Source organism: Prosopis cineraria, unplaced genomic scaffold, assembly GCF_029017545.1.
Source record: "Prosopis cineraria cultivar Desert tree isolate PC_DT_omini unplaced genomic scaffold, ASM2901754v1 PC10, whole genome shotgun sequence".
Lineage (NCBI taxonomy): Eukaryota > Viridiplantae > Streptophyta > Magnoliopsida > Fabales > Fabaceae > Prosopis > Prosopis cineraria.
The window spans coordinates 33077248-33138195 of record NW_026555341.1 but is presented as its reverse complement, the minus strand read 5'-3'; the positions used below and the strand labels follow the sequence as shown (position 1 = coordinate 33138195).

At 28.7% G+C, this 60948-nt stretch overlaps 1 protein-coding gene across 1 annotated transcript; it reads right to left on the bottom strand.

Moving 5' to 3' along the window:
- Positions 1–23766: 23766 nt before the first annotated feature.
- Positions 23767–24923, bottom strand: LOC129284566 (protein MIZU-KUSSEI 1-like). The gene has a single exon (XM_054920078.1). The coding sequence runs from the start codon at positions 24796–24798 to the stop codon at positions 23998–24000; it is 801 nt and encodes a 266-aa protein (XP_054776053.1). The 5' UTR covers positions 24799–24923; the 3' UTR covers positions 23767–23997.
- Positions 24924–60948: the final 36025 nt, after the last annotated feature.

The window sequence follows — 60948 nt, the reverse complement described above, 5'->3', positions numbered from 1 at the left end:
ATGTCATCTATTTTTAAAAGCCTAATTTTTAACAATGATTGTTATGATAATCACTATTAAAAGATTTACTTTTTTTTTTCAAAAATTCAAACCATTGGCAACTTTCAACAACGGTCTTGAAACCATTGATAAAAATTTTTACAATAACAATTGGACAACTGTTGTTAAAAGTATTTTTTTACCCATTATTAAAAGTCTATTTTATAATAGTGCTTTATGTATATTTCATATATATTTATTAAAATTTATAATAAACTGCCCTATTTATAAGTGATAAGCATTGCTAATTTACTTTAGACTCTTTTAGATGTTTAAAAAAAAAAATCTACAAGTCTTATAATTTTTTTCAATTTTAAATTAGATATTTATAATTTATTTTTTATTAATAGAGCACTTATAGTTTGATTTATTAGTTTTATTAATCTGTAAAAATTAAAATCCTTGAAATATTTCTTTAAGAAAATAAAATTTAAAAATTTTAGATTTATGTTAAAAGATTATGTAACTTTATAATTAATTACATAATCTTTATAACTCAAAATATATAATTAGGTTGTCTTCTAAATAATTTTTATACATATATAATATTCATAAAAAATTTGATAAAAAATTAAACATTATATTAAATCAATTTTTCTTTTTCCTATTTTGGTAAAAAATACTAAATTAAATTTTGTATAAACTCCAAAAGTATTTTGTTCTAAGAAAATTGATCATTCACTAATAATTTTAATCTTTAGGGATTAAGACATTTAGTTGATCAATCTATAAGGAATTGATTAAAGTAAAATAAATTAAAATTGAACCAAATTTAGAATTGAAAAAAAAAAACTATAAGTACAACTGAATAACTTTTTCTCATGTTTTAATTAAGATGGGTAACAACCTCATCCACATCATGTAGGGTCGTGCATGCAGAGAAAATATTCAATGTAAATGTCAGAGTATTTTTTTTTTCCTGCACAATTTTAATTTAGATACAAATAAAAATAAATGTGGTTAGAACATGCCTTGAGAGAACTCCATGGGGCCCAATTATATTTGACTATGCCCACGACATTGATTTTTGTCATGTTATGGATATAAGCATGTGATACAGGCCCATTAACATAAGGCCCAGCCCACTTGGTCTCCCACTAAAGCAATCTCACATCAATTTGAATTTTCAACTAACAAAATATTGATCCAATTAATAAAGATCTGACTCATAACTTATAATATTATATGATTAAATCTCACTGTTAATATGAATACTTTATTGATAAGTAATTTATAAGTATTTTTTATAAATATTTATTAAGTCTAAAGATATGTCTTAATTTTGGTAAGCTTTTAAAACTGACTCACTCAAACTTCATTTTTTATTAAAAAAATTTGAATTTTCAAGTGAGCATATTCACATATGGCAAGTCATTTCAGAGTCATTTTCATGATGGATGTGTGCGTGTCTATCATATAAAAATCTGATATTACTTTGATTGTAATTGAATGTGAGAGGCACAAGTTGGTTTGATTCTAAAGCTAAGTCACAGATTAGTGACTAGTTACGAAGCTGGTGAGAGTGAGGAGGGTAAGGCTTGCTTCATATCAATTTCAATTCAACTTTGCCTTCAAACATGTTTCCATCTTCGTTATTCATCTCTTCTCATCATCTCTACCCTTCCTATTTTCTCTCATAACGTTTTTTTTTTCCCTTCATACACAATCTAGAGTGTCAATTCAATTTGATAATTGAGAAGATAACATTTTATTTAAAGGGCTTTTGAGTTTTTCTATTATAAATTTTATACTCAAATTAGGGGTGTTTAAGGATGTTATTGGAAGCAATGCGTGCGTTAAGGGTCAATGGTTCAATTAGAAACCAACTTGGAGTCAAATTGATCATAATTGAGATAATTTATTTTAATTTAATTATACAGAAATATTCATATTTAACAATGAAAACAATAATATTCAAATAAAAAAGTCCTTAATTTTTAAGTAAATGATAAATCCATCCATAAAATCTTATATATGTATTATACAAATATTAATTATAAGTTTCTTACAATAATAAAATACAACAACATTAAAAACATTAATTAAATGATTTAGATTTAATTTAGGATTCAAAATTTAGAAGAAAAATGGAGAAAAAGAAAGGAAAAATAACAATAAAAGTAATTTAGGTCAACCCGTTAACCCATTGAGATTGAGTAGGTTAGTCTAATTCATAGACTTCCTGATTCACCTCAACAACTAAACTGATTTGGTGACTAGTTTACTGAGTTATCGATCAAATCGGTTGGTTCAGTTTTTTCATATCATAATTTCAATCCAAGCTTATTATAGGTTGACCATAATAAGTTTATGTTGCCCAAGGAATGCTTGGAAGAATCAATTAAAGAAACACAAGACCAAGTCTCATGAATAGAAAATAAGTAATAGCAGCACAACATAGCAAGTTTTTCGTTGCTTATCTTAATCAAACTCACAAGAAACTTTGGGTTTCTTCCCTTGATTTCCTAATACAGGCAACATTTTTTATTAATTTTTCTTTTCTCCTTCTGCAATGAGGGAAGTGATGCTCAGAATTGTGTTTGAAAATGAAAATATTGAAAGAGCGTGAGAAAAAGATCCAATGCCCAAATGTCATATATGTGTTTTATTTTTAATTATTTCGATGGCTCTCTTTCAAATAATTTGAATTGAATAATTGAAAGATCTTGAACTTTAATAATCAAAGTCATATGGGAATTGAGTCTAGTAAAAAAGTTAGTTTCTTATAATATAATGAACAAAAGTTTGAATTTTTATTAAAAGATGTACATATATTCAACATATGCTAATATATCAAATATAATTGTCTCTAATTAAAAATAGAAAAAATTATGTTGAAATTCCACAGAAAAGAATTAATTAATATAAATTTTATTAATAACTGAATTAATGCTATTGATGATAATAGTTAATTTTTATGTGGGATTGTAATTTAAAAAAAAATGTAAGCAATCCCCCCCCCCCAAAAAAAAGTCCTTGTTAAAAGGGAGCTGCATTTGATAGACACAGTGAAATTAGATGGCTAAACCAGCGACATCTCAATTCTCAACTGCCAAAGTCCAAAGATATCAGTGCATTCAAAAAGGACTATCAATTTAGATTACTTGTTCAAATAAGCTAATAATTATACTGATTAAGTTATAAAGAAATGTTTAAATAGATCGAATGCATGACGTCAATTGTGCTCTATTAGGTAAAAACATAATATATAAATGATATTAAATATAAATTTATTCTAATATTAATGATAATAGAAAAAAAGTGAGAAATTAAATGTTTATTTTGTTATAAAAATAAAATTAATTAAAAATATAACATAATATTTTATTTAAATTATTTGAAACATTTTAATTGAACAAACTATAAATGATGTGGTGTGCTTGGCCTATTTAAAATTTCTCTCAACTCATGCGCTAAACTTTTAATGTTAATTTAGATGTTAAAGATTTTTTTTTTATGTTTTACCATTTGGATGCGAAAATATTTTATATTTTGACATGACGTAATTTATCACTCCTTTGGACGAATTTCTCTATAGCCTTCTATTAAGAAAATTACAAAAGCATACCATTTTTTTTTAAAAATCTAATGTTCCTGCTGTTAAAAAAAAAATTAAACATTTATCCATGCATGAGATTTATAACGATATAATATATTTTTATTTTATAAATTGACAAATTTAGTTGTGAAATTTAATATAATACATAAAAATGGTTTGTAATTTTTTTTTAAAATATTATGGGGCACAAAGCATTAGTTTTAAATGTAATTATTTATGACATCACATTAACACTGATTGTCTCACGGTGAGAGGGTTCTCGTCCTTGTCCTATGAAAACATGAGGAGGGGTAGCAAAACATAACACGGTGACATGTGGCATGTGAAGCATTGACAAAATATGTGGTCTCGTGAGCCACGAATATTTCTTCATTTCATTTTCTGTCTCTCTCATTAAAATCTAAATCTCACATCAGCATAAGAGTTGAGCCGATTTCAAATAATCACATTCTATTTCAATAAGTAAAATCATTTTTTGTCCCTCAATTTTATTAAAAAAAAATTACTGAACATTCTAAACTGAATTAATTCTACTCATGATCCATGCCCTACCCTCTTCTTGTTGTGTTTTCAGTTTTAGTGGGACACGCGTTGTATTTTTAATATTTTTTGTTATAAAATATTAACTCTCTCCCCCCTCTCCTCTCCTTCTCTCATCTCTCTCTCTCTCTCATCCCCCACTTTCTCTCTCTCCCTTCCTGCACAGTAGCTTCAGTCTTGTGCTTTTGCTTCTCTCCCTCTTCTTGTTTGGTATTATGAATTATGACATGTGATCTTGAACTCAAATCACAGTAAGAGGTTCAAAAATAAAATTAACTTTTAATAGGGGTTTAAATGTTGAATTTTTCCTGTCTTTTATTTTATTTTGGTTTTTATATTTTGTTTAGAATTTTTTGATTTTGTAAACTAGTTTTCAATTCAGCCCCATTTTCTAAATTAACTATGGTCTAATTCAATTCAATTGTGAAAATGCTTCTTTTCATCCAAAATGAGCCGTTAATATCTCTAATCAATGGCTTAAGTGTCCAATCTAATCAATTCTCAAATCAATGCTTTGAATTATTTTCATGCACAGGAAATTCTAGAGAGGTTTGTTATCAAATTTTAAAGATCAAAGAAACTAGATGCACACAACTCAAATATAATTTATCTTTTTTTTTACCAGACAAATATAATTTAGCTTAATAAAATTCAATAAATGATTTGGTAAAAATATAAATTAAATGTGCACCATAAAGAGCTTAGTTTCCACTAATGGAAAAGCATAGGTTCTTTTACTGCGAACGAATTGCAAAAATTAATGCCACACATTCCTAAAATCGGAGATTTGGTATATCATTTCATGTTCTCAAGGATTTTTTTTTTTTTTTGGGAGTGGGAGGGGAAGTGGGGTTGGTAATTATATTTGGCCGGGGTGGGGGATTTTTGGTCATTTTAATTCTACTTCAGTGGTACTTTTATTCAATTTTTCACATACTTTATAATTAATTAATTAGTTAGTTAATTAGAGAAGGACAAATAAATTTATTAAAATATGCAAATGACATGAGAGTACCACAAAATGGAAAGTTGTTCTAAAATACCTAGAGACTTATCTCATATACATTTTTTGTAAAATTACATTTCTAAACAAAATAATAGAAATAACGCTTGTTAAAATTTAAATTAAAATTGTTAATAACAAATTGTTACTTTAGTCATGGAATAACAAGTATGCTTCTCAATATTATCAAGTTTAGGTTAGTAATTAAAAACTTCAGTTTAGGTATTAATAATATAGCTGTCCATAACTTTAGTTTAATTATATAATAACAACTACGTTTCTTATATTTAATTTAGTTATTGATAATTTCAGTTTAGGATTTAACAGCTGCTCCTTCTATTATTTTGCAGAGGGTCAAAAGTTGTCAATAATGAATATAAAGCGGTTTGCATTCGATTTTCATCGCACCTGATGAGCACCACGTGCTCAATCCTAGTCCTCCATTTTAGTCCAAATCAATCCTTGCTGTCTATTTAAATTAATTTTTAATATTATATTTATTCATATAAATATAAAAATTTTAATAAATATGTTCATTATCAATTTAGCCAATATAAATTTAATCTAAAAGTCTAATTTAATATTAAAAATTTTATAATTTTATAATTTAATTATTCAGATAGACTCTGAAATGTTTAGATATAATTTAGATGACCTAATTTAATATTAAAAAATTATAAATTTTACAAATTTACTATTTAAATATATTTTAAATAGTCCATATTTAATATTAAAATTTTTATATTTTTTATTTTAATAAATATAATAATAAAAATGTTTAAAAATTAATTTAAATAAACGGCAGGAATTAATTTGGATTGAAATGGAGGGATAGAATTACTCTTGGTTCTGATGAGCATTAGTACTCATTATAATGATGAGCATGGAATGCGAAAGTTATTAATATAAAAAGTGTATTTGTTAATTTAGTTATGGAAAAACAAGTATGCTTCCTGTTCGGCAAAATCAAAAGGATATTGACAAATTTAGCTTAATGATTAACAACTTCATTTTAAATATTAATAATACATTTGTTCATAATTTTGGTTTAATTATGCAACTAGCAAATATGCTTCTTATATTAATAACTTTAGTTTTGCCATTAACAACTTCCGTTGAGGTTTTTACAACTGAAATGTAACTTCACAAAAAAAAAAAAAAACTATGTCGTATAAATTTCTAATTAAGGATTTCAGTAATTATCTCATTTTATGATACTTTTTTGTTAATTGCATATTTCTTTTGATGAAATTTATTTGTCATTTTTCCCTAATTAATTTCATCCATGGTCCTTAAAATGACGAAGAACTTGTTTCAATGATTGTTTTTCGTGATTCTCCGATCTTCATTTAGCATCGAAGCCCAAAAGGGAAAAGAAACGCTAATGGAAGTTGACCTAAAGATTGGCCTCATATTGTACAAATCTGTGGGTTTAAATTTTACGATATATTGACCTGATAATCTTATTAGAAGATAATTTATAAAATAATTTAGAAAATGTACTTTTTTGATGTCGAAGAACTCAATATACAGACTTGAAAACACATCTATAAACAATCCACGTCGTCCTTTTTCATCAGCAAAAGAAATCACTTGAGATGAAACTCAAACACTTACAAGATAATCTTCCCTAGCTTCCGAGAGACTGGCCATTATTTCTGGGTCTTATAATAAGCGATGTTGTTAATAATGTCTTTGATTCTGCTCATTCTGATTCCACTGTTTGCTTCAACTATGAGTCGAAGTGACTGCACAGAAAATGTCGAGGGAAAGCTGAATGAGCGGAATCAAGAGGGATTTGCCCAACAAGAGGCTTGGATTTCAATTTCTTCTCAGTTCCCACAAGGATATCCAATTCCTCCTTCTGCTCCTTCCCCCAAGCACAATAATCCTTCTTAATCTGCATCCCCTTCTAATTCTCTAAATTAAATTATTGTCCGTTTTATACGGACATATATATATATATATATATATGAAGCATCAATAAATTACAGGAGATCATTATATATATTTTGACTATTTAAGTTCTTATTAGTGATTAATAGTTTTGAAAAATTAGAAAAATATGTGATGCTTTAAGATTAATTGCACGGAGTTTAAAAAATGAATTATACTAATGTTCATTACTCGTGTATGACTTGTGGTTGATTTAATATTTTATAATGGAGTAATGTAATTTTAGTCTTTCAAGTTTACTTTTTTTATTAATTTAATTAATCTTTTAAGTTTAATTTTTATGAATTTGATCTCTAAAATTTATATCAATTATCAATTTGATTTTTATTATTTAAAAATGAGATGCAGCATTGTGAAATTCTAATGATATAGATGATAAAATATTGATGCAATCATGTTGACTAATAAAAGAAGTGTAATTATTTAGTTAAAAAAACAAACTCAAAAATTTAAAAAAAATAAAAGAACAAAACACACAATAAGTGATTAAATATTGATAAAAATTAAACTGATTTGAGGACTAGCTTGTTCTCATTTAATAATATATATATATATATATATGTATATGTATGTATGCATGTATGTATGTATATGTCAAGTCAGTAACATATTTCATACATTGGATTAATTTAAAAGTCACTTTATATTTTAAATTTAAAAAACTTCCATAATAATTTAAAAAAATATAAAGGATCAAATCGATAAAAAATAAATTTGAGAGATTAAATAATTAAGACAAACTTGAGTGAACCAAAGTTTTGTTATCACTTTTATAATTGTCCATTAATATGGATTAATGATAGTCAATTGTCAAATTTATTTATCAAGCTACATTTATTAATATTTTGTGCTTCATACTTTGTGACAATATGTGAATTGTATCATTTTAATGAATAAACTACGTGTTGACATATCCCACTGGGGAAGAGACACCGATTCACATGCCTGTTGAGATAGGGAAGAGAGAGAGACAAACAATCTTCTTACAACCAATAGCAACATGCTCATACAAAATCATTAACCAAGAACAACAAGCTCAAACTAATCAACCTTTGACTAAAAGGTGATGAACAAATTACCCTAAATTATGGAAACTTACAAATTAAGGATAACAACTAACCGTGATTAACACGCAACCAATTAATATTTCAATGCGAAAAATAGTAAGGCCAATAATATGATATTTATGAAATTTGTCATTTAATTAGATGCTTATATTCCTTTTGAATAGTAATTATGTGGTTACACTATCCATTATTCACTCTTTTCCTTCTTCTTGGCCAAGTGGGCTGTGTTGATTATATGCTTTAGGAATATGAATTGCTTAATGCTTGCAATAACCATGAATTTATTCTCACTTTTAGCTGTACCTGCGTAGCATTAATGCTATATTGATTATATGCTTTAGGAATTTGAATTACTTATTAATGTTTAATGTGTCTTGTCAGTCATCCATCGAATATATGCCTATAAGCATTAAATTGAATTAACTTGAGATCTAAATTCGTTAAGTGTTTTAAATCATCTTATTCAATGAGTGTTTTACATGATGATAGTATAGAGACCGTCGATTTAGTTAAATAAGTGTCAAAAATTTAGATATAAGATAGAGAGAATGCTAAATCATAGCTCTATACCTATTACCATTATGATGTCTTGTATTTTAATGTAATGATATAATCATATGACCGCAGAGAAATGGTTAAATTAAAATTCATTCCCATAAAATTGTCCTTTAACTTAATGGTTGATTTTTTCTGGACAAACATAAATTTGTAAACCTCGATAAAATTCTACAGCTGCAATGTGGACACTTACATACTAAATAAAAAAGATTTGGGATATTCATAGAATTCAGATTCATCAACTTGAGCGTTACAAATAAAATGCATATTAGAGCATATATAAATATAATATTATAATATAGTTAGATATACTAAGACTATTTAATTAGTTACTATCTCTTAATCCATATGGCTATCAGTATCCATAAGCTTCAATGTAAAAAATAGTGATCAGGAATCCCTATTTATTTACTCAACCATTTGATAATTAATTAATATCCTTTGAGTTGAACTTAATCCGACGGGTCAATATCATGCACATATCACGTTGAAATGTGACACATTGAATAAATATCTACTTTAACTATTTCTTGTTAAATTGCATACCAACTCAAGTGCTCCTCACTCATCAGTCATTACTCAACCATGCACAAAAAATGCCCAAAAAAAGAAAATCCCAAACGTGCCACACGTATTCCCGTGGGCTTCTACATCTGTCAATTTTGACATTGACCTCTTTATTTCATTTTCTTTCACGCTTCTATAATTTTCTTCCCATCACTTTGTTATAAAACATCATCAGATTTTTTTAAAAAATTTTATTCATTACAACATTTTGTATATATATCATGGGCTTGCCAAAACTAGAACATATATATATATATATATATATATCTATACCTCTGTAATCAAAGAATACTTTTAAGAATATTTACAAATTATCCACATACATTATCATCATATTGATAATAAGATTTGAAGTATGATCTTATGAGGTATACATTAAACCCTTACCAATTGAATTAACTTTTGTTAACTACAATAATCTATTTACTAACAAGGAAAAAGAAATACACACTAGTACGTAGCTAATCAATAAATTATATTATATATACAATATTAAAATTGACATAAAATATTAATTAAATAGGTATAATACACACACATGTTATAAAAGAAAGGTTAGGTGAGTTAAGCCCCAAGGATTAACTAGAACCTGGACATACTTCTATATTCAAAGAACACTTATATATGTATTTATAGATTGCATATTAATAAGATTTTTATATTAGAAAATCTAAACTTTAGAGACAAAAATCAGCCTTTCAAAACAAAAATATAAATTTTTAAAAATTTATTTTAATTAAAATTTTATTTGTAAAAGAATATTAACAAAGAGAAAATATAATTGGTAGAGTAATATTAAAAAAATATCATTAATAAAACTTTATCTTACTCAAAGTATGTATCTAGTATTTTGAAATGAATTTCTTTTAAAAGTATCTTATAATTTGGGAGTTGGGATAGAGGTAGTATTGAATAAAAAGGTGATTTATCAAAATTAATGGTCAATTTTAGGGAGGATAAAAACAATTATCTTACAAACTGTGACCTCAACTTGAGTACTCTATATTATAAATAGCATTAGTGTGAATATATAGAGTGGCCCTAGTTTTTTTTTTTTTGACCAGTTTGATATGCTAGTTTGAGGTGCTAAGATCATATGCTTACCAATAAATTCATGTGTGTATCGGCGTCAGTAATTAAGTTCAATGTACGACAATTAATAAGGATATGTATGCAGGCTTAAATGCCTTGTTCTATTCTTTTATAAGTAGCGTCACACCCAAACTCCCACTAAATTAATTACTGAATTTACCAAATAAGAACATTGATTTGGTCTTGATGTGATCATTATTAATCACTATTTTATGGGCATTTTATTAGCTTCTTTTATTGGCTTATTCTGGTTAAATGAAATTTCATTTCTTTCATTTTTGAACCCATTCTTGGGCCATATGGAATGCATATAATGTATTTTTTATCAAATCCTCCATACCAATAAAAATTTATTATTATTTGAAAACATATAAAACCATAATAAATTTTTAGTTTTATCGATCCCTAATAATATTATAATTAATATTATGATAATGGTTAAAATATATAATTAATATTTCTTCCTCTTTCAAGATAATAAACACAAAATTATTCAAACACTTAAAAATATCATAATATTAGTGCCTCTTATATTTTGAGATATAATAACTTTTTTAAAAAATATTTTCTTCTGATGAAAAGAAAATATTATATATATAGAGTTGGAGGGGGTAATTTATTGGTCATCATGACTCATGTCATTAGCTTTGTGATTGTATTCGAACTTGCGGCTTATTTTTGATTTTCTTTTTTGGGACATATATTACGAATTCTTCTTTATAATTAAATGAACATTTATTTAAAGGTTTGATTCTAAACAAAATTACTCTAATTGTACTTAATAAAAGATTATTCCGATTGCGAAAAAATAGAAAGACATTCATTGAAAGGACTGTTCACCAATAATAGTGAAAAGCAATGAAAGTTGCATATTTGTTTGCCCTTCAATCTTTTTTTTTTTTTGGCGTGACATTTGCCCTTCATTATTACAACAAAAAATGGAAAACTTTGATAAAAAAAATTGCAAAATTTAATATCACTAATAAATAATACTAGTACAATGAATACTTATAATGAAATCATTAAATATAATAATTCTTATTAGTATTTTAAAAATTTAATCAAAAATCTATTTTCTTGGATTAATATTCCCTTCTTATCTTTAGGCAAAAAAAAAAAAAGAATTCCCCCCTATCTACATTAAATAATTATAATTATAATTTAAAAAACTTAATCCATATGTGAAATAATTCATTCAAATATACCTTTACATATGAAACATTTAAACAGAGATGATAAAAGGAGGATGACATATTTGAATTTTAAAATATTTTGACATCAATTATTTGATCTATGAAATTTTAACATGTATCTTTAGTTATTTAAAAAAACATACGGACAATATGTTTTTTAAGCACCAAAGTGTATGATTAATTCAATAAAATATCTATATCATCAACATGTAATTATATTTAATACTCCTTCCATTCAAAAATATAAGAAATTTTTAACAAAATCTCACCTCTCAATAAAGTTATTACTTACTTTCAAATTAACCCTATCTTTTAATATTTATTCATATTAAATATCTTACAATAAATATAAAGTTATTATCAATAAGGGCACTTTTTTAAAAAAATAATAGTTACACCTCAAAAGACTAAAAATATCTTATATTTTTGAACATCTAACTTCTCAAAAAATACCTTATATTTTTGAACGGAGGGAGTATAAAATTATATTTATTAAAAGCCACTCCAAATAATTCTTGAACTTTATATAACAATGCCCAAGAGTTAAGACTGCCATTTACTCATTTAGCTAATCTAGTTTATTAGTAACTATTAAAAACATGTGCATTATTAATAAATTATGAATAATGTAATTAATTTATGTATATATCATGTAGAAAAGTCAAAATGTCTTTGGCCAAAAAGATTAAAAAAAAGAAAAAAAAAAAGTCAAAATGTCACAGATGATGTCTTTTGAATTTTGTCATGCTAATTAATTCATTGATTGATTAATTCTCACCGCACTTAAAACGCTACACACCCATTTTCTATAATGCCATACTTAATTACTAAAACTCAAAATTTCTGCATCGGACAAGATTTCTTCTTTAAAATACAAAAAAAAAAACAAATGATATAGAAAAAAAATTATCCCATTTAATTTTGCATTTTACCCAAGGAACAATTTACATAAACTTGGTTTAAGTGTTTCTTAATTATTACTCACCTTGTGTTATTTATAAGTCAATTTTAACACATTTCATTGAAACTAAGAGAAATCTTAAAACTCATTAATTGTATCTAAAATTTCAAATTTTTTTAACTTTATTTTTATTAAATATATATATTTTAATAATATATTTTCTCTTATCAATATTTCATTGAGAGTAAAGGAAAAATTTGTAATGACAAATTAATTATATAACTTATAAATAAGATAAAAAGAATTATTCTCCCTCTATCTTATATATAAGATAAGAAGAAACAACAAACCGATTCAAGAACTTTATTAAGATTAGTAAAAGCTAAGACCTTTGTGGACTATTACTTGATCACATTTACTTGAAACATTTACATTTTTTGTTGGGAAAAAAAAACAAAGAAACACTTCTATGCATATTTTTCATTTTAGTTTACAATACAATCAAACTAATACATTTTTTAAATGATTACTTGACAGAATTAAATTCAAGCATTGTCTTGAGAGTAGCTCTTTTAAAATTGTTTGATCTGCGTTCGCAGTTCCACTAGAATTAATGTCTGTTGGCAACCAAACTAATACATTAATTATATCTTATAGTTTCTTTTAAGTTCTATATATCAAAATACTCCATTAAGTTCCAGTCCATAAACACGTATCATTTATATTAAGGAAATTCAATTTTTTAAATATCATGAAAAATTGACTTATTTTTCCAGTTTCGCCCTTATCTTCAACTAACACTCTCATGCCTAATTACTCAGCACATATTAACTAACATGTGAGTGAAAATGAAAAGATATTTCTTAAAATCACAAAATGTCCTATATTTTAAACAAACAATTAACTTGTCAAAAATGCTCTACACTATGGAGCAGATAGAGTAATAATTAGGTGGCCTCTCCCGTATTATGCATTAATTAAATTTAATAAATAACCAACCTTTGTACAACCATTTTTTTTTAATATAATGAAGTAACTTGTATTTTAAACTCGACTAGAATTAATACAATATTATTATTCATCAACAAAGTCCCCCATAGTAAGATTTAAAAACCTACGTCATTGAAAATATTCTTATCAATTGAATTAACCTATGTTAGCCAATAAGTGGTACACTATCTATCGAAAATATGAGTTGAGAGAGGTTTTATATATAATTATAATTATAATATAAATCTAACTAGTAATATTAAAAATATATATTTTTGATTTAAATGCTGGTGGTGGATGGTGAGAAGAAACATTCCACCTCCAGGAATAATAAATTTGACAAAACATTAATATTGAGGAAGCACATTCCACATTTAACGACAGTGACCATCCTTGTTGAATCCTCGTTGTTTTCCACGCACTCTTCTTCTTCTTCTTCAAGCATTCACGCAACTTCCTCATTTCTCTGCTTTTTTCCTGCAAAATTAAACAAGAAAATCCCACACGCCCAACTGAGAAAATGTCTGTGTCGTCCATGTTCTAAGTCCAAGTTCTAAACTTCCTCAACTGTTGACATTCAAATCTGGACTTGGCGTGCTTCTCACTTATTCTCTCTTCAAACACATATAAATCACTCCACTTCTTTCTCACTGAAAGTAACACTCTCTCGCTCGAACATCTGATATATTTATATATATAGAGATAGAGTCTCTTCATCTTTAGTAATTGATGGCCACTTCTCATTCTTCTAAAGCATTCCTGTCTCTGATACTCCTGGCCCTGTTTCTTCTGGCTGATTCTTGCTCTGCAACTATGAGGCTAAGGGAAAGCACAGAGATTCTCAAGAGAAAGATCAATGAAAGGAAAATGCAGGGATTTGCAAATCGAAGTTTGCCTTTCAATTTCTTCCCAAAAGGGTCTCCCATTCCACCGTCTGGTCCTTCAAAGAGGCACAATTCTAAGGTGGATTCTGAACCTCAGAATTGAGCAAATTTTCCCAGGTTTTCTTGTTGCTCTCTCTCTCTCTCTCTCTCTCTGGTTTTGTATTCACTTGAGGAATGGATGGAACGTTTTGTATTCTGAGACAGGACTCTTGAGTTTTTGGTTCTGCTTCTGCTGAATTAGAATACTGTATAGAAAAGATCGTTAAGTGTGAGGCTTTTTGTTTCTCTGCTACTCCAATTGAATTCTGGGATTGTGATGATGATGATGATGATCAATGAAAATGAATGGTTTTTTTAACTCTTCAATCTTGGTTTGTTCATTCATGTTTCTGAATTGTCCCCTTCTTCTTCCTTTGGGATTCTGTGATGGCGATCAATCAAATCAAATGGTTTCAGTTCAGTCTCTGTTTCTGCAAAACAAGAACAATCCAAGTACATTCCTGTTGTTTATCATTCAGAACACATAAGAGACTTCACTTTCAGATTATTAATTAGCCATCATAACTGATTATAGGCTTCTTTTTGCTCTCGCTCGCTCTCTCTCTCTCTCTCTCCCCCCTTCACATTCCTGGTGTTTTGATTTGATTCAGAAATCATGAGTAATATTTTCTATTTTGGGAAAAAAATTTGGTCCAATGAAGAGAGGTTATGGGGATGATTGAGATCTTGATGTAGTGATGTGGGGTCCAGAACAGAGTGACGATGCAAGTTGAGTTCATGTGGGACAATTTGGGCTTGAACTATGTGCAAATGTCAAACCTAAATGCCCCTCAGGCAAGGGACTTGTTAGAATTTTTTTTTTTAATTGACAAGATTATTCAATTTGAGTAACATAGACCTTCAAAAAAAAAAAAATTGATGGCGAAGTCCTATCAGAGAGAATAAATGAGTGCTAAGACCTTAGCAAAATTTTTTTAAAAATGAGTTTCAATTATTAATTCAGACATTCGTAGATAATAACCACAATTTTAAATTGAGAGTTATATTTAAAATTTAAGTATTTTATTTCTAATTAAAAATTTTAAATTTACAATTATTTGAATCAATATTTAAAACTTATTTTTAAAAATATTATAAGAAACTTAACTATCATTAATTACCTATATTGAGGTTTAATTGTCATTCTCCTCTCCAAATATTCAATCTTATTTTTGGTATGCCTTTGTAAACGATACAAAACCCTAAACAAAAGTAACTTTTTATCCTATAATGCATTAATGTAACAATCGAAGCTAAAAAAATTATTAAAAAAAATACAATTCTTAACATATAAACCATTCAATGAAGTTAAATTAGCAAGTACACTGTACTATTCATTCCTATAACAAGGATTTTTGTGTATGTAATAAAGAAATATGTAAGAAAGAGGTAGTTGCTACTTGCTTTGTTCACCATTTTTTTTTAACCATTTTAGGTATAGACTAGAAAGCCGTTCATTTAAATAAATAGGTGATTCAAGTGGGCACTTCTTAATCAAGATCTCGAATTTAAGTGTTGTATTAAAAAAATTATCAGAAGATGAACTTTATATCTACATGGTCCTATTTAGTTGGATTCGAATTAGTCTGCTCTTCACATGACCCCTTGGAAAAATGGAAGGCCATACATCATCATGTTGATCAAGTTAAAGATAATTGAGCAAAGCCAATGTTGACTTACAAGTGCATATGGACCATGCCAATGCGCAGAGGCTTCACCTGTCAATGCTTGATAATCTAATTTTGATCCCACGTTTTCAACAACAACAGCCTCCATGATATGCATCTCCTCCAAATTTTGGTGACTTTTGTTCTTTTTTTTTTAAAAAAATTATATATATATATATATATACTCCCTCCGATCCAAAATATAAGACATTTTTAACTATAATTCAAATATTAATAAAATTCAGTTATATCCTTATTTTTAGTTATAAATATCATAAGTTTTTCTTTTTATCCTTTTTTCCCCACCATCAAAAATAAATTAAATGAGAGAGATAATATTTTTTAATGAAGTATTATAACATGAGAAAACGTGAATCTCCTTGCAAATTAATAAATTTTTAGTTTTCATGAAAAGTTAAAAAAATATAATAAATACCAATAAAGTTACGCAACAAACTAAATTAATAAATACAAGGGTAAAATAGAAAAAAAATTTAAAACTTATTAAATGTCTTATATTTTGAACTAAGATAAGTTAAAAAAAATGTTTTATAATTTGGATGGAAGGGAATGTATATTAAAAAATATTTACACATCATGCACTTTTTTCCATTTGCTAATAAAGTAAATATCTTGGGCATTTTTTTTTTTCCGTTTTTAAGTTCAAGTGAATTAGATTCTGAGGCTCACTTGGATTCAGGTATGCCTTTAGATTTGAAAAGTGTTTACGAGAGGTATTTACAGATTGTCAACTAATGAGAACTTTATATCAACAATAGGATTTAAATTCATAATTTTGTAAATTATGAACCAAATCATTGTCAATGAGATCAATCTTTATTGGTCTTAGGACATTTTGGTGAATAAACCAAAGCTTATTTTTGAATTGGGCTAAGCTGGGCTGGTTTCAATTTTAACCATGTTTTAGTTCATCAGAAAACAGGGCAGCATCATAAATTAAACAAATTTACGAGAGGTATTTACATATTCTCAATTAATGAGAACTTTATATCGACAATAGGATTTAAATTCATAATTTTGTAAATTATGAATCAAATCATTGTCAATGAGATCAATGTTTATTGGTCTTAGGACATTTTGGTGAATAAACCAAAGCTTATTTTTGAATTGGGCTAAGCTGGGCTGGTTTCAATTTTAACCCTGTTTTAGTTCCTCAGAAAACAGGGCAGCATCATAAATTAAACAAATTAACCCTAATTAAAATATAGTGATTAATTAAAATATTTTTTAATTTTTTTTATGTTCCGTATCTCAAATCTCAACGATTAATATCACGAGACAAAGTAAAGGAACCCGTGGAATATGACTCGTGACGCATATTACTTTGTAGTTGGTAGAGATGTTTGAAATAAATTAGACGTGTTATCTCATTCAAAATATAGAATCCAACAAATAAGTCATAATCATAAAAACGTTGACCTAAATAAAAATCAACATGATTTTTTTAAATACGAGATCTTAGTTTTGAATTTACATGAATACAAAAGATACAATAAAAATCACAATATAATATTCACAATTCACGTTTAGTTATGTGTGTGTCTAACGAAAATTACTATACAATTGTTTATAATTTTTTTTAAATTTTAATTATGTTCCTACAATTTATTTTATTTTAATCAAATTTTTTTCATTTGATTTGTTAAATTTATAAATTTATTAATCAAATTTTTATTATCTATTATTTTAATCATGGTCATTTTAATAAAAAAAATGACCATCATTATTTAAATACGAGATGTCAGTTTTGAATTCACATGAATACAGAAGATACAATAAAAAATCACAATGTAATATTCACAATTCATGTTTAGTTATATATATATATATATAGAAAATTAATGTACAGGTTTTTTTTGTAGTTTTTTCCCTCAATTTTTAATTATGTCTTTACAGTTTATTTTATTTTAATCAAATTTTTTTATTTTGATCCATTAAATTTATTAATGAGTTAATATGTAATTTAAATTTTAAACTATAAATTCAAAGATAATTTAAACTTTAAACTTTTAAAAATTATATTTTAAATTTTAAATAATTAAAATTGAGATAATTTTACTCCACCGTTGATTTAGAATCAATCGCGGTTACTTTAAGCATTTCGGGGCCTGCATTTTGTCTCTCATCGTTCACACCAAGTTCACGCCTTGTATGCGTGCTGGGTGTTTGTGTTAGCCGTTTGAACTTCAATTAATTAGGTTATCTTACTTTAATGTGAGCCTATAGATGATGCTCGCTTTAGATCGTATCCATAAATGTGATAGAGCAAAGCATAAGGGAGCTTTGCAAATGGAGTTCAAAAGGGGATTGAAGAGTAGAGTGACAAGAATGCATTACATACCATGGGAAACTATTTGGGAGCTTTGAGGCAAGTCCACTTCTTGAATCCATGGATAAGCTATTCAAAGGGTTGATCAAAGCAGTTTGAGCCTACCCCTTCAACTTTCCTGGCTTTTCCTTCCACCATGGTGTTTCGATTCAACCCTTGTTTTTTTATGCATATAATTAGTTAATTAGCTGGATTTAACTCTGTGACCATGCATGCTTGGAGACATACTTTGTAAGGTCATATAACTTAGACGCTTGTTCTCACCATGCTCTGTTTTCAAACCAATGAAACAGGGCTTTCTCACTATGCACCGTTTTCACTCGATTTCTCGCCTTCACTCCGTCATCCTCGTCTCATTGCTACAAAGAGGAAGACCTTCTGCGTCAAATGGCACCATACTTCAGAAATTCAGAAGATAATGCCTATGAACATATTCTATGTCCTTTAATGATGAGAATGAGAGAAAGAAACGTGACGATCGTGATGACATCCATGAACCTAAACGGACCTTTGAATAACTTCATAGCTTCTCGACGGGTGGTTCCTCTGTACACGAGCATATTGCAGAGGCTTCTGTTCTTTGACAACACGTTTTGAGCAACTGTAGCCCGGAGACGCTACTTCACTTCTTATTGTTCGATATATATAGAGTTTTGAGGGAACTGCATTTGGTGCTTGTGATAAGCACTGCATGCTCATCAGCGCTGATCATTACCGGCTATTTAAATTAATTTTTAAATACTTTTAATATTATATTTATTAATATAAAAGATATAAAAATTTTAAAATTTTAATACATCTCTTAATTACTAATCCAGTTAGTACAGATTTAATATAACAATTTAATTTAATATTAAAAAATTTATAATTTTATAATTTAATTATAAACTCTATACAGTTTAAATATAATTTAGCTAATTTTAATATTAAAAAATTTATAAATTTTATAAATTTATCATTTAAATAGTTCAGATTTAATATTAAAATTTTATATTTTTTTATTTTAATAAACATAATATTAAAAATATTTAAAAATTAATTTAAATGGACGAGACAGAAATTGAAGAAGGTTGAAATGGAGGGCTAGAAGCCACTCGGTGCTGCACCGAATGCGGACGCGAGTTTTAAGGTTAGGTGGGTTGCTGTGGATGGACCATTTGGAGAGAGCAAGGAGTTGTCAATGCAAATGTAGGACCCACCATTTAAAGTCACTGACCTTTGATCTAAATTAACAGTGTGGGTTAACTTGTCTCAAATTTAATTATTTATAATTTAAAATATATTTTTAAAAAAATTTAAGGTTTAAATCACTTCCAAACTTACAGTTTAGATCCAAAATTTATATTTATCCTTTATTAATTCATGAAATTAAAATTCTTAAATTTTTTATTTAAATAATAAAATTAAGAACTTTTACATTTTTAATAAAAAGATTATATAATTTAAAATTCTTTACATTATTTTTATAACTCAAAACTTATATAATTAGGTTATGTCTTCTAAATAATTTTTACACATGTAGAATTTTTTATAAAAATGATTAAAATATGTAAACATGCTATTAAATAAAATTTCTTTTTTTTCATAATCAAATTTTTTATAAACTTTAAAAGTATTTTTATTTTGAGAATGTTAATCATTTATACATGTTTTAACCTTCAAAAAATTAATATATTTAATGTATCAAACTATGAGTGTTTCATTAAAATAGAATAATCTAGAAGGACTTATTAGGCCAAAAAAAAAAAAAGACTTCAAGGACTAAAGTTAAAATTGAAAAAAACTATAAGAACCCTACTCATCAGTTTTCTCCTATTTTTATATATATTTGCATCATCAGAAGTTACAATAAACTCATTTCTTCGGCATTTCCTCATTTACTAACATACTAACATTAACGAATTATGTGTTCAGTTTTCTTATTTTTCATCCAACCGAACGACCAAGGAGGATTATTCAAACTAGAAAGAAAATAGGCTACAGAAGAGAATTTGAACCTTTTTTTTTTGAACAAAACGACGTTGGCGGGTGATACTTGATAATGTAATACTTTTGATTTGGGCTCTGCTGAGCCTGTTTCATTTTTAACTCTGTTTTAATTTCGGAAGGGAAAAAAAAAGAGAAAAATTTACAAAATAAATTAAATAAATTAATCCTTATTAAAAAAACAATGGCCCAAACGAATCCTCATTCAAAAGAAGACGACTACGTGAAGTCCCCTAAAATATAGTGATAATTTAAATTAAAAAAAATGTTTTTTGGTTTAAAGTTTAATCTGTTTTTTTTAAATAAATATGTGATTATTACATTTATTTTATTTGTGTTTTCCGAAATCATAACTAAAATACTATTTTTTCAATTAACTAATGGTCAGGTCAAATCAAACGAACATTAAATTCTCCCAATTTTTCATATCACGGGCAAATTTACAATATTATCATCGCTAATTTGTGCTTTCAGCGGCCCCAAAATGAAAATTACTTTTTTTTGTTTAACTGTAATCCTTTTAACAACGCCGCTTTCCGGAAGAAAGTTTAGAATTGGTGTTGGGCATGTTTATCTGTAGGGGCTATTCAAGCGGCTTGACAACCTTGACCCTACAGATGGTGTGTGTTTTTAGTTTTATACAAATGATATTTATTTAATAATATTATTTTTGCTTGAGTGCTATCATAAATTATATTATTTTTATAATTTTTTAACATTTTTTATTCTTTCAAAATTTAAAAATTATTTTTAATTTAATATTATATAAAGGTAAGTTTTTTGGGCCAATCAGGCAGAGCTCCACGTAGGGGTAATGTTTAGCCAAACCCTTCTCATATGTAGCCCTATTTATGTGTCTGCATAAGCGTGTCTCTCTTAGGTGGTGTGGTGCCTACACAACATGAATATTCATTCAGTACTCATCACTCGTAAGGTGATCTGAGCCATTAATTTTTCCCTCAAATGATCTCTACAATTGATTTTAATTTTTAAAATATTTTTAATATAATATTTATCAAAATAAAAAATATAAAAATTATTAAAAAATTAATATTAAATTAGAACTATTTTTTTTTTCTTATTAGAGGATGAATGTTATATAGTAGTTATCACCTTTGATGAGATATGGACAGTCTAGATTTAAGTTTTTATTTTTATTTTATGTCTATTTAAATAAAAATATGTATAAAATATAAAAATCTTTAATAACATTGCTTATCACTAATCTTGCTAGTATAGATTCAATTTGAATGATTTAATTTAATATTAATTTTTTAATAATTTGTATAAATTAACTATTTAAATGTACTTTGTATATTATAAATATAATTTAAAATGTCTAATTTAATATTAAATTTTTTTATAATTCTTATAAATTGACCATCTAGATTTACACAGTATTCTAAATTTAATATTAATTTTTTAATAATTTTTATATATTTTATTTTTATAAGTATAATACTAAACATACTTAAAAAATTAAAATTAATAACAAAGATCATTTGAGGAAGAAAATAAAAGGCTCAGATCACCTTTTTGATGATGAGTTTGCTATGATGAGCACCCAATGAGGATCTACACAACCTTGAGTTGGCAACCTTCCACACAAAGGAAAAAAAAAAAAAAATCCATTTTGCTCGAGTACATATGCATAATAGTAAATTATAATAATTTTCAAATTTGACAATATTAGTTCTGTTGCCTCCATAAAATGTGTCTCTATGTGTGTTGTTTTCACACTCTAAAATTTTTTGATTCATCAACTCTTCCTTCTTTACGAGAAAGGGTTAAGTTATGATTACAATTTTTAATGAAGGTAATACTTTTTAATTACATTACTCCCTCTAATTTTTATTATAAAAAACCTTTAACTATCTCACTAAATGAGCGAGGTAGTTAAGTCAATTTTTTTTCTGAATCATTAACTCTGTTTAAAAAGAAAGTAAACTTTCAATTTTTTTCTATTTAAATAAAATATTTTAAAATTTTCATTACATTCCTCTTTTATAGTTAACAAATTTAAATAATATTATAAAAATATAATTAATATCTCATTAAATAATTTTATTAAAGATAAAGTGTTTTTAAAAGAGAAAATGACAATAAAATTTTTTAAAATATATAAATAATAATTTAATCTCTCAAAATATTATAATTTTCCTGAAATTTTAAGGGATTTTTCTGTCATTAATGAATTGATATAAATTATCAAATTGTTCTTGTTGAGAATAAATAATTTATAAATTTTATTTAAATATTTATAACTTTTCTTCTTATATTTATAATAACATAACAGTAAATAAGAAATTTAACATGAAAAATTGTGATTTATTGTTACATTGTTGTAAATATAAGAAAGAAAGTTGTGAATATTTAAATAAAATTTATGAATCATTTATTTTTAACAAGGACAGTTTAATAATTTATATAAATTTATTAATAATAAATTTTTTTAAAATTTTTAAAAAATTATGATATTTAAAAGATTAAATTATCATTTACATATTTTAAAAAAAATTTATTGTCATTCTCCCTTCTTAAAATGTGTCTTGAAACAAGGAGAGGAGGAAATACATTATATTAATTTAAACATTTAAATATAATTTATTTTAAAACATTAATGTCAGAAAAGGCGGACGGCCGTAAATCTTGTTCAGCGGTGAAGAACCAATAACCGTACCGTACGTTGATTTCTGTACGACGGACAGCATTGCCCGCCTTTACCGGATTCCATATCTCTGACTCTCAGCCTCCATTGTCCATCCCATTCAATGTTTTGTCACTAATCACTCACTTTTAGATCCCTCAAATTTGATGTCATTTTATTTTTTTAATATTTCCTATTTTAATAAATGTAACATTATAATAATACGTTTATTATTTAAACTTGCCTCGGGCATTGAAAATATGAATATACAACAATCATATTAATATTAACATTCATCTACAACAGATAACGTTCACAAATTTTAAACAACATTCATCTTAAAGGGCAAAGTAACCGACGGTTCATAATTTTTTTTTAACAGAAAAATCCCATTATTTAATCAAAATACATTAAAAAACAAATCAAATCCTATCATGTATCATTTATAAAAATTTTATTAATCATTGATGAAAGAAAGTGGCCTTCGTCTTTTCCTAACAACGCGCCCTCAATTACGATCGAAGTTCGAATAGTTTATTTATAATTTTTATATAATAGTCTTATTTTTCTGAATTAGAAAAAATAGGCAAAACATGAGATTATAAGCTGGAACCAGCGATCTTCACGGTGTGAGTTTACATGACACTGTAATAATCCTTTTCCATAATTGATTCCCATTAATCAATCATAAACTAAGAAATTCAAACCTTTGTGTACGAAAAGAAAGAAACATAAACAGTCATTAAACTATTTCTTCTGCATCTTCGTTGCAATTCAAACACAAGAAATTCATCGTACACATACCAGTATGCCACAACGTACGTTGAAATAAATTACATGCACTGTGATCCCTCTCCATAATTCGTTCCCATTAATCAATGCTACAATTTTAACATAGTATTCTTCGAAATAATCTTTAACCTTAAGAAGGTCGAAGATGATCAACAATGGCTCCCAAGTTAACCTCTGAGCAGATAAATGCTGAGCTCAGGACCTCCGTTATTGTTACCATCAGGATTCATCATATAGAAGGCTTCGGAGTCTTTGGATCCCACCACCCTCTCGAACTTGGCTCTCATATACATGAGCTCGCCGTCGGACCCACCTGCCTCATTCCCTTTCCCACTCGCCGACACCAACGCCGGCAACACTCCGGCTCCCATCGTTATGGGCTCCACCGCTTTCAGAACCCTCCACTCTTCTTCCCCACATTCTCTCTTGTTATTCGCGTACCCACATTTCCTTCCATTGCAGTAAGCCCTCCAATGAGGCTCCTCCAGCAATCTCACCGTCTTGTTGTTCTTTGTTGTTGTCTCCGCCGCCGCCGCCCCCTCCTTCTCGCATTCCAAGGCGATCCGGACCAACCCGGAAGCCATCTCACGGATGAGCACGCTCGTTGGTGTGGCCAACTCGATGAGGAAGGAGGGGGTGGACTTTTGGTCGGATTGGAAGGCGAGACGCACATGAGATCGACGGCTGCCGAAGAGGGTCCCGATGACCGGTCGGGTTGTGGTGGAGCCCGAGTGGTAGAGGGAGCGAGTCTTGGCGAAGAAAGTGAGACTAAGAGCAGATTTAAGCTTGGAAATGGAGTGGGCTTTCTTCGGGGTTTGATCGTGTGAAGACGACGACGACGTCGTGATGGTATTTAAGATTTCGTCGTCGTCGTCTTCATCGGCATCGGCGTTCTTTCGCCAATGGAAATATCTTCTGGAGAAGGAGAAGGAAGAATCGTTGGGGGTTTTGGCGGTGATGATGCTCATCGGGAAGGTGAATGAGTATGAAGTGTGAACACACACGAGAGTGTATAAATATTATATAGACACACATTTAAGTATAACTACACAAAGAGCGAGTGCAGGAGAAGAAATGGAATATTATTATGATAAATAGAAAGAAAAGAAATAAGTGAGAGAAAAAGTGATTAAATAGTGTCAGGAGTTGAGAGAGGAAAGGACAGACAAGAGAGAAAGAGAAGACGATCAGACTCAACAACTTCACTGTAAGGCTACAAGGATTCGCAGATTTGTAGGGCTCAAGGTATGATGTGTGTGCATGTTTTGAATGTTTTATTTTTTAGTATGTTTATTTAATAAAATTAAAATTAAAAATGTATTAAATTTTTAGATAAAATTAACAAAAATTAAAATTTTTTAATTCTAATAAAAATATTAAAAATAATTTATAGATAGAATCAAGATAAATTTTAAATATATCTTATAAAGAATTTTAGAAAAATATTTATCATCAATAATCAATAAGACAATGAATTCTCTTACCCTTTTAAAGAATAGAAAGAACATTTTATATTTTATAAAAAATAGTAAAATGAATAAAAGTATGCAAACATTTCAAGGAAAATTGTATATTATGCCTCCTCTCTCATTATATGTGATTCTTAATTTTCAGGTTTTATCTAAGTATAAGTGTTAATAGAAATTGTTACATATAATCATTACTTATTTTAAAAAATACCACTTCAAAGTATAATAAATAAAGTGTAAAAATGAAAAGGAGTTTTTTTTTTTGCAATACATCAATTTTGCCGCCTCTTTAATTTGTATACTTTTTAATATTAAAATTTAGGATTTATATTTATTTGAAAATTAGAAAAAATATTATTAATAATAAAAATTAAGTACACAAACATTTTAAAAAATAGTGCTTTATTGAACAGGATTATAACCGTTTAGATATAAGGTTTTAAGTTTGAGGTTTTGTATATGCAAAAAATATTTTTTTTAAAATTATCTTTGTGTGAATGTAAAAAATATTTTTTTAAAAAATAATCTCTAGTTCAATTTAATATGAAAAAATTAATCTTTTAGTCCTTTAATTTTTAATTTACTTATAACTCAATCTCTCAATTATGACTCATTGTAACTCAATTACTCAACTAAAACTCGCTGCAACTCAATCTTTTAACTTTTAATTCACTTATAATTCAGTCTTTATTTTTTAATTTTTTTTTAAAATTTTTTATCAAATAAGAAAGATAAAAATGTTTATATATTATTTTAAAATATCATTCCCTTACTCATTGATGTGAGATATAAGCTAACATAAAAAAAATAATAAAAATTTAAAAATTAATTTATAAGTAATTTAAAAGTTGAAGATTGAATTATAAATGAGTTATAATTGAAGGATTGAGTTACAATAAATCATAATTGAGAGATTGAATTATAAATAAATTAAAAATTAAAAAAATTAATTTTCGCATTCAATAATATTCAAATTTAACTAAGTCAGAGATTGTGTTGTACTGTTGTTACAACACAATGTTTTGTTCGGAGGAGGGATTTGATGGGGAGGGTAAAAAGTGAAGGAGATTGGTATTGGAAATAGTGTGAGGGAGAAGAAGTGAAGGACACACCAAGTGACATCCACCCCTGCAAAACTGGCAGAAACAAACTCAAATCAACTTTATTTATTTATTTATTTACTTATTGGTAAACTCAAATCAACTTTATTTGTTTTGGGGATGTTGTGGTGAACAGCTCAATTCAATCAGAAGAACAGTAGAGTGTCACCAAAAGTCCATGCCTTTTGACAGCATTGAGCCAATAAACTACTCCTTCCTAATCCTACCCCTCCTCCTACTATCTCTCCATCCTTACTATTATTTTCCTACTCTTTTATTCTTATTTTATTATTTGTCTATTCATCCTTGGTTTGTTGTGTCAATTGTATGATCCCTGTACACTCCACCATGATTCAATCCAGCTTTTATCCAGCTTCTCACCTTAGCTTCTGCTCACCCCTATATTAAGAAAATTATTAATTCATTAATTAATTGTTATTACCTAATTTCATGGTGTCTCTGCCGTGGCTCTTTTGTCACCTCTAAGTTCAATATATAAATTTTTTAAGTAAGAATTATTTTAACGTTTCATTTAATATAATTAATTATTTTCAAGTTCATTTTTTTAAGCTCAGTTGTCAATAAATTTATAAATAATTAATTATGTTGAGTGTGATTTTTATGTAATTTTTCAATTTTTAATGTTCATTTTTGTCAAATTCTTGACTTTTAATAAACAAATAATCCCACCATTCAATATTATAATGTATTTTTTTTTTCCAAAACATAAGATATTTTAGGTTTTTCAAAGTATAACTAATAAGGTTTTTTAATTGAGACACCCTACTAAATAAAAATAAATATAAAAAGAGTGTGTAATTTTAAATACAATTCATTAATTTATTGGAGGTGTAATTCAATTAAAAATGTCTTATAATATTGAATGAGAGAGTGTATACATACATACATACATACATATATATATATATATATATATCAAAGGCAAAATATAATTTTATAAATTTTTTATTGAAATAAAAAATAAAAATTGGGCTCAAGCCGCACTTGTGTCAATATAGTGTTGGCCTTGACTTCTTATGGCTAACACCATTTGACTTCATATGAATGGGCATATTGGGTGTAGGAGTGTTGGACTTCAAATGATGGAATGGAAGTTTGCGGTTTCATCCATAACCCAAGAAAAACATAAGCAAACTGACTCTTTTACCAAAAAAACAATGCACAAAGCAAACATTGGGCTTCAAAGGAGAAATCAATTTTAAGTGTCGAGCTTCAAATACTGCAAGTTGTGGTTTCATCTATATTTTTTTAAAGAAAAATTACATTAAAATTTCACATAAAAAATTAATTATTATAAGATTCATTGACAACTGACATTTTAGTGCAGTTATCAATAAATTTTATAGCAATTAATTTTTTTTATATGAGATTTGGTTGTAATTCTCCCTTTTAAAATATGGTTTCATCTATGTCTAAGCAAGCAAAGGTGCACCAATAAAAAATGTAAGGGAAAATTAATCATTTATTTTTGTAATTTTAACCCAATTATAACTCAATCCTTAAATCTTAATTCACTATAAATCAGTCTTTATAGTTTTAACTTAATTGTAATTCAGTCCCTAAATTTTGCCACTTGCAACTCAGTCTCTATGGTTTCAATTATTTAAATATTATTCACTAAATTTTAAAAAATAAAATTATAAAGATTAAAAATATTTTAAAATTTTAATACTTATAATATTTATAAATATTAAAAGGTTTTATTAATTTAAAATATTAGTAATAAATTTTAATCTTTATAATTTTATTTTTAAGATATCTAGACTAATATTTAAGTGATTAAAAATATAATGACTAAGGTACAAAATTTAAAATTAAAACACTGAGTTATAATTGAGTTAAAATTTTAAGGATTGAGTTATAATGAATTAAAATTTAAAAATTAAATTATAATTAAGTTAAAATTATAAACATTAAATGATGAATTTCTCAAAATGTAAATATAAAGTATGCCTTGGGCTGTAAACCAAAGAGAAAAAAAAAAAAAGGACAAAGGCCCACAAGCATTAGGTATAGGGCCCACATCAATTTTAAGTCCAAAATATACTTGTAGTCAACAATACTATGGTGAGTGTTTATAAATTAAAAAAAAAAACAAACAATAAGGTTGGGTCTAATAAAATATGCCAGTCTCTTTCAACATGATCAATCAAAATTTAAATTTTCACTAGAAGATGTTCCCATATATAATTTATGATAGTACCTTAAATATGATTACTTCAATAAATGATGTCTCCTCCAACATTCGTTGTGTTTAGTGTCATTGAGAGTTTCATCTTGCATTAAGTCATAAAGAATCCATATCATATACTTTTTTCATTAAAAAATATAAGATATTTTTAATTGAGTTACCTTCAATAAAGTAGTTAATTGTCTTTAAGCTAATACAATCTTTTCATATTTACTCTTATTTAGTAGGGTGTTTTATTTAAAATAAATATAAAGCGATTTATTTATTATGAATATTTTTGGAAAAAAGTATATTAATTATGTTTTGAAATACTAAAAATGTCTTACATTTTTAAATGAAGAGACTATAGGTAATAGCATCCATTTAATTCGCATATTCATCATATAGCTAGGTTGCATTTTTCGAAAGTACATTGTCATTAGATTTTAGTTTGTGCTAGTTCGATTGTAGGAAATAAATGGAATAGATCGATGATAGAGAATAAAATAATTAAAACAAGGCCATCAATTGATAGAAAGATGTGTAAATAATAGAAAGAGAAGAGTCACAAAGCAATGAAAAATGAGATAATGTGGATTGGCATGAATAAAGTTATCAATCTTCTTTCTCACCTCTATGTCACTCCATGCACAACAATCTCATCTTTCTATTACCTCATATCTCATTCAAATTATAACCTTATTTTAATCAATTTTTTCTCTAACAACTCATTCTATTCCATTTCTTTTTAACAACTAAATAGACACTTATGAGTCCAGTCTCATAAGTTTTAGGTCCTAGTTGAGTCATTTAGGATTCACTAATTATTGTCAAAATAATCATACTTATTGTTAGGGCACGATCTAAGTTGCATCTATACTACAAAATTATTAGATAACCTCACAACTTTTGGTAGTCCTTCAACAATTAGTGCGTAATGAAATGGAAAACTCAAGTTACACGTTTTCCTTCCTTCTCCTCCGTATTATTCTCCATTATAAAACACATCAAGATCGATCGCTGCCAACAAGTATACTGGATTCATTCTGTAATACACTTGGGGGAAAAAAAAATCAAAGAATTAACATTTAATGGATATATATTAATTTCTGCCCACAGAAATGGTATCTAGATCCTCAAAGTTCTATATACTTGATTGACTCCAACAAGTTCATGTATCACCCACCAAGTGTTGTTTGATTAAAGCAGATAGAGATAGAGTGATGATAATATATACCAATATATATATGGCTTGCATGGAGGCAAGAAATTAATAGTGAGGTTCAATCAAGCAAGGACACGAAGCCATTATTGATGGAAACTTATTGTTCTTTCTAGCTCTCACTGCAACCCTGGAATCTGAATCTGTCTCTGTCTCTCTGACGTCTCTCATAGTGCTGTCCAGCTTATTAATCTTCAATCTACGAAGTAATGACGTACCAGCCTCTTTCTATTCTTGCATACCAACTTAGCACTGACTCATCACTCTCCTTTCTCCTCTCCCGGACTCCTTTTCAAGGTTTTTTTAATTGTCCTCGTCTAGTCTAAATACTTGTTTCGTCTCAATTTATAAAATATTTTTTTAAGTAATTAATTTGGTGTCCCAAAATATTAGATATTTTGACAAAAATAAAGCTTTATTAATGATGATTATTAATAACCCATTTATTATTTTAATCCTTACAAATTTATTTCCATATCTCTTTTATTAATTGATGATATTTTTGAAAGTTTATATATAGAAAATTAAGATGGTAATTGTATTTAATGCATTTCATTGACATGTGTAATTTTATCAAACAATGCCTCATAAATTAGGATGAAGGAGGTATTTTTCAAGGTTATTAACAACAATTAAGCCATGTTCATTTTTTATATGGCTGTCTAACTATATCAAATTCAAACATTATTGAATCCAAGTGTAGGTAAGTCTTTCAAAGACATTTTCTGTATGCACACAAGCTTAAATTTGAGACCTCACACTTAAACTATCATATATTCCCTTTCACTAGGATTAATGCCTGTTGGTTAAGCCATGCTAATTGTCATATGCAAAAGTTTAATTCTCTGAAAATTAAACATGATCATAAATAAATGATAGATTAATCATGCATTAGAATAATTTTTTTCCTTACCTTAACTATTTCTTGTTAGGTAGTTTTCAAAGGGATCTTTGTTGTCAATAAGTGTCAAAGAATCCATTGATCAAGTCGTTTCTTTGGATGCCCCTCTTATGGAGTGTAGAGACTTAGGCTATTTGATTTCTATTTCTATTTTTTATTTTTAAAAATTATTTTTGTAATACAGTTTTTAGAATTGTTTTCAAAACAAAATAAAATGAAAATTTGTTTGATTATATTAATTTATAAACAATTTTAGAATTAAAAAAATAGGTTGATGGTGATTGTTGAAAGTAGTTAATGGTGATAGTTTATAATAGCAATTAGTCAAACTATATTTTTCAATAATCAAACAAAGTGTTTTGAATAACCAAGGAAAATAAAATGAAAACAATTTTAAGATGTTTTTATTTTTTGTTTTTTTAAATGAGAACAATTTTGAAAATAATTAGATCCAAAATATTCATTCGAAAATTTTTTTAATTTTAAAAACAGAAAACAAATTTCTTTTCTAGTTTTGTTTACATGCGTTTTTTGTTTGCTTATGTTTGATTTTTCTTTATTTGGGTTCATCAATTTTTCTCCTCTTCTCAAACTCAAGCTTTGGTGGTGGTTGTTGAAGTTAATTTCCGATCTTCCTCCAAGTATTTGATTAAATTAGATAAATTTATTTTTTTTGATGAATTGGTTGATTAAATTTATTGGAATTATGGCTATCCATATGAGTTGGTGTTATAATTTTTAGTTTTGTATGTTAGACCTTTAAATTGGATTGATTTGACTGAAAAAATAGCTAAATTTTCTGGGTTTAAAATTTTAGGGAAGTCCAATTTATGGTAAAGGCTTTGTCAAAATTTTGACTTAGGAGTTGGGAGTGTGAATTAGTTATTTTGAGCTTTGAGCTTGATTAAATGAAAACTTTGTGAATTAGGAATGAATTGTTATGGATTGCCTTTGATTTAAATTATCACTTTGGAGACTCTAAAAATTTTATGAATTGCTTTGAGTTTGATTGTCATGGATGGCCTATATAGATTGTCATTGGTATGAATTGTTTTTGTTGAAATTTTAGATTGAGAATTTTTTGGGAAGCCCCATTTTAAGGGAGGCTTTGCTGAAATTTGCACAAACTTATTAATAAACTTTCTTGAGTTTGTTGTGACTTTATTTTTATGGTGAATTGAGTTGGGGAAACCCCAATTTTTGGGGAGACTTTGTCAATTTTTTTAAAATTTTATTCTCTCCCCTTCTCTTTTAATGCTACAAATTTTAGGTGCATTAAAATTTTTGAATATAGTTTTATAGTGATAATCCAAGAACTCTATTCTTCTTTAGGTAGTGAAATATGGACTGTAGTTGGATAAATGCTAGATGAATGAGTGACAAGTATGATAATGAGGTGAAGGAATTTTTAGAATTTGTCAAAAGCAATGCTTTAGAAAATAGTGGGAGGTTTTATTATTTTTGTGCAAATTGCTTAAATGAGTGGAGACTAGGTGTAGCAAAAATATGAGAGCACTTGATTTGCGATGAATTTTGTAAGATTATATGGTGTGGATATAGTATGGTAAATGATTGGCATAGACAATTGCATCTCAATATGTGGAGAAGTTGATAATATTGATGAAGTAGATATGGATAAAGATCGATTAGAGGATATGAGGCATGATGTTAGGGAAGAGGCATTTGAGCAAGCATATAAGTATGATAACTTGTGCAAAGTGGAGAAGTTTCTATTCTCAGTGTGTGGCCATTTCACTCTATTGTATGGGTGTTAAATTAGTTATCTTGAAAGCAAAAAGTGGGTGGAATGACAAGAGTTTTATAGAGTTTCTTAAAATAATGTTTTTGAAAGGCAATGAAATACCAAGTCGTTACTATGATGTAAAGAAAATCTTGTGCTTAATGGGTATGAAGTATAAAAAGATATACATATGCCCTAATGATTGTGTGCTATGTAGAAAAGGGCTTGAAGGGGAGGAAAAGTGTTCAAAATGTGAGGTACCATGATATAAAGAGAAAGAGATTCTTGCAAAGGTTTTATGGTATCTTCTAACTATACTAAGGTTTAAGCACTTGTTTGAGAATGCTAATGACATGAAAAATTGAGGTGGCATGCATATGAAAAACTTCAACACCTAGTGGATTCTCTTTAATGAAAGAAAATTGATTAATTATTTTTTGAATTTGGCAATAAATTAAGGAACCTTAGGCTTGGACTTCCTACTAATAGAATGAATCCTTATAATAGCCTTAGAAGTATACATAGCTCATGACCTATTCTTTTAGTAATTTATAATCTATTACCTTAGTTAAGTATGAAACAGAAGTACTTGATGCTATTTATATTAATTTTGTGAGTAAAACAACTTGAAAATGACATTGATATTTACTTAAAACCTTTGATTGAAGATTTGAAAGAGTTGTGAGAAGTAGGTATGAATGTATTTGATGCAAATTGAAAAGAGAATTTTAAGTTATATGATATAATTTTATGGACTATAAATGATTTTTCTATATATGATAATTCATCTAGGTACAGTATCAAGGGTCACAAAGCATGTCCAATTTGTAAAGAAGGCACATGTTACCGTCAACTTTAGCATAGAAGAAAGACAGTCTACCTTAGCTATCAGAGATTTCTTAGATGATATCACCCTTATCATAAATTAAAGAAAGTATTTCATGGTCACCAAGAGCACATTCATGCTCGGATGCTTTAACTGGAGAGCAAGTCTATGAATAAGTGAAAGATATCAATGTTATCCTTGGTATGACTTAAAAGAATACAAGTGCCAAAATTATATGGAAAAAGAATCAATTTTCTTTGATCTTCTATGTTGGCGCCATCTTGAAATGAGGCATTGTATTGATGGTATGCACATGGAGAAAAGAAATTATACATGTGTAATAGTAATATTAGAATGCTTCTAAACATACCAAGAAAGATTAAGGACAATGTGAATGCACTATTAGATTTAAGTGAAATGGAAAAACGAGAGGACTTGCCTATGAGATTAGAAGGTAAACAGACTTACTATCCATAGCCTCTCATACATTGTTTAAGGTTGAGAAAACAAGTTTTTATGAGTGTTTACACAGTATTAAATTTCCCTTAGGTAATTATTCAAATATTAACAAGTTTATGTCAATGAAAGAGTTGAAACTAATATGTTTAAAGTCTCATAGTTGTCATGTTTGATGCAATAATTATCATCAGTGGCTATTCGAGATATATTAAAAGAAGATTTGATATATATGATAACTACATTTTGCTTCTTCTTTAATGTAATACGCATCATTTAAAGAAAAAACTTTCTTAATGGATCCAATGGTTGTGGGCAAAGAGGATATGACAGTGATAATTGAGTGGGAAGATTTTCTTTAGCTTCTCTTAAAATATCATCTCACCATAGTGTAAATTGAGCTATTTATGATACAAGTACATTTTTCTTGAATATAACTAACTTATCAAGTATACTAAACTAACATGATTGCATTATCGTAAGTATTTCTATTGTTTGTGCATCACATTGGCAAAGGTGATAAGGTTAAATTCCTTTGCTCGCGTCACATGATAGGAAAAGGGAATACTTTAGAGATAAGGGCCCAGTAACTCTAGGAGAGCATATGTAAAGTCAAGAAGGAAGTTTTTAAGTTTTCATACGTGCACTTGTAAGGGTCAATATTCAATTAATAGGTTTTCCAATGTGGATTTATCCTAACTCGCACCCTATTTTGCAAAGACCACTGATAGTTGTTTGTTCTTTCTTTAAAGAGTAACAGTATCCTCTTCTTATACTCCCTCCATTACAAAACCAAGAAGGAATTGAAGAATATGATAGACATATAAGTATACTAGTGTAAAACTATTCAATTAATTTTTTTGCGGATATATTAGTTATTAAATTTGTGATCTTGATCACAAGATAATGAGAATATATCAAAACATAGTTCTCAAAAAAACATAGACATAAGCTCAAGGATCCTACGTAGATTGAGCCAAAGATAAATGAACTAACACTTTAAGAACTACTTGAATTATTAGAATTTTTTATCAATTGCTTATATGTTCTTATATAGAGTTGCAGACAACTAGTAAAGACTAGTTTGTGTGACTTATATGTGATGAGATACATGCTCAACATTATCACATTAGGTATGATTGAATTTTTTGAGATAAATATATGTATGAAAATTTTACTTTATTGTCATTTGAGTTAGTTAATATTTTAATGGCAATTTTATATTTCAAATGTTTGACATTGCGAATCCATTTCTTAAGAAAAAGGTTAGCAATATCTACACACGGTTGGCACAATATTTTGTAAATGGTATGTGAGGTTTAGATAGTTTTATGAAATTGTATAGACATTTGATAGTTTGATGTAATTTTTATTGAATTTAGATTTTTACATATGTATTTACTGTTCTAGCTAGTTGGGTTTCATTTTTGTGTTATAGGATAGGGAATATATAGAAATAAATGTAATATTAAAAAAAAATAACTTCTATAACAATTGTGGTCAAAACTGATGTAGAAAGCACCTCTTTCTACTTCAATTTTGTCAATAATATATTGAAAAGGATACTTTCTACAATAGTTGTACCTTTCATCAACACCATAGAAAGTGGTATATTTTTTAATTATTTAAATGTAGAGTCATTTTGACATTGGTTTAAGAATTGCTATAAAAAGTTATTCATTGCAATAGTTGGAAAATTGATGTTGAAAGTCAACATCTCCCATACAAAAACCTTTGTAAATGTAATTTTTTAACATACTATTAAAAGCCAATGCTATAATAGTATTATTACTTTCATTTCATGATTTGAAAATATATATATATATATATATATATTAAAACAAGAATTTACAAGTGAAATTTGCTAAGAAAATCCTTGTCATGCATATCATAATTTTCAATAGTTTGTTACTCTCATACTCTTGTTTGCGTCCATTGAAACACGAACTTACCAGTAAGATTCAATAATTTTTGTTAAAGAAAACAAATTTCAAGTAATGATATATATTTGACAAGTTTTTTCTTTACAAATTAACAAATTTCACTGGTAAATTCTTGTTTTTAGAATTGCAAATCATGAAACAAGAATATCAAAGTTTTAAATCAATTCATAACTTTAGAAGACCTTTAGTCCTCACTAGAAATTTATAAATTTTTTTGTTCTTATTTAAATTTAATTCCATTTTTTGGTTCTTTAATATCATTTCACCTAATGTTTTTTATAAACCTTGCTTTTCAAGTGATTTTTGTCAATAGCTGAAAGTCACTTCACCACACCCGCCTCCCCCTTTTATTTTATCTTATCTTCGATTCTGATCATCAGTTAAGTTACGTCTTGTTTTCAGAGATTCTCTGGGTGTAATTGCGCTTCTGGAAGCAATTGTTTTTTTTTTTTTTAATGGTGTGAATGCAGAGACCTAACTCGGATATTATGCATAAATAATTAAGCTAGGCCATGGTGTCATATTGGAATAAGTACAGCAACGAATAAATAGATAGGGAGACAGAGAGACTTGAATTGTATTTTATCATTTATATTTTGCATTGGAATGTGTTTGGTAGATATTAGCTTCACACTTTGGAATAATAATGTCTTGTCCATGAAAGCATTTAATTATCCGAGACACCAATAATGTGATTAAAGCTGTTAAATTCCATCCTAACTCAGAGATAAATTGTTAATAAGAAATTAGAGTACAGTTATGATTTATACTCTCACTATTTTTATTTATAGTCACTTCCATCACATTTTATCAGAATAAAAAAAACTTAAATTTTATTAACCAATCTTAGAATTTAATAAGTTTTCACCTCCACCCCTAATAAGAACAAAAAAAATTATTTTTAATAATTTTTCTAAGTACTTAATAAAGATGAATATAAAAAATAGTAAAGTATTCTATAAATAAGATGGGAAGAGTATTAATTATAAATTAATAATAAGGTAAATTAGATTTGAGGCCTGCAAAAGCCAATAATGTTCACCACTTCAATTATAAACAGCACTATTTTTACAAACTTCATATATGTAACCAATGAAAATACTGTAGCAGAAAAATAAAATATTAAATTGGGGGAGTTCCTCCCCTAATTTGAAACCAGACTTACAGTTCAAATCCAACTATATTTGACATCATTTTTGTTAAAAAAAGAATATAGTCATAGACATGATTAAAATAACATATTAATTCTAAATTATACACTGTATATATCATTAATATACCTCAAAATTGATAATTAGCTTAGAACGAACAAATAGATTTGATATTTTAATAATTTTTTCATATAAAAGGTGTGCAGTGTGTGTAACGATGATAAGTTGATTAATTAATTTTCAAATTGCCAAAAAAAAAAGATGAAACATCTATAATGTATGCAAAAAATGGAACACTCATAATACTCTTATTGTTATATAATAAAGTTATTTAATCAAATCCTTCATACTAATAAAAATTTATTATTATTTAATTGAAGGAACATAAAACTATAAATTTTTTTTTTCAGTTTTGCCTCCAATAATAGGACAATTGATATCATGAAGGTGAGTAAATCCAACGATTAATATCTCTTTCCCTTTTCAAGATAATAAGGACAAAATTATATAATTACTCAAAATTATCATGACACTCGTTATACTTAGAGACAAAACTAGCTTCTAGAAAACTGAATGGAGTAGTATAACAATTGACAAAAGAAGTTATTTTCTAAAATAAAGAGTTAAAGACTAAAAAGTCTAAAAGGAGAGCGCTAAGGTAGATAGTGGCGGGGGCGATAGAGCTTATAGTGAACGTAGGGGAGGTAGTCCAAGTTGAGATGGAGGGTTGAATGTGAGGTAGAAGTTTAAATTAGTAGAGGAGTGTAGATTTATAGTTGTGAAGGTTATCAAGGATGTGGACCTTAAACTTGGGTTAGTATGAAGGGGAGGGGCGTCATATAGGGATTTTCTGTTCATTGTTAACTCTTTAGGCTTTTTGTCTCAAAATAGTATTGAGTATGACATTATGCATGGCTAAAAAGGCTAATTATTGAAGTTGAATAAAAAGGAGGAGAGTGAAGGGGCTACAGGGAAGGAGGTTGAGGAGTTCAATAGAGTGAAGGAAGACGAGGAGGCTATTAAAGATAGGAAGAAGAAGTGGCCGGTGTTAAAAGCCATGGCTGTGGAGTATGAATCATGGTGTTTTCCATGGATGAATTCTCTTATCATCAAATTGTCAGGTTTAAATATCACAAAACCTTGCCTTCAGAGGTGGTTAGGTCATATGTGGAGGCTAGAGGAGCCAATAAAGGTTATTGGTTTGACTATGGTTTCTTTAATGTGTCCTTCACAAGTAAGGATGATTGAGACTATGCTTTTCTTGAAGGGCCATTGAAACATCTAGGAAAATTAAGCATGATTAATTAGCCTAATGAGTGTGATTAGTGAATTGATGAGGTGTATGACTAGAGGGGTCTAATTTGTGTATTTGGCTTTGATTTCAACCCATGATATGGATTCGAATTGATATAGGGCCATCTGGGCAAGGGAAGAGAAAGAAAAAGTCAAGAATTACCCTTTGTGCCATATGTCATAGCGTGTGCACAATCCGCCACAGCACACAGAGGCAATCAATCATGTGTTGGGCTTCTCTGTGCCATGTGCCTCGGTGCACAACTAAAAATTAGATAAATTTGATTCATGTCTATTCAAAAATTTAGAAGAAAAAAGAGAAGGAAAACATGGGGCACGATTAGGCTCTGCTAGGGCACACATATTAGGACCCTTAAGGATAGTTTGAAGCTTTTCAACACCTAAGGTAAGTAGTTTATGCCCTCATCTTCCTTTCTCTATCATATTTATGAAGTCATGAGTTAGAGTTAGAGTTGGAAGATTGATTTTCAACCTATAGGAGCTATGGGTCCAAATTCATTAGTTAAAATGAATATAATGAGAATTGTTTGTGGTAGATAAACCCTACATTGATGATTTTGTGTATGGTTAGTTGGATGGAGCCATTAATATATGAAAATTATAATAAATATGGTTGTTAGGAGTATTGGTAGAATAATAATGATGGTTTGAAGATTTATTAATGATAATGTATATTAATAAAATCCAATAAACCCATTGGGTATAAATGGGTGTAATTTTATGATATTGATAAGAAAGAAATATGAGGAGTTTAGTGTTAATGAATTCCCTAAAGTGGGGTAATGATGTTATCCTTATGGAATTGTTTGTAGATCATTGTCATTAGCACCATTCGAGTTTGTGAGAAGCTTTAGAAGTGTTTATTATGAGAGGTAAATCTTTGACCTCTTAAAAGTTTGAGGTAATTGAGGAAAACCTAATTTTTATAATTGAATATTAATTGATTATTTGTTAAAAATAGGTTGATTAGAATTATGGTTAATATTTTTAATTATTGATGCAATGTTTGACAAAGTGATAAACTTGTGAATTGTGGCATGATTTTTGAAAATAGAAATCTTTGGCAAGCTATCTCTTTGAAATTAATGATTTGATAAATGGCTAATCATTGTGAAATTTTTTGAAAATGTGATCCATAATATATGGAGTGAGTTTGGTATGTGAGTATGAATTTGTAAGTTTATGTGATGTGTTTGGTTAGTTGAATGCATAAACATGTGAGTTGTGCATAACATGATCATTGGTGGGAGTTGGCTTAGGGAGAAGAGTAGATGGTTAAATCCACATGGTATTGGTAGTGACCGTTAGAATTAGGAATTTGTCTTGGCATTGATCGTTGGAATTGGGAAGTAGCCCTTATCTTATGATTGATTTGGGACTGTCTCACTTGTTCTATGAGGGACTCGAACCTAATTAGTTTCAACCGATTCATAAGGAGGCTAGATTAGGGGTACGACACCCCATGGTTGTTAATATTAGGAGAAACTAGATTACATAAGTAAGTGAGTTAATTCTGGCTCGGTAGCTCCTTACAAGTAGAAGGCTAGGTTAGTATGTGAAGGACGTAGCCACTGGTTTCATGTTAGACATAATAGGAGGGTATAAGGTTGATATTTAATCATGCATATAAAATGGTTGTTAGTATTGTGGTCCAGCATATGCTAGGGGTGTATGATTGGTATTATTACGACCCCATATTGTGCATTATCATTAAATATGAATATATGTGCCTTTGGGCCTGATCACATAGTTGTTAGTACTGTGAAAAATGACCAAGTTCATCATATGCGTTGTAATTGTGTGTTATTGCCTATTTGTATCTATTTACAATTGATATATAACTGTATAGATTAGGTGAAACTTGGTTACTGAGTGGTTGTACTCATCCTTCAATTCTTAATATTTTCAGGGCCTAACTCATCGGATCCAGTTAGGGGAAAGCATAATGAGGCATAGGATTGTGGTGAAAATCCTACCTTCATGCCTCTCTACTCTATTTATATGTATTGTATTATTTCCAACTCAATGACATGTCATTATTTTGTAGTACTTGTATTATTGTAGCATACAACTTGTGTATTTTATGTCCTAGATTAGTGAGTTTTGGTTGTAAAATTGTGGATAAGGCCAAAATACTTGTACAAGTAGAAACATATGTATTTTGCATGATTTGAAATGAAAATGATTGTTCTGTGCAAAGTTTTCCTCCCCCTTGTGTTTTATGAATTTGGGGTTGAGTGGTAATTTTACATTATATGTGTATTTGGTTAAGTGTGGTATGTTGCATGAGTCCACTAGAGTCTATTGTGGTTAGAGGGTTGGTGTAGGCTTTTGACACTTGTGGTTGAGTTGGGACACCATCGTCGAGGGATTTCTATAAAAAGTGGTAAAAATGAGTTTTGGTGTCCAACTTTTTGTAGAAAATAAATTTAAGTGTGAAAATTGTGCCATTAGCTAGAGCTAGAGAAAGCTTCATATAGACAGTGAAACCACTTCAATGGACGTCAAACGAAGATTTAGGATGCGTTACAAATTTGCTCCCACTATTATGAAATGACAGCAATTGTTACTGTCAAATTTCATACAATGTGTCAGGGCGCATGGTGCATCATGCCACGATGCATGGCGCAGAGGCAAGTGAGCCACAATACATATGTCCTTAGCTACAACGTATGCCATGTTTTCTACACAAAACATAGTTTTGAGTTTTGAAACCTAATATTTTGGATCCTAATTGATTTTCAAGCTTTCGCATTATTTTAAAACTTTTATTTGAGCATAAGTGTTTGTTAGAGATTGAAAATGTTAAATTTTAAGATCCCATTATAATTGATTTAAGATCCCATAAATGTAATTTTTACAAACTTGATAATTCTTTGAGGGTTTAGTCTCTTGATTATCTCGATTATGGAGTTAATTATGGTTTAGTAAGGGAAACCTTACATTCATAGATGATCAATGACCATCATCTGTTAGTACAGTGATGATAACCTAATTTTAACTAGTAGAAGGTAGATATATAAAGGAAGATCGTGGTTTGGGTTTGAATTTTAGATCTCCTAGTTGAACTTTATAGTATGGAATCCTTATGGAGAATTGATAATGTGATTAGGAATGCTCTGAAAGTCGATAGGTCTACTTTCATATATGATAAGGGAGGATTTTTCTGAATATGTGTGAAACTGGATATCACCAAAGAACTTTTGCCTTTCTTTATAGCTTTTGGAGAGAATTTATGTATCGTCTATAAGCGGTTACACCTTGTGTGATTCAAATGCTGTCGATATGGTAACATGCAAAATTTCCCTTTGCACGTCAAGGATGTTTAAGGAGATCTACAAGTGAAAGAAGTAGTGAGTCAGGAAAATAAGGATAAACAAGTTATGATGGGGGATAGGGAGAGATAGTCTCAAGATACTTTCATGGGGAAGATCAAATTTTTGGTAACAATCTTTGAGGAAAACAATGCTTCAACAAGCAATCTGTTTGGTCCAGAGATGCTAGTCAAGCCTGATTTTCAGAAGAGGTTTAATTCTCTAGATCTTTAAGGTTTGAATGTGAAGGTTGGAAAAGGGATAAGTGATAAATCAGGATCTACTAAGAATAAAAAATTTCCTTATTAAGTGATTCACTAAAAGGATAAGGGAAAAAGGATAGCATTAGGAGATCATACTAACAATCCTACTATAAAAATAGGGGTGATGTAAGTAAGAAGAAGTCCAAATAGGTCCTTGTGAAGGCCAAGAGGAAGGGGCTATCTAAGTTTCAACCTAAGGGCAAGGAGAATCGAGCCTTATCTAAGGGGTAAAAGACATTTGAGGCTAGCATTGGCTTTGAGTTTGGGCCTAAACAAGGATATGGAACGAAGCCCTATGGGCTACTAAGGTTTCCTAAGCCCATAAATGAAGTTTATATACTTTCGATGGAAGGAGTAGGTTTTATGTAGGACTAACGTCAAGGCGAGATAGATTGCAGTGAGAGTGGGCCTAGCTCAAGCTTGGATAAGGAGATGTATTAGTTAAAAGGGTTTTGTCACCATAAGAAAGAAAATGAGAGGGAGAGCTCGAGACAAATAGATGTGGGCAGATGCAGGCTTTGAAATGTTTAAATTTTTAGATTAAATGCCACATCACTTTCTCTAGCAAGTGACGTGGGTTCTAAGTTAATTTTTAAAAAAAAAATTGTTCACATTGCGTGCTAGGCATGAGACATGAATTTGAGAAACCACATTGCCTGCTTTATAGGCAATATGGTTTCTCTATAAAAGCACATTGCTCCTTATATAAGCTACATGGCTTGTAGTAAAATTAATTAATTTTTGAAATTTAAAATTAAGTTTTAAGCAAGCAACGTCACCTGAAGATAGAGTGACATGGCTTGTTCACTTGCTACGTTACTTTTTTGAAAGTGATGTAGAAAGCTTTACTTATTCAACACTTATTTACAAAATTTTCACCGTCACTTGTTTTAACTTCACTTTTTTTAAAAAAATTGATGTTAATTAGTGTATTAAAAAAGGTTTTTTTTTTGTAGTAGTGATGGTTAGTAAGATTGTGACTGTGATAATATGTACCATGAATGTGATTTATATATAAATGCCTATTTTCCATTTCTATAATTAATTGACTTGTATGTACATAAATTAGACTACCTTGATTACTGAATGGATATACTCACCCTTTTAATTAACATTTTACAAGCACTTGCTCCAATAAGAACAAAGGAAAAGTACTAGAGGCTTAATAATCTTGTTTCTTACTATAGGCCTCAACTATTTTGATTTATATATGTGTAATTTTAAATTGATATTGCCAATTAGGTTCTTATTTTGATATGTACTTGCACCAATACCATTTTTGAATGAAAGGTTAAATTTTAGGTCCTAGGTTATGTGATACGAGCTAAGTGTTATCTAGGTAGGACTAAAATACTAGTGCAAGTATGATTATAGCTCCATGTTAGGTTGACATTTAATGTTAATTGCCTTCTCTTTTTGTTTTTGAAAATCAAGGGGTTGAGGGTTAGAAATGAATTATATGTTTTTAAATGATGTGGTGTGTAACACCTTCCTAAGATTGATCTTAAAATTATCATGGTAAACAAAAAAGTAAGGAGAAGTCCTTAGTGCACCACAGTTTGTGGTCAATCTATCGCGATACACAGAGGCATATTTAAATGCAACAGGCCTTTCTGTGCTACGAATTGTGGCAGGAGGTTGCGTGCGGCATGGCACATGGTTAAAAAAAATTAGACTTTATCAATTGCGTTTTGCATGCGAAATCAAAGAGGAGCAAGGGGTGAAAATGAAGAACACGCTTAATGCTCTGTTAAGGCACGACCTTAGAGATTGTTGATGATAGTTTGAAGGTCCCAAACACCTAAGGTAAGTAGTTTATGCATCTCTCTTTCTTCTCTACCACATTTATAAAGATTTGAGTTAGAGTTTGAGTTGGAAAGTTGATTTTCGATCTATAGGAGTTATGGGTTTGAACCCATAGGTTAAAATATATATAATGGGAGTTGCTTGTGGCAGATAAACCTTACATTGATAATTTTATCAAGAGTTAGTTGGGGTAAGTTATTGTATTGCGAATTTTACAATTATATGGTTGTTGGGAGTTTTTGAGGCTCATTAATGATGGTTTAATGACTCAATGATAATAATATGAATTAATGGAACCTAGTGAACCCATTAGATATGAATAGGTAGTAAATTATGGGATTGATGGAATAGAGGAAGTGGAAATTAATGTTGGTAAACTCACAAAAAATGGGATAATAATGATATCCTTATGTTATGATTGTAGTGTGGTTTAATTTAGCACCATTGGAGCTTATAAGAAGCTTTAGAAGTTGGTATTGTGAGGGGTAAACCTTTGACCTCTCAAAGGTTTGAGGTAATTGGAGAAAACCTAATTTGTATAATTAATTGAATATTAATTGTTTGTTTATTGAAATGGTTGAATTGAGATGTGATTTATATTTTTAAATTTTGATGCAAATTGGGCATGTTTAAAATGGTGATGAATTGATGAATTGGTGATAAACGATTTTAGAAAAATAGAGAACCTTATATCGGTTTGCATTTAGTGAACAATGATTTTGATTAATGGTTTGCCATTGTGAAATTGATGATAATATAATATTTGGCATCTGGACTGATTGAATATGTGATTATGGATATGTAAATTCCTATTATGTGGTTAATGATTGAATTGCATAAATATGTGTTATACATGCATTGCATGATTATTGGTGAGAGTTTGCCTAGAGAGAGGAGCAATAGATGGTTAAATCCATGTGGTATTAGTAGTGATCGTTGGAATTGAGAACTCACTTTAGTATCGATCGTTGGAATTAGGAGGTAGCCTGTGTCTCATGTTTGATTCGGGACTATTCCATTTGTTCTATAAGGGAGTCGAACTTAACTAGTCTCCATCGATTCATGAGGAGGCTAGATTAAAGGTACGACACCCCATGGTTATTAGTATTAGGGAAAATCAAATAATATAAGTGAGTGAGTTAACTCTGTTTTGATAGTTCCTTACAAGTGAAAGGCTGAATTAGTTTGTGAAGGACGTAGCCACTGAATAGCCACCAATTTTATGTCGGAGGTAATAAGAGGATATAAGGTTAGCATTTGATCATGCATTTAAATCCGATCACATGGTTGTTAGTATTATAGTCCGGTATGTGTTAGGGGCGCATGGTTGGTATTATTGTGACCACATGATGTGCATTGACGTTACGTGGATATATATGTGTGCTTTGGGCCCAGTCATATGGTTGTTAGTATTGTGAACCATGGCTAAATCCATCATATGCATTGTGATTGTGTGTTCTTCCCTAATTGCATCTGTTTACAATTGATATGCAACTGTATAAATTATGTGAAACTTGATTACTGAGTGGTTGTACTCACCCCTCAATTTTAATATTTTCAAGGCTTAACTCATCGGATTCAAATTGGAGAAAACACATAGAGGCATAGGATTTGTAGAGTAATCCTTTTGTATGCCTCTCCTTGTTGTTCTATATGTATAAATGTTGATATAATTATCAACTAGGTTTCATATGTTATTTTGTACTTCTTATATTATTATAGCATACAATTTATGTATTTTATACCCTAGGTTAGTGAGTTTTGGTTGTAAACCCATGGATAGGACCAAAATACTTGTGCAACTAAGAACTTGTATATTTTGAATGATCTGAAATGAAAGAAAATGATGGATTTGTGCATGAATTTCCTCCCCCTTGTGTTTTTATGAAATTTGGGGTTGAGTGGTGAATTTGGGTTATATGTGTTTATGGTCGAGTATGGTACGTTGCATGGGTCCGCTAGAGTCCATTAAGTGTGGTTGGAGAGTCGATGTAGGCTTTTGACACTTGTGGTTAAGTTGGGACACCAATATTGTGTGAAAAAGTGGTAAAATGAGTTTTGCTATCTAACTTTTTATAGAAAATAAATTTAAGTGCGAAACCTATGCCATTAGCTAGAGTTAGGAGAAAGTTTCATGTAGAAGCTGAAACTATCTCAATCGGACGTCGGATGAAAATTTAGGACACATTTGAAATTCACTCTCTGTGCTATCAAACGACAACAGCTGTTGCTATCAAATTCGTCAATGTGCTGTGGTGTATAGCATCGAGAAGGGTGAGCCGCAGTGCATGTACACTTAGCTATGGCTCATGCCACATTTTTTACACAAAACACAATTTTGAGTTTTAAATCTCAATGTGTTGGGTCCAAATTAATTTTCAAGCTTTTGCATTGTTTTAAAACTCTGATTTGAGCCTAATAAGGGTTTGACAAAAATTTTAAATGTTGAGTTTTGGGACCCCACAGTAAATGATTTAAGAGTTCTCACTTTTGTAATTTTATAAATTTGGTAATCTTTTGAGAGTTAATCCTTTAATTACCTTGGTTATGGAGTTAATTGTGTTTAGGTAAGGGAAACCTTACATCACTCATGCCCCTACCACATTAGCTAACAAGGTTCGTATTAAATTTAATTACACTTAAACTATAAATTTTAATTAATTTTTGTTAGGTAGCTATTAACTTGAATTTGTTGTGACTCTTTATGTATAATACTTTGAAGACGTTTAATGTATTTAGTATGTAGTTATACATATAGAAGAAGTCCTCAAAAAGGTTGCTATAGCCTAAGTTATTTTCAGCACGTGGATAGCAGCAGTGATTTGACCCAATAATTAGTTTAGATATATACATAACTTATACATCCATTTTTTTTTGCCAATTTTTATCTCTTAGGTCACTTAATTTTGGAATTTTAGTTTGCAAATTTGCTAATATTATATTTTTTTTATGATTTTTGGCTTAGGGTGTTGGAATGATATAGGAATTTTAATGTATTTAGATAGTAATTTTAATAAAAATAGTGATTGATTTATTTTTATTTATCGGCTGGCTAGTACATCTATAGTTGATTTTTTTATAAATTTCTAGTTCAAACCACCCTCATTTTCAAACAAAAAAAAAATTATACACACACACACACTTTATGGTTATTTCAAATAACTGTTAAGTTTATAAATACTTGACAGTTTTTTTTAAACAACCGTAAAGTATTATCCAATACTTAATGATTATTTTTAAATAATCACGTAACTGTCAAGTAATAACCTCAATACTTAATTGTTAAGTATTAGGAAAAATAATTATCAAGTAACAGGGTCTTTTATGGTAATGTTCACAAAATCTCGTGCACTCAGGTCACTCTTCCAGATCGCTATTCGGAAACCTCCTGATTCGGGATGGGTTGATGGAGAGCTTACTCGAAAAATGGTAGACTTGCTAGCTGCGAAGGGCTCCTTCATGATGAGGGGTTCATGTGGAAGCTTACAGACGGTAACCACCTCCCTGCAGAGTGCAGAGATCGGGGCTATTCTTCTCTGGCTTAATGTATTTCTTAAGGTTGTGGTTCAGTCAGGTATTATCTTGGAAAAGCTAGAGGAGCGTTGCAGCGAGAGTGGGAAGTTGATCTAGTTCAGATATCTCCTCACAATATAATCATCTTGCCAAGCTGGCTCTCATAATTGTAATTCTTTGGGTAGGGTAACTGATACCTTTTATATATATATATATATATATAAAGTCTTCTTGGAAGAGACGTTGCTTCCTCATTAATCCTATTCAAGTCCTCGGTTGGTTTCCATTCTTGATTCTTTATCCAAAGTTTCATATTTTTTTCTCAAGAAAATTCAACTTGTTCTGAAGCCATTTTTTAAATTGTCTAAAGATGTTATAGCCACGAGTCATATCGAATATCACAATTAAGAGTGTCATATGTAAAATTTCCATTTAGTTTGAGTCCACACACACACACACACACACATTGTATAATCAAGTTTATCATCAGAACACGCATCAATTCAATAAGCATTAATTCAAGTAACTTAACAAGTATAGTTTAACAATAAATTTCTATAATATACATTACAAATTATCTTTTAATTGACATTAATTGAACAGAGAGTTATACGCAAAACTGTATAACATGTGCAAAAAATTATAATAGACTGATAATATAAAATCAAGTAATTAGAGAGATTTCGAATTATACTCTAATTAGGTGAAGAGAGATGGGGGACTATACGTTTTCAAGCCAGTTGGCAAGCAACTTGTTTTAGAAAACATCAAGAGACAGACATGATAAGAAAACATGATGAGATATGACAGCCAGACTTGGAAGATATCTGTATTATAAACACATCTTATATTATCATCTTCCCGAGAACTCCTATGCTCTGTGATTTATTAACCAGCAGGTCTATTGTAATCAATCATGAGATTTAACTGTAATCTCACTGATTTTTTTTTTTTAGATAGATACCCTCCAAAGTTGTTTATAGGATAAAGTTATTAAATAACTTTACTTTCATTTAATTTAATAATTGTATTGATCATTTTTTTTTTAGAAAAAAACCAATTTTAGCTATCTCTATTACATAATCTCCTAAGCCTTATTTATTCAGTGTGACCTATCCGAAGCTACTGGCTAGAGGCGCATTTCTCAATTATGGGAACTTCCCTATAATTTCTAAAAATAATTATATTTTCCCCTAAAAAATTTAAATTATGATTTGGTCCTTTAAAGCCTTTCTCTATCTTTTTAAAGTACTTTTGGGACTTTAAAAATATTCTTGAACTTCTAAACCCAAAATTTAGGATATTACAACAAAAATTTCACATATACTTACAAATTGTAATGACAATAGCTAACCTGCCACACAGAATTCATAAATCTACAGCCAAGATCCAGCCAAATGTGAACCCTTTGTGTAATGACTTTCTAGCATCTTAGATACATTATTTAATTGAAGAAAAAAAACACATCCCATAATTCATATTTCATGAGTCTAAATATATATATATATATATATATATGAGCCATGACAATTCCTGGGGTCAGTTTCGTTTTTAATATTACTTCAACATGCATTGTTAATTAGTATGAGTACTATATTTATATATAAATTAAAAATTTTAGGTTATAAGACAAAGACAATTGATGATAAGACTGAAAATGGGTCCATTGTGGCATATGCATGCCCACACTTTGGTGCAATACTGCAGTGCTTTCTTCACTCCCTTTTCAATTCCATCATAATTATTTCAATAACAAGCAATCTTATTAATTAATTGCTTATAAAGTCTGTGAAATTAAAGCTCGACTTTAATTACTTAATCTTATAATTATATTTTCTTCGTTGCACCACTAGTTTGTATTAGCTAGGATTAAGAATTACAAGAGCTAGCTAGTTTGTGATGAAGAGCTCAGAGAGAGAATATGAAAAAAGAAAGTGGAGTTTTATTTAGATATTTGTCTTCAGAGTATATGAAGCCACGAACGTAATTAATTAGTGCACCAAAAATGAGAGTCGTCCAAACAAAGCTATGCTCATGATGATGATGATGATGACCTAACCCATTATATGTATATAAGTGTTCAATTTGTATACATCATCCAAAATATTAATAATCATTTTGGTGTTTGAAGATCCAATATGGTCTCTAATTTGAAGTGTGTGTATATACACCAAAAACAAGTAATTTTATCCAACATGCTGATTGAAACAGACCAAAGTGTATATAAAGATATTTTTTTTTATAATAAGACTTTTAGTCTCTTAAATTTATTGTCTTAGTTATTAATTTAGTCCTTTACATTTTCTTTTTCTTTTGATTGAGTGAGATTCGAGTGTTGTTAAGCTCAATGAAGATAGCTCTTCCAAAAGCATTTTCTACATTCACATGATCATTCCAACTTGAGACTCCATGCTTAAGCTACCATAACCTCTTCCACAAAGGACAAATTTCTTAAAGTTTTAAAACATAAATTGACTCTTAAATTAATCTAACTTATAAAATATTTGATCCTTTAATGAAGAATTAGCTTTTAAAACGTTTTAGCTTATTATTATTATTATATCTTGTATAGTGGACGTGCAAGTATGTTTTATAATTAAAAATAGAATAAATTGGCCCAATGGTCATGAAAAATATAGTTTTATAAATTATGGCTAAAGTTTTTGAATATTTGAAATATGGCTTATTCACAAAATTAATTATAGGTGATTTTTCCTTTTTATCCATAGAATAAATATATTATTAAAATGCTTTTGTATAAATTGGTCCACAAATATATCTCCAATAACTAACTAAATAATTTTAAACTTTAACTAACTAATTTAAATTCCTACACACACATTTATCATATCTCTCCTCCTTTCATGATAATTTCTTCCCTTTCTTGATAGGTAGAGAAATCAAGGTAATATTAATAGATTGCTTTTTTGTTGTTCTAACAGTGCACTCTTCCACAAGAGACATCCCAACATAAGTATTTTAATTTTGTGCCTTTGCAAACAAGTCTCATTGTCAGGCCTCCTTGTGCAAAGATAAATATAAAAGCATAACTTTAATTGTAAAGGGGTATTTGATTATCTATAATAAGCTAAAATGTCTAGAATTTTTTACAGACTGTGTTTGATCTAATTTGACAAAATTATTATTTTTTTTTCAAGTTTTTGATCCATGATAGTATATTTTATATCATTGATAAATCATATCAGTAAAAATTTATTAACACTATTTAGTCTTGTAGATATGAAATGCTTAATCTCATCATTTTTATGATAGAAAATAAAATTTATTAGTTTAGATATTTGATTCTTTATAGCAAATTAAGATGTCCAAAAAATTTCACAAATTATATTGATCTGTTTTGGGCAAATAATTATATTTTTTATCTACGATAATATATCAGTGATATACAATTGTATATAACTGATAAACTAAATCAATGAAAACTTGTCAACACTATTTAATTTTACAGATATAGAAGGCTTAATCTCATCATATTTTTTTTTTCTTGAAAAAGGGTCAAATGAAGCTTTTTTCCATCTTCAAGCGTTCGAAAGAAAGTTTTTGTTAAAAAAAAATTGAAAGAATGTCGTATTATTTGCAAAGAGGATAATTTTATCATATAAAGCTCAACTAAATATTAAAATGGCAATAATATAAAATATAACAAATATTAGGCTGTTTATTGAATTTGGTTTTATAAAATGCAAAAACCAATCTGAAATATTCTTATGACAATTTTCTTAGATTACTATCTACAATTATTTATACAATTTTCATACTACTTGACCTAGATCAGATATCCTAATTAACATTTGAAAGATAAAGTTGCAACGTTAGAAAGAATTACTTACTATTATATTCTTTTTTTTCTTTTTAAAAAATTGACATTCAATATCCGTAAGTATTATTATTGGCTCTGATCGTGAATCAGCCTTAAGAAAGGACTATTTTTGGAAAATGACAATGAGGGAACTTGTAAAGGAATTAATGATAATTAAAGACTTTAAATTATTGAAATGTCATGGAAGCTAAGGATCACAGTCTTTATTTGCAATAAAATAAATAAATGATTATTAAAATGACCCATGGAATATGATTCATGTATTTAATTAAGCAAAGTTAGTTGTGGATTTAAATAACAAAAAATGATAATAAAATCTTCCTGAATTATATAATGACAATTTAGTCTCTCAAAATGTAATAATTTCACTAAAGTTTTTAGGGACTTATATGTCAATAAATGTTAAAATGAAAAGACTATTTTACCCTTATTAAAAATAACAAACTTTAGTCATAACTTTTGTTCAAGAAATAATAACTTTTATTTTATGAATTGTAATAATTAAATGAGAAATCACAACTTGTAAATATAATTTTTGTCGTTGAAAACAAACTCCCATCACAACTTTTACTTAACAAATAATAATTTTTATTTTGTAAATCATAAGAGTTGAATAAAAAATTATAACTTATTAAGTATAATTTTTCTCGTTGAAAAATAAGTTCTCAAAATAATAAACCCTAATCACAAATTTTATTTAAGCAATAATAATTTTTATTCAAAGAATCATAATAATTGAACAAAAAAATGACTTGTTAATAAGGATAAAATAATCTTTTCAACTTAAAATATAATGACATAGAAGCCCCTATAAACTTTAGTGGAATTATAGTATTTTGAGGGATCATGTTGTCATTTATATAATTTGGGAGGATTTTATTGTCATTTTCCCTTTAAATATTGTTACTTGTGAATCAATAAAATGTCAATTATAAATGGGCAGTAGTTTTATGAATTTATGTATCATCATTAATGAATTTAAGGGTAATTACTTGTGAATTTTAGGAAGGTTAATAGTGCATGTATGAAAATTTAATTGTTAAGAGCTTTCAATATGACTAATAAAAGAACTCAAGAGAGAAATAAAGGAGACTTGGCAAAGTGCTGTACTTTGTTAATATGAAGAGCTTATAATATATAGATGATCCTTATAATAACTAATGAATACCTTAATAGTATCTAATGATACAAAATATTCTTTAAATCTCAGCAAAATAAATCTTAATAGATAACAAATCCCAGCATAACAAATATTCATAAAAAGTATATCCTAACATGAATGAGTAGATAGTCTAATAGATTTTATGCATAACTTATGATTTAAGAATAATCAATTGTGAATTAAAAAAATATTACTTTTGAATATATGGAACATCTATTGTGAATTGATGAATATAAATAATCTTAATTATAAATCAATAATTTTGAGACCACTCTCTCATGTTTTTGAATACCCATTCACAACTATCTTTCTATAAATTCATAGGTAATTTTCCAAAATTTTAAAAGCAATTTTCCTTAAACTTACATGTAACGATATATGTTCATGAAATCATTAATCCATATTTATAATTTACCTTTTATGATCATCCTTAAATTCACAATCAACTTTCCTTAAATTCATGAATGACCTTCTATTGGTTATTTCAGTAATTAAAAATGTTTTAATTACAAATAAAAACCATGGTCCTTTTATAACATTTCAGTATTTTTAAGTCTTCAATTGTCATTAATATATTTTCAAGGTCCCCAATTATCATTTCCCCTACTTTTTTTTTTTTAAGGAACGGGGAATGGTCGCCCATAAACAAGGGAGAAAATAAATGGATGATAAAGAATGGAGGACACCACTTAAATTTATTAGTCCTTCCATTATGACTTATTAAACCCAGTTCCATTTGATATGAGACTTAGATTTGAACATCTTAATAATTTTCATGATTTTTTTATCTTCCCTTATAGTACTTTCCTGCTAAAGAAAAACACAAGAAACCACAGCTGTACTCTATTGTTGCCACGCATGGAAAATCTTCGGATATGCTGGGTTTGTCCTAGCTAGGTTTGGGAAATATGCAGAAGAGGATGAATTGCTATATGAGGAAGAAGATGATGGTAATGGAATCTGACAAGAATCGTCTCATATACATCTCCTTCAAAAGAGGCACACATACTTTTAATCTAGGTACTACCGTAACGCAACTTGCTGCAAAATGTCGACAATTATGATGTTAGTGTCCGGACCAGGTTCTTGTTTGTGTCCACTCCACTTTCAACGTCTCACAATTTTCTTTTCCATTAACTTCAATGCAACAAAACTTTAGTTTCTATTACATCTATCTTCATATCTTATGTCCACTCATTTTTCTCAATCTCTTTAATTTGTTTTTCACATAATATGAAAGGAATAACAACTGATTCCCACACACACACATTGTATATATCTTCAAACCACAATATAAATCATTGTTAACTAATTTATGTTTTTAAAAAAAGTTGGTTAAAATCTTGATTTTATAAATTTTTTTTTACATATTTCCAATCATGCCCTTGAGTAGAATAAATGTAACATTTCACTTATTCAAGACACCCTCATTAATTAGTCAATAAAATAAGGGTGTAATTGGAAAATAATATATAACATATACTCAATGCTTTATATTTCAACCAAGCAAAGTTTTGAAAACAACTTATATTATGATTTGAAGGGAGTATGTTTTATCTTCTTGTTTTTTTTTTTTTTTTGGTTGCGCATGTGCACTTAGTATTTGAAGTCCTTTAGACCTTAGTTATTTTGAATTGAACCAGGTTGGATCCCAAGGATAACAAGCTCTCCCAACAAACATTTAACATGGAGCCCCATGCTCAGATCATAAATTTAAAAATTCCGGTTTAGCATAACATAACCCTAACCAGTATATACCGCGTTACCGTTGCTCATGCTGTCCCATTTTTTAAAATTCATTTTAGATGAAAGTAACAAGTTGTATACAACTGAATATCATACATTAACTAGGCTGTATTAATTATATATTTTTGTTGAATTCAAAGGGTATGATACATGTGTTATTAACTAGATAGCGGTCCACATATTTCGTATTAATTACAAACAAATTTTATATAGAACTTGAGATTATTTTCATGTGTGTGTGTGTAAATAAGTTCCTTAATTGGGATCTATTTTTAAATTTTTTCTATACTGTATTTATTTTACGTATAAATAATATAACAACCATATTAATTTTCTATACAAATGTTTATCTCCAAAAAAAAGGTGACTTTTTATGTGTGAATTAATTGTTTCACATGAAGTGATGCCACTAAACAATTGACAAGATAGATAAAGCATTATACTATAAACATTAAAAATAGAGATAATGACAGTAAAGTTTCAAAATTTTATTAAACTTAAAATTTATAACAGTTAAATCCCCAGTAAATTTTTTTAAAAAATTAGTTACAAATAGTAATTTATATAGTTGCAAACATGAATATCAGTTGCAAACTAAGATGAATATTTAAAATTTAAATATCTTATTTGCTTAATTCCTAAATTTATAGTCATCTAAATCAATATATAGCTAATTTTTGAAAAAATTTTGTCCAGGCGCTTCAGTGTTATCATTTTACTGTCATGGGATTTTAGTGTCATTTTCCATTGAAAATATATACAGAATCATACTGCTCACAAGCTAAAATTAAACAATACGATTTATTCTGGACCCTGTGTTAAGAATAAATTAAACTTGGCAGAGAACCAAAATTAGCATGAGAACATGATAAAACGAGCTATGGTTGGGGGCATCATGAGAATAAAATGTTCACCAATGACCATAATTAGCGTCAGATCCTGACAAAATGAGAGTCAAAGTAGGGGACCAAAAAAGCAGAAGAACAAGTCAAAAAAGATGCATTCCAACTTTTAAGATTCTCATTTTGCCACCTAAGCAACTGATCAACTGCTTCCTTCCATGCCCACTGGCATAATTATATTACTCACTTTGCCAATTATTAAAATCCTAATCCATATTTTAAAAACTAGGCCGGATGATAAAAGCAAAAGGTGAATAGGTCATGATTTTTATAATTTAATTGATTAAACCCGCAATTAAATTCATGAAATAATTATTAAATAAAAATAATATTAATATGTACACACACATATATATATATGATAAAACATTAAAAATATCAGCGGTATCATTTCCATTTTAGAGGTGTTCAAACATTAACATATTAAGTTGTAATTTCCTCATTTTTTTTTCATATGTATAATTTTTTACCTTATTTATCATCTAAAAATAAAGAGTTAAAGGATAATTTCACCCTTAAATGATATGTCAAGAGCGTCTGAAATTTAAACTCAGTTTTTATATAATATTTCTCTTCAACTTTTAAAAATGATGTAATGTCACCCTTACCGTTAACAAAAATTATTTTTGACAATTAGTTGGCAAAAAAAATACAAAAAATGATCTTAAAAATTATAAAAAAAATGATTACAAAAATAACAGACAAGCACAAACAAAATTACAAAAAAGAGCCAAAGTTAACATTTATTAATGATGAAGGTAATATTACATCATTTTTAAAAGTTAAAGAGAAATAATACATTAAAAATGAGTTTAGGGTTTTACACGCTCTTGAACATATAATTTAAGAGCAAATTTACCATTTAATATAAAACAAAGGAGTTTTCAAATTTCTCTACAGTCTAATTAATTTAATGCCAATTAACAAATGATGCACTTAAACTTTTATTATAATGATCCAGAAGGAAGTTGACCGAAACCTTTTGAAATTGAATAAAATCTCTTATTAGTAAAGCAAGAGTAAAAGAAGCTAGACTTGTACAAAGCAGAAGATAATATTCATAACGGTCCAAAACAAACCAACCGCTCCAAGTTAATTCCAAGTCTATCAAACCCTCGTGACAGTTCAAAATAGTCCAAAATAGGGCATCCCTAAAACAAGTCCCTTTTGAATGTAGGTGACAATCTAACTAGTCCGACCATGCATTCAAATCGATTTGGATTTTAAAACAAGGGAACATTGCATTATTTTTATGTAGCTAATAATTGTACCTATTTAACTGATTCTATGTGTTTTATCGATCTCATTTTACTTTGGAAGCAAAATATCATGATTAGCTAGCTAGCCACCAAACTTAAAAATATCATAAGAAAATAAAAGTCAACAATTGGAAAGCCGAGTCCTAGCCAGCCGTCATCTGGCCAATCAATGTTTTTCTCCAAATTTTTTATACATGGCTTGACTAGTACTATATAATATAACATAGCTTGGAGTACATGTGTGGCAAGAAGATCGATGAATATAACTTTAGTGATATTATTGTACCTTTGTGACTCAGTGTCTTGGTGGGTTATGGCCAACCCTACAAATCTAGCATTATTATGCAGCTTACGAAAAAACACTTATTGGTCAAACCACAATTGCTAGTGCTACATATATTAATTAAATCATTGTATAGTTGAAAACATGTATGTTGTATTTGTGTGTGTGCATATATGCTTCAATAAGGAGTGGGAAGTTGGAGGTTCCTGTCACATACACTACAAAAAAAATGACTTTCAGCGGTGACTTTCAGCGGCGACACTAAAAAGTCGCCGCTCAAAGTGTGACTTTCAGCGGCGACACTAAACGTCGCCGCTAAAAGTGTGACTTTCAGCGGCGACAAGATATAGTTGCCGCTGATTGTTAGACTTTCAGCGGCGACTTTTATTGTCGCCGCTGATTGTCAGCATTTTTTAATTCTTTTTCAAAAAATTATGTTGCAAGCTTCAGCGGCGACATAAAAGTCGCTGCTGAAAGTCGACTTTCAGCGGCAAAGTTTTAGTGTCGCCGTTGATTGTCAGCATTTTTTAATTCTTTTAAAAAAATTACGTTGTAAGTTTCAGCTGAAAGTCTGAAAGTCTAACAATCAGCGATGACTTTGTAGTGTCGCCGCTGATTGTCAGCATTTTTTAATTCTTTTAAAAAAATTACATTGCAAGTTTCAGCGGTGACTTTTTAGTGTCGCCGCTGATTGTTAGCATTTTTTTGTGTTTTCAAAAATAGATTAAAGTATTTTTCATAGGAAAAAATATATTTTTATTTTACCAATTTCATGATGTTCTTTTTATTTAAATTTTAATTTATTTTCATTTCCATTTATTTAACCAAGTTGTATGTATGTATGCATGTATGCATAGATACACATACATATGTTATAATATTACAAGTGGAGAGAGGTTTATATTAAGAGATAGAGAATGGGCCATTCAACTCTTGTTTTTCTTTTACTTTTTCTTTTTTTTCTTTTGTCATATTTGTTTTTCACCCGTAATTTCTTGTGTCTTTTTCTATTTAAAAAAGAATTTGAATATTCTGCACAAATATCTCTTTCAAATTTTTCTCTTATTTAATTTATTCTATTTTCTATTTTTGAGATTTTTATTTGTTCTTCAATTATTTTATAATGTATTTCTTTATTTCTACCTCTTCTACTTTTCTTTCAGGTTCACTATTCCTATTTGGCTATAGACTAAGACTCTTAAGACTTATCTTATTCTTCTTTTTTGACTTAGATCCTAATATCTTATCGAACCATCTCATATTTCTATTTCTATAAGTTTTATTTTCTATTGATATTGTTCTTCCTGAGCTTAATAGGAACACCACTACCTAACTTTCCTATTCTTTCACAGGATTTTTTAATATTATATTTCTTGAATATTCTCTGTTTGTTACTAAACTTACTTGGCAATATCATTTTTTTTATAAGTTATATGTGATATTATGTTATGTATCTTTGTTGATTTATTTCAAAAGGGGTGTTATCTATTTCATTTTCTATATTTTCTTTTGCTTTTATTTTACTAGTTATAACGAAGAACAATAAATTCTACTGTTTTAACATATGGACAAATAATTAATATTATAAAACCTTTAGAAAAGATAATTTTAAAAAATATAAAATAGAAATAGTTTGTTATAAATGTGAAAGATTTGGCCATTTTTATAATTCTTTTTAAAAAAATTATGTTGCAAGCTTCAGCGGTGACATAAAAGTCGCCGCTGAAAGTCCACTTTTAGCGGCGACTTTTTAGTGTCGCCGCTGATTGTCAGCATTTTTTAATTTTTTTTCGCAAAAATTATGTTGCAAGCTTCAGCGGCGATATAAAAGTCGCCGCTGAAAGTGGACTTTCAGCGACGACTTTTTAGTGTCGCCGCTGATTATCAGCATTTTTATAATTTTTTTACTAATGTATAATCATCAATATTTTTACTATTTATTCTTAGATATTTTTTATATTATAATTATAAATATGAATACTAAAATAAATAATATAACAACCTCAAGAAGTAAAAAAAATTAAAATAAATAATACAAATTATATTGTATCAATTATATTTATAGTTTACTTTAAACAAAATAAATAATATAATTTATAATTTTATAAATTGAAAGAATTAATTGAAGTATTTAAGAATAGTAATGATATTTTATAATATTTAATATATATGTGTGTTTGTATAGTTTAATAATATGTGTGTATATATATATATATATATTTAATTATGCAATAATAGACTACAAGTTCATTCCAGCTTAGTGGCAAAATGGTTGGACACAAAAGGAGGAGGTCACGGGTTCAAACCTTGGAGGAGACAACTTTCAAAATGGAAATATAAATTGATGACATGATGACACGTGGCGTGTGGTGAGAGCGATACATGAAGAGTGATATGGGGCCACATGGCGTGAGGTGAAGGGCAACATATGGAGTATGACATGGCGTCACATGGTGTAAGGTAGGCCCCTATGTGGAGGGCGACAGGCGCTACGCGGCGTGTGGTGAGAGCAACACATGGAGAGTGACATGATGCCACGTGGCGTGAGGTGAGGGCGACACGTAGAGGATGACATGGCGACACGTGGTGTGAGGTGGGGCCTTACGTGGAGGTGACATGGCACCACGTGGCGTGATGTGGGGCGCCACATGGACGGTGATGTGATGCCATGTGTGTAAGTGAACCAACATTACTTTTCAGCAGCGACAAGATATAGTCGCCGCTGATTGTTAGACTTTCAGCGGCGACAGTAAAACAATCAGCGGCGACTTTTTAGTGTCGCCGCTGATTGTCAGCATTTTTTTATTTGTTTTAAAAAAAATTATTTGACTTTCAGCGGCGACAAATGTCGCCGCAGATTCTCAACTTTCAGCGGTGACTTTTTTTTGTCGCCGCAGATTGAATCAGCGACAGAAGCTCTCGCGGCGATATTGTGGTGACTTTTTGTCGCCGCTGAAAACTTTCAGCGGGGACTTTTTGACTTTCAGCAGCGACAAATGTCGCCGCTGAAAGTCAATTTTTTTGTAGTGATACCATTCTCACCTAAGTCCCACATGTGTCAACACCAAACAACATTAAACTGAAATTTGGGTGAACAAACATATGTTAAACTGACTTAAAGTATAGCTTATAATAATTGTGTGAGCGCGTGTGTGTATACGTGTACGCGACTGTATGTGACGAGTTTAATTTCTCATGGAAGCAAAGGTGTAGTTAATGTAGTTATTATTCGGACCATTATCGTAAGTCTTGAGTTGCACTGGCTACAAGTTATTCTCTGTGTTACTCATTTTGGACACCATGCAAATTAAATACCACAGCGAGTCCTACTTTCATTTTCTTTACGAAAACATATTTTAAAAAACAGAAGACATCTGATTGGTGAGATTTAGTCAACTTATTAGCATGGAAATTGGGTTCGCTGATCAGCGTGATGCCACATAACATCATATGAGAAGTAGTGAAACAACTTTATTTTTACATATGGTTAAGTTATCCAAGTGTTGTAAGTTGATGTATGAACTCATATCCAATAAAATTAAGTTTAATAATTATTTTCTCATATCTTTTAAAAATCTTGTTTAATACAAAATATAGGTTATTGAAAAACTTCTATAATTTTTTAAACTACATCTCTACTTCATTTATTACTCTTTTTGAATTATCATTACCAAGATACTTATATAGGATATATAATGAGAGTATAATTAATATATATATATATATATATATAATCTTTTAAGAAATTAATGTTTTAATTAACATTTTTATCATTATCATTTATTGTCTTTTTGTTCTCCCCACATTTCTTGGCCGTCAACCACTCCTTTAAATAATAAAAGTGAGCTGCCCTTTTTTAATTTTCTTGCTTATATCTCTCCTCATTTTTTATTTAAAGTCACGTCTCTTGGGAATCCAAAATTTTAAATCTAACAATCTATTTGACTCCAAGGAATAGTATACATAATTTAATTTAATTTGGTCATGGAATCAAAGTTGATTGCACATGAGACAAGACTTTTTAATATACAATCACAAGATAGTTTTACTATTTCTTTGGCTGATTAAGGGAATAGAATATGAGCTTGTATGGCCATTAATTTGAAATGTGACTGCATGGGAGGCTCTGCACTAAATGATAATCAATTGTGTGCGTGTGTGTGTGTGGCATCTTCTCAATTTCTTGACGTCTCCACTCATTATCTAGTGGATTCTCAGTTAGGCATATTCTACTATCAATATTTTTTCTATCTACTTTTAAACTTAGCTATCCTAAATGATACCCAAAATATTCAACTCTTGATTATGACATTTTATCATGACTTATAATCACTTACACTGAAACTATTAAGAAATTCATGTGTTTAAGTAAACCAAACCCATTTAGAATAGCCATAACTAACACCATTCAAGCTTGATCTTCTTATACCATCTTTTTCATACTGAATTATAACTCACTTGATCTATATCAATCTAAATTTACTGATTTCTGTGGGAGATATACTAATATATATATATATATATATATATATATAAGAACTCTAACAATATGTCTTACACTAAAAATAGTTTCTGTTAAGATGTTCAAGTATCAATAGATTCAAATTGATTTAATAAAGTTAAATTTAAAAATTAATATAAATTAAAATAAAGGAGAATGATCTATAAATTTGAGGTTTGGGATTTTGAATTAAGATGTGATATTATATTCTACT

Excerpts from the sequence above, each read along its gene's own strand:
- LOC129284566 (XM_054920078.1), bottom strand. The coding sequence starts at position 24,798 with ATGAGCATCATCACCGCCAAAACCCCCAACGATTCTTCCTTCTCCTTC.